At 43.4% G+C, this 72,089-nt stretch overlaps 2 long non-coding RNA genes across 4 annotated transcripts; one reads left to right on the top strand and one right to left on the bottom strand.

The window, feature by feature from the left end:
* Positions 1–26,663: 26,663 nt before the first annotated feature.
* LOC114584512 (uncharacterized) lies at positions 26,664–42,666 on the bottom strand. The gene is made up of 2 exons (XR_013390683.1): positions 42,321–42,666; positions 26,664–27,901 (listed from the first exon to the last, which is right to left on the bottom strand). It is a non-coding gene; the product is annotated as an uncharacterized LOC114584512 (long non-coding RNA).
* Positions 42,553–66,230, top strand: LOC114584513 (uncharacterized). Of its 3 annotated transcripts, none has more exons than XR_013390685.1 (3): positions 42,553–42,893; positions 44,664–44,767; positions 65,724–66,230. It is a non-coding gene; the product is annotated as an uncharacterized LOC114584513 (long non-coding RNA). The 3 variants fall into 3 exon arrangements; XR_013390684.1 differs by lacking the exon at positions 65,724–66,230 and adding an exon at positions 54,875–55,227; XR_003703671.2 differs by lacking the exon at positions 65,724–66,230 and adding an exon at positions 49,770–49,820.
* The last annotated feature ends 5,859 nt before the right edge of the window (positions 66,231–72,089 follow it).

Below are 72,089 nucleotides of genomic sequence, written 5' to 3'. Positions count from 1 at the left end.
AACAAAAGTCTGATTTTTATTTCCTGCTACGATCCAATTTCCTCCTTGGCTTCACCAGATGACAACCCTGATTTCTCTTTCCTAGGCATGCACTGAGCATGGAGGGCAGGTTATGGAGTCTGTACCTGGGGATCTTGATTCAGGTTAGGGACTTCTCGTCAGATTTGGGGATCAGGGGTTGCTGTCTACCACCCCTCAGCTGTTACTTCCGCCAGTGTCCTCATGAGAGCTGAATAATCCTGGTGTGTCTCGCTGCCAGACATTAAAATGGAATCATTGCTACTGTTTCTGTATTGCTGACAATGTTTTGAATGCAACATGGTGCTCAGAATACAGCAGTCTTGTGAGACTAGTATGTACTCCTTGTAATTTGCTATTTTTGTTCCTGAGCTTTTGAACACTTGTCTTCTATTCAGGATGGAATCTACAGGATTTAGGCCTCTAGCATGTTGCTTTGTTCCAAGAATGAGAGGTGTGGGGCCTGAATGTGGCCCTCTGGTGCCTTTTATTTGGCCCTTGGGGCTCTACCCAACCAGGTCCTTTTCAACTCTTTTTGCCCTGATGAAATGTGTCATTGAATTGTGATGATGCCTCTTGTTTGCCTCTCTGGAGGTTGGAGAGATGTATGTCCATGTTTGTTTCTGCATATCCCTGAGTGCATACAGATGTGGGAATTATTGTTAGTTTTCCTGGTAATAATGCTTCTCCCTCAATTTCCAGTGTCCCTTTCCCACTGCATTACCTGTTGCATCACAGAACTGTGGTTTTTTTTATGGATAACCACATCATACTAAAATTGGGTGTGGTTTGACCCCCACAACAGACATCATCAGACATGTCACCACCACTACCATCAATGCATATGTGTGCTTCTGTTCCCCAAGAATTTCTGGGTTAACAGAGCTGCACTCAGATTCTTTTTTTCCGGAAGCAATTAACACGGAAACAAGCACCAAGCTTCTCCTGGAGGCAGCTAGATTTCCAGAAGTGGAAAGATCACATTAAATGCAGAAATTCACAGGTAAGGAAATGTCAGGAATATGCAATAAAGTGCAGTGTGAGTGCAGCCTCTGTGTATGAAAGCCTCTCTGATTTTGGAGTGGCTAGACTGTAGCTTCCTGCACAAAGGTAAGAACCGCATCCATTGTTCCCCCTACATTGCTTCCTGCTCCTGGCATGGGCCCTACCCCCAGAAGACTGTCCATGTGGGAATATGGCTTTAAGGCTGAAAAGGGTTTCCCTCTACTCTGTTTCTTAACTTGCAGTAGAATGGACATAGCCCTTGAGATGAAGTATGGATCAAATAATACTTGAGCCATCCCGTGACCTGAGAAGTCAAATACATGTTCATCCCTTCATGAGTGCCACATCAAGTCATGAAGTGCATGCATGCATGAGCCATGACAGATCTCACACCTAGAATTTCCACACCTCGCCCCACCATCCACCCCACCATCACACACTGCTTTTTCAGTGGGGTCTATTGACAACTTCCGCTGTTGACCATCAAAGCATATGAAGAGCCCTTTTGGATTGAACCAATGGTCCATCTGGGAGTTACGTGGGAGTAACCTCTACTGGATTTAGACTTTGGCCACCTCATGAGAAGAGAAGACTCCCTGGAAAAGACCCTGATGTTGGGAAAGATTGAGGGCACAAGGAGAAGGGGACGACAGAGGACGAGATGGTTGGACAGTGTTCTTGAAGCTACCAGCATGAGTTTGACCAAACTGCGGGAGTCAGTGGAAGACAGGAATGCCTGGCGTGCTCTGGTCCATGGGGTCACAAAGAGTGGGACACGACTAAACAACTAAACAACAGCAACAAACCTCTGAGTAGAAGTGGTTCAGTTCGGTTGCTCCTTGCAATGACTATCCAGATGCTGGGTAACTCACATGCAGAGCTGAAAGGCAAGGATAGCCTTGTCTTGTGCTTGTTCCCCAGCAGCTGATATTCAGTGACATACTGCACTGTAATATGGAGGTTCAAAGTTGAGTAAACAAGCAAAATGAAATCAAGAAATAAGCACATGACATCCATTGGGCAACCAGCCCAGAGTCACCCCCAGAATGAACAGCTTTTGATTATTCTGCAGTGGAGCCATTGAATGTAAACCTAGATGCCCATCATAGATGTTCTCTCTCTTTTTCATTGATAGTTTGGCCACAATCATAGTATGAAGGGTTAAGAAGCCACTGAACTGCTAGGTCAATGACATACTGAGACAGCTCGTCATCCCTCTCTGGCCTCTGCCTTATTAAACACTTGATCAGTTGGCTTAAAAATTAACCATATGGTGTGGTTTGTAGGCCATGGATTCAGGGCTCAGGCAGGGTACAATCTATTGTGCTTGTCAGAGGGAGAAAAGCTTGCTGCAATAAATGCACTGCTCACTTGCTGTTGTTTTTCAAATCAATGCAAGGGTAGACTAAAAGGAACAGATGTAACATGGGCAGTGGCAAGGAAGGAAGGGAGGGAGGGAGGGAGGGAAGGAGGGAGGGTGATGGTGGACACAAAGCTTATATTTCTCATATCAGCCAGGTATGAGTGTATGTATACAGATGCCTATCTAGTTCTCAATGTTGGCTACAACCAGCAGCAACTCTTCAAGGTGCCAGCCAGAGGACTTTCCTGTCTTGCCATCCTTTTAGCAGTGATATGATACTGAGCAATCATGTGAGCTTCCATATGCAAAGGCTAGTCTCTGCTACAGAGCTATGGTCCTGGAGTAGGATACCTCTAAGCAAGTTATAGGGATGTGGGATAAATTAGATTCATGTCCCACTTAAAGGCCAATCTATCAAATTTGCACTGTCACAAACAATATGAGGACCCAAACACAAGCATCCTTCAAAATTCGCAGTTACCTGAATTTTGTGACGCTGTTCTCCAGTTGAACGATGTTTTCAAAAACTGCATATACTGGGGAAAACGTGCATAAAAATGAATATGTGAAAATGGCGTGCAAAATGCATGTTGTTAAGTGAAATTGCTTGGAAAAAATGCATACATAAGTCAAAACTGCATACAGAAATGTATTTATTAGGATAAATTCATACTTAAATGCTGCAGAAATGTGGAGAATTGACTGTAAGATTCAGAAATTGAGAGAACCAAAATTGATAAATCCTTCCATCCCTCTATCCTGCTATGTTGAAAATATTTCCTGGATTCCCCCACCCCCACCAAAATCCATTTCTCCATCAACTGATTAAAAAAGAAATCATGATGAAATTTTCATGCTGGGATGCAGGGTTTCTTTCACAGTGTTAAGGAGGAGTTTTTGAATGTCCTTCTTTTTGTTATACAAATCATCTCTCTGGTGCTCTGTGTTGTGAAGCCTTCCTGTGTACTTGTATTTCCCAAAGATCTTACAATGTCCTCAGGTGGGCTTTCCAGTAAGTATGGGGAAGCTGTCTACAGTGTGTCTGAAAGCTGTTAATTGTTTTTCTTAAAGTAAAAAATAATAATATGTATTTGCTTTTAAAGAATACTTTTACTTTTAAATAACTTGTTACTGCTAATACTGCTACGACAAACCATCAGTCTCAGGTGCTGATCACTAGGGATGGAGCAGGGAGTGGATTTAGTTCACATTTAAAGGGAAACTTATCAAATTCACACTTTCTGAAACAATGCATGAACTGAAACACAGACATCTCTTTGAAATGTGTAGTTTTCTTCTAAATTGCTTCAGAAAGTGCTTCAGTTTCAAAAACATGCATTTTATGTGTACCTTAATGCATGCCTGACACACATTTAGAATGAATTTTCATAAAGACTTCTTTTAAAATGCAACCTAACACAGAAATGAGATAGAACCATCATATTCACAAACAAATATACATATGAAATGGACACAAACTGGGAATAAGTCTGACCTGCCCGCTCTTAAGTGCTGCACAGTGCAATATTTCATTGCAGGATTGTATTGTTGTTGTTGTTGACATTTGTATACCATAAGCCGTAGATCTTATGTAGGTTGACAACATAAAAATACAAGAAAATAACACAAAATACATAATAAAAAGAACGGAAAAAACCACAAACCAATAACCCCCCCACCTGCTCCCACAAACACATTTAAAAGTGTATGGGATGTTCATCAGCCTAAGGCCTGGTTGAAGAAGAATGTTTTCGCCTGGCATCTAAAGGTATAAAATGAACACATCAGGCAAGGCTCTCTAGGGAGAGTGTTCCACAAATGGGGAGCCCCTATAGAAAAAGCCTGGGCAAGAGAAGCACCCAGAAAGGCCTCAGAAGATGATCTCAGGGTCGGCTCATATGGGAAGAGCTGGTCCTTGTGGTATTGAGGTCCTGAGTCATTTAATGCTTTAAAGGTCAAAAACAGCACTCTGAATTGGGCCTGCCACTAATCGTCAGCCACTGCAGAAACCATCTTGTCCCTCACCACCGGATTCTGCTCCATTTGAAGTTTCTGAACCATCTTCAGAGGCAGCCCTATGTATAACATGTTGCAGTAATCAAATCTAGAGGTTACCAGAGCATAGAGTAGTTAGGCTATGATGGAAGGCTCTCCACACCACTGAGGCCACCTGAGTCTCAAGTGATGGTGAAGGATCCAGATTGTCCTTTTAATAAATTATTTACTACATTTATAGTCCACTTTTTCCTCCAAGGAGCTCATGGTGCCATACAAAGTTCTCCCCCTCCTCATTTAATCCCCACAGCAACCCTGTGAGGTAGGTTAGGCTGAGAGACAAGGACTGGCCCAAGGTCACCCAGTGAGCTTCATGGCAAAATGGGTGATCTGTACCTTGTTCTCCCAGGTGCTAGTCTGACACTCTAATCAATACACTACTCTCTAGTCTGGTATCAGTTTATTCCTGAAGAAATATGGGTGTTTTTCATGCTCCCACAATATTCTTGTGATAGTGCCCATCTTCGTTTTGTTATCTTATCCACTTAAGGAACACTACAGATCCTATGCTGGTGTTACCCAAAAACTCACTCTTTCAGAGTAGCTGGGTCTTTTCTTTTCTTTTTTAAGGTAAAGCAAAGATTGCTTCAAATGATTTTCCGATTGTCTTTGAGCCATTTCCTACTGAAAAAGTAAAATGACTTGGTCAAATAATAATAATAAAAGAACTCTGAACTTGCACTCAGAGTCCATCATCTCTAGCTGACACCAAAATTCAACCAAAGTAGGAAGAGAATCTATTTCTGTAAAGCTGGTTTAAATAGGCAATTGTCCCAAGCTGGGTTTTTTTTTTTTAAAAAAAAAAACTTTAGAAGAGTTGGAGGCACAGTCATATACAAGATGAACTACTTCCCTGGATAGAGAGCTGCACATATCTGCTCAGATTGATGGAGTCATAAGTCAACGAGAACCTAACCTGGGCACAGAGTGGAGGAAATCTGAAAGGATAAAGTCATTCCAGGTGGGACTGAGGCGAAGGAGGCGGGGGACCCTTGACATTCTCTATGCACATATGAGGTCATAACGTCTGTTCCATTTGAAGCCCATATATAAATATTTTAGATTTATATTTTTGGAAGTTTTTAAGCCTCCCTATTAAAAAAGCATTTAAGTTTTAGGTTGGGGTTTTTCTCTCTCTCTCCCCCTTTTCTCCCAAATGGTTCTTTGCACTCACAGCCTTCAATAAAGCAGTCTTGACCGATCCAAATGCATAAGTCATGCTGGGTGCTTTTGAAGGCCTGCTTTTGCCCACTCCACATCTGGAAATGATGGAATGCACATACATGAAATATATATATATATATATATATATATATATATATATATAGCGCCCAGCTGGGGAAGAGCTGAGGCACTGCATCCTGGGGAGAAAATTGCAAGCCACCCCCTAAACAACCAAGGGTTAATGTGAAGAAAGAAACTGTAACCTGAAGCTGTTTGAGTTCTAGAATTAAATCACATTTGCAAACTTCCTCCTTGGGATTTTTATCCAGGGTTTGCTATAGTTTTGTGGGATGCTTAGTCCAAAGCCTTGTGACAGAAGCATAACACTTTGAATTAGAGTGGTGCTGACCACCGACTTGCCATGAAGTCACGGGCTAGGATGCCCACTCTCTCCAATCTCAGATAGCTGTACTCATCAAGGAAAAAAACACTCTGCACATGCTCGGCCCTATTTTTCCTTCCATTTATAACAATAACAATTTTATCATTTGAACCCCACCCATCTGACTGGGTTGCTCCAACCACTCTCGGTGTCTTCCAACAAATGTAAAAGCATAATGAAACATCAAACTTCAAACCTTTCTTATACACGGCTGCCTTCAGATGTCTTCTAAAAGTCAGATAGTTGTTTATTTCCTTGACATATGATGGGAGGGCCTTCCAGAGGGCAGGTGCCACTACCGAGAAGGCCCTCTGTCTGGTTCCCTGTAACGTCACTTCTCGCAGGGAGGGAACCGCCAGAAGGCCCTTGGCGCTGGATGTAGGAATAACCGAGACGATGGGAGGTTGGATGCAGGTGAGCTGTGCAGGAGCACGCTGGCAAGCATGCTCCAAGCAAGCTGCCGGCTAGCTCTACTGAAGCTCCTTTTATTAGCAGAAGTCAGCAATTGGAAATAGTAGTGAAACCACCCTGAACTTCCATCTAAGCACATTTCCGGCATTAGTAAATACACGTGTCAGCAGCTGTTTCCCTGAAATGTTTTTCTCTGATACTTGATTACATCTGCATCCCCGGTCATGCTCCAGCCAAGCGTTATGTCTAGCAAACAATTTTTGAGAGGACAAACGGTCAGGGGGAAAACCCTGTTTTCTAGCCAAGAAGGCAAAAGGTCAAGGAAAGCAGGCACAACGCTCCTTGACATACTGTTGCATGTCTGGTGCGAGGTTTGCCTTCGCAAAGTGGAGCATTACCTCCACACTGGACCTCAATGTCCAGGCAGAACGATGGAGGTGGAGACACTCCTTCAGGCACTGCTTTAAGTGCAGGTGGGGCACTAGTGAGTGGGGGAAAATAAAGCAGAGAAGTGGGAAACAAGAAGGACCAGAGAGAAGCTCCTTTGCCTCAGAGGAGGCAATGGCTTAAATGCATACCAGGGGGAAAGGCCCAGGGAGGGTCCCAGTGTCAAGCCAAGAGGTGTGGAGAAAGCAGGGTTTTAGAATCAGGCTGGGACCAATACATGACTGAAAAAACAGAGAAAGAGTCCTGTGATGGAAAGGGTACTTAAACAATCAAAGTAAGGGTCCCACCAGGGGATCTCAGAAGTTAAGAGACAACCTGGGGCTCTGAGAATCCGAGGGATCTTGAGGGATCCCACCTTTCTGCTTCCAAAAATGGAAGCACTCAGAGCAGCTTACTCAATTAAAGAGTAATGAAGCAATACACTTTTTTAAAATAGCAGCAGATTAAAAATAAATGGCGGATCCAGTGAATAAACCACCAACATCTGAGCAGCAGGTGAATCAAAAGCATGTTGAAAAAGGAGAAGCCTCCATCCTCCTGAGAGGTCCCTGGGGAAATTCAGAGAAATTGTCTCCCCAATCGAATTACTATTTGTGCACAGCTCCAAATATAACTGACAGTTGTTCCTTAGTCTGATGCAGCTTCGTAATTTGGGGGCCCTTGAGTGTGGGAGTTGCAAAGGAAGGCACTTTGACCGGATCTAGATGGTGTGTGAGAGACGGGCCGGGAAGGTGGTGGCGAGATGACAAGCTCACAACCCTTGAAGAAATTCGCCACCTTTTCCATGAGGCTGGGAGATTGAAGCAATGGATTTTTTCAAGTGACTAATTTATATGGATATCAAGGGTTCAGTTGGAGGATTTCTTAAAGCGGAAAAAGAAAGACTTAGCAATGGGGAAATATGTTGCTCTCCAAATCCCAGTGGTGCGCCACACTCATTTTACTAGAGAATTTATTCTTTAGTACTTTCATGGATTGACATGAGGGAGGAATCCGCATGTCAGGAGAGATAACATCTCCCTGCTGCCAAAGGAACTCTATTCAGACATGCATGTTAGTAGGTTGATAACTTATTCTGTATTTCCGAGAACTCAAAGATAGACATTTCTCCTTTTATCTCCATCTCTCTGCTCCCTGCATACTAAAGATATGGCAAAACAGCAAGCTACATCTTAACTAGCCCTTGCAGAGAAAGGAGAGCTTTTCCATTCCTCCCACCCCCCACCCCTCAGTCCATGTCAAGAGGCGAAAATGTAAAAGAATAAGATGTCACCCAGTCTGATAGGGAGCATATTATCAATGCTTTTGTTTACAAACATAAATTGAGCTTTGTGTGGGTGGGTGGGACTTTGGGCATGCGCGCACACACACAAACACCTCTCCTCTGAAAGCTGCGGCCCAGGAAAGAGTTCAGAAAAATCTGTTTTTTCGCAAAGACCTCTTCAGGAATCTTTAAAAATCCAGGGGTTTTCCACCACACGTGTGTGTGTATGTGCAGCCCAGGAATGAACCAAAAATACTGAGAACATTTTCAGCAGTGCCCCCAAAATGCCTTCCCTAGGATTTTGGGGGGAAGAAATGGATGTGTACAGAGCTCTCCGTTTCCAATTCTCTCATTTGTCCTCTGTGATGTAATCACTGTTTTGAGAAGCTTTTAATGTTTGAATCATAGAATCATAGAGTTGGAATAGACCACAAGGGCCATCGAGTCCAACCCCCTGCCAAGCAGGAAAGTTGTTGTTGTTGTTGTTGTTGTTGTTGTTGTTGTTGTTGTTTTGTTGTTTTGTTGTTTCTTGTATTTTTACTGGAAGCTGCCCAGAGTGTCTGGGGCAACTCAGTCAGGTGGGCAGGCTATAAGTATTATTATTATTATTATTATTATTATTATTATTATTATTATTATTACCAATATAGAATCAGTATGTCATAGAACCTTCCTGGCTGGGCTGGGGTCCAAAAAGAACTCCCTCAGTCTCCATGCCTTTATTTGGCCTCAGTGACCCCATCATGATTGACTTGGCCAGGCACAGCTCACTGCAACTCCCATCAGCCCTTGCCAGCTTGGCCTATGGTTGGGGATGGTGGGAGTCGTAGTTCAATTACATCTGGAGGAGACCACATTGGCTCTTCCTGACCCACGCAGTATCATAACATCAAGCTATTTACCATGTGAATATTGATTAGGAGGAAGGTCCCATTAGACAAGGAGCAGAAAAGAGCAGCTGGAAGGATAGTGATACTGAAGAAGCAGCTTCAGCCCAGAGATCCCTGGTTCTAGAACAGTGGTACAGAGCTCCTTTACAGCCACCAATCCCAATAATAGCCAGGGAGGAGCTCACAATTCCTTACTCAGGTCTACAACATGGTAGAAACCCTCAGTTTTTAGGATTCTTTCATATCAACCTGTCACTTTATGACAGCATCACGCAGTGCCGGATTTACATATAAGATAAACAAGCTATAGTTTAGGGCCCCACTCTCTTGGGGGCCCCAAAAAAAATAAAGGGAAAAAAACCTGGATACTTCTTCTTAATTGTATTTCAGTTCAACAATTACTTTGATAAAATACATATTTTCTTATGTGCAAATGGCTTTAGATACCTATTAGGTCCATAAATTACATGTAGCATATATTCAACACAAAAAACAGTGACAATTAGTTGTTGACAAAGGGCAGTTGGACATATAAAGGGCCCCATTACCTTCAGTAGCTTAGGGCCTCATCAAACCTAAATCTGGCCCTGGCATCACCACTAGGGGTGGTGGGGGGCAAATTGGTTTGGGTAAACTAAACAGATCATGCAAGAGGTTCGTGCACTTAAGGATTTTTTTTTGGGGGGGATTATTTGGTTCACATTTTAATGCCAACCTACCTCATTTGTAGTTCCTAAAACAATGCACAAAAGCAGCTATGCTTTGAAATCCACACATCTCCAAATCTTGACATTTTGAACTTTGAAAATTCTCCAACAAAGAGATGTATACCAAAATGTATACATTGGGGAAAAGTGTGCATTAAAATGCATGTATTAATGAAAATGAGAACATACTGAATCACATTGTATTAGGAAATCTCTTGCAAAACAAGTGTGCATTAAGAAAACTTGCAAACAAAAATATGTATATTAAGAGGAACATGTTCCAATGGATTTTCAAGGCATTTTAAAAATAAATAAATCACAAAGGCCAGCGTGGAAATCCCTCCATATTTTTTAGGAGGGTGTGAGTTGTGCCACTTTGCACACTACATGACTTGGATTCACAGCAATACCATCTTACATTTCTATTTGCCTGTGTGGCATTTCCAAAGTTTGCTGGTGGGAGCTTTTGGAATGAGAATAAGCCTGTTCTTAAAAACGATTGCATGAACACCAAGCAAAGAAAGGAAGGAAGCGCCTTTTTATTTTATGGATCAAAGGTTTTCCCAATTGACAGGGACTCTTCTTTCCCAAGATTGCAAATTCCTTGCTTCTAATGTTTGTGTGTGTGTGTGCCTGCTTCTGGGTTTTCCCCCCCTTAAAAGACCTTTTAGCAGCATCATGTCTGCAATACAAGGAGCTGGGAGGGGGGATTTTCCAAGGTCCATAATAAGCCAAAGGGTGTGGAGAGGGGAGGAGGAGGAGGGAGGGAAGCACCAGCTTTCTTGCAACACAGATGTTTACCCTCTAACCTTCCCCTTTTAGCCTGAGTGCCAAAAGAGAAAGAAGGCGGGGGGGGGGGGACGACACACCCAGAAGCATTATAAATGAAGTGACCTAATTGTAGTGGTGAAAATACAAGGACATGCTCCTAAACCAGTGTGTGTATGTGTGTGTGTGTATCCCTTAAAAATATGCAGATATGATCTTCACAGCGAGGCAAATCTCAAACATATGCAGAGCAAGGTTTATTTAATTTTACGTGCATGAGAAATTTGAAAATACACAGAGAAGAATTGCCAGCCCGAATCAGCCCATTGGTTCATCAAGTTCACTTCTGGCCTCCAGCAATGGCAAAAGGAGGCCTGACACTCTCGTGGAAGACGACCCAAACTACCCACAATGCACTCAGTTGGTTTTCTACATGGGGAAGGAAGGAGGGTGGAAGTTTTGCTCTGCTCCCTTCGGGCAATTAGCTGGCACGGGAACATGTGGTTTGATCATTTTGCCTTTCCTTTATTTTATTTATGCATATTGGTGGAGGGAAAACTGTTAAGATTGATTTATAAGGACCTAATAATTTGTTGTTCTGCAGGGGGGCTGAGATGTATGCATGCATCAACAATACTGGGCTGTTAATTCATTGTGATGTTTATCACTGATTTATTTTCCCACCAGTGTTCATATGAACAACTCTTTTCTTGCTTCATCAAATGCTATGTTATAGTATCATTGCATGCTGGAGCTTGGGTTAAGAAACGAACTATCCAGCCCTTGTGTACAGTGGAGAGGTGGAAAAAAATTGGCACCCCCATTCAGCATGAAATATACTCGGAGTCGAGAGTGGATTTCATGCTCTTTATTCAGCTCATAGTGGTGAGGAGGAATGAATGTTCCCCCAAAGTATCCGCTTTATATACATTATTTACACAATGGGCCCCACGTGATTGGCTAATTCCAGAATTCTCCTGTAGGCCAATCAGGTTGTGGATTCACTTCCATCTGGAGCTGGATTGGGTGGCTCCTGCAGACCAATCATACTGCTGCATTGTTCTAGGACCAATCAGACTACTGCATTCTGAATCCTATTGTTCTAGGACCAATCAGACTGCTGCATGTTGGATCCTATTGTTCTAGGACCAATCAGACTGCTGCATTTTGGATCCTATTCAACTCAGTACATAACACAGCATATGTACCTTTGCTCCAACCAGGGCAGACCTCAATCTTTCAAATTTCAGCAACTCCCTCTGTCAAAATTCAGTACTCCCTGCCTCTCACCTTCCATTCTGCTCAATTCACTAAGTCACAGTTGTAATGTCCTGCAGCGCCCCTAGGCTTGGCACCCAGTGCAGCAGAACCATTTGTGCTGCCCAAAATCTGCTTCTGCTCAAACACTTTGTTTACCATTTCCAATTATTCATTGGGAAGTAGCTATAACATCACACTACTGTGTTGGACAAAAGGGAAGGAGAAGCACCATCACTCCATTTGTGGGGATAGGAAATCAAAAATATTTGACACACCCTCTCCTCCTAATTTTCTACCCCAGCTGGGCATTAGAAGAGCTTGCAATTAAAGAATTTGTCCTTGAGATGCTTCTTTCCTCATCCCTCCCAGATGTGTTTTCCTTTTGTGTCATGCCCTGGCACATTTCAGAATATAACTCTCATCATCCTTGACCATTGGCCACGCTGGTTTGGGCTGTTGGGAACCACAGTATTTTTCTTATAAAAAAACTATCTGGAGTGAACCAGAGTGGAAAAGACTGCTTCAGATATGCGTTTGCTTGTGTGTGTGTGTTTGTGTGCGAGCGCGCTACTCTAGAAGACTTTGCCAGCTGAAGAGCAACGTTTTAAAAATTACATAAATAAAATGAATGAATTTTTGTTCCTTGAACTCTATGACTCCAGCACTCCCACAGGTCCCCCACCCTCTTAAAATATGTTGTTTAATCTTTCCTGCTGTTCCTTGTACAAGGAATACATGTCTGTGTAATGCCACCTCTTTCGCTTATTTCATGTCCATCTTAAAATCCACCTTATCCAGCGAAGTCTGTGGCTTAATCCATCCTTCCCTGAGCTTGCTGCCCTTTGCCCAGGTGTTTTGCATCAGGATCCCCATCAGCTCCAGCTGATGTTAGCTGGGGTTGATGGGAGCTGTAGTCTACACCAGTTTGGAGAGCAGCAGCTGGGGAAAGCTGGCTTGGCCTTTTCTCCCAACCAAAATCACTTATTCCCCTTGACCCTCTAGTTCTTGTCTTCCACAGCAATGTAAGATTGTAAACAAGTGTTATGCCAATTAGTAGTGCTATAGAAATAATGGTTGATCATCAGCTTTTCTAAGGATGAAAATAGGGCAGGGGTCTGCAACCCGTGGCTCCGGAGCCGCATGTGGCTCTTTTACACCTTTGCCGCGGCTCCGGCGCGGATACTAGCGAGGGGAGGAGGCGCATTGTGTGCCCCGACACTCCCCACTGTGGCGGGCGCTGTACTGGCTGTGACGTCGCATGGGGGCGGTGCGTGCGTTAGTCACGCACCGTCCCGACGTCACCTTCCCGCCCGCCCTCCCGCTACATTGTAAGCGGCATGTACGCTGGTCACTGCATTGAAAGGGGGCATATACGCTGGTCACTGTTTTGAAGGGGAGTGAAGAACACACACACACACACACAAAAAGGTAACTTGTTAATTTAACGTTTATTTCTATGAGAAGGAGTAATTCTGAGGGGTCAAACAAAGAAATATTTAAAAAGTGACAAAAAGGTTATTTTTATAATGACGAGTTTTGCGGCTCCCAGTTTCTTTCTTTCTTCGGAAACGGGTCCAAGTGGCTCTTTTTGTCTTAAAGGTTGCAGACCCCTGAAATAGGGTGTGCTTTATGTCTCTACCCCAGTTCCAAATCCCCTGCTTTTGAGCCTCCAAACTTGGGGAGTGTAATGGTTCTAGGGGTTGCTCGTGCGTAAGCCTGTGCCAACACCTGACTGGGTTGCCTGAGTGAACCTTTCCTGTCCGGACAGCCACTCACCCGTGGCTGTCTCAATCGCTGGCAGAATCCGTCAGTGGGCATTTCTTAAACTTCTTCCAGCAAAGAAGCTCTTTGACGCCCAGTCTCCTCCTACTCTCCCTGCGCGGAAGCCTTCTGCGCAAGGAGGGCGTAGGCAGCGGAGGACCCTTCCTCTCCCCGCTGGTCCCCGGCAAGGAGTCATGGGACCGCCTCGCCGATTCCCCCATCTGCCCCCCTTCTCCACTGGAGCTATGCTGATTCCCTTCCCCAGAAGATGGGCTGCCTCTCCCAATCTCGGGACGCTCTCTGGGATCCCTCTGGAGCTTGCTCTCTCCCTCCGGCACTGATGGCAGTTCCCTGACAAGGAGCAAGGTGTGTGTGTGTGTGTGTGTGTGTTAACTTTTCCAAAAGCTTGTCACCTGCTTTCAGCTCCATGAGTCATGCTGAATATCAGTCTCAAATAAATCAATGTTCTCTACAGCAAAATTTTGCCTAGAAGGGATTCCATCCAGACTCACACAGCCCCAGGCTACAATGGAATTAATTTGTTATTACTTTCTACAGGAGTCACACTGAGCTCACTTTAGAGTCTCCACCAGCTCCATGGATTCAGTGGGTGAATCTGACCCCAGTATTACCTTTCTAACACAAATGGAGGAGCTGAATTTAAATTAAAATGATTTCCCCCACATGGCAGAGACTTGTTGTCTTTAAAAATATATATATCTATGGTATCTTTTTTCCATACTTCCCAGAACTGTCAATTTAGGCTCAACTGATGAGGAGGGTAATAATTTCTAGGATATATGCAGGAGAAACTTAGAGGTTAACTCTTCCAGCTCCAAACAAAGAATTTTGGTAATTGTTGTGACCATTACCTGCTAGAGTTCCCTAGTCCATCTTGAGAACTTCTCAGAAATCCTAGCAGAAATGGAATGTCTAAACCTTAATACTAAAAAGATGTTCACATAGCAAGAGAGGGCTGGTGGAGCCTTCCAATAAACTTCCCAGAATTAGGTAGACCTACCGGTACTTATAGTCAATTTGTCAATGGAATTTTTTATCACTAGGTCATTAATAGAATATCCCCAAATAGCCTGTTTTGGCTCTGACTGCAGATAACCTTTTACCCAGGGGCACAGTTGGCACAGTATACCTGAAGGAGCATCTCCACCCCATCGTTCAGTCCAGACACTGAAGTCCAGCTCCAAGGGCCTTCTGGTGGTTCCCTCACTACAAGAAGCAAAGCTACAGGGAACCAGGCAGAGGGCCTTCTTGGTAGTGGCGCCCGCCCTGTGGAACGCCCTCCCATCAGATGTCAAGGAAATAAACAACTACCTGACTTTTAGAAGACATCTGAAGGCAGCCCTGTTTAGGGAAGTTTTAAATTTTTGATGTTTTGTCACTTATTATTATTATTATTATTATTATTATTATTATTATTCTGTTGGGAGCCTCCTAGAGTGGCTGGGGAAACCCAGCCAGATAGGCAGGATATTATTATTATTATTATTAGGCTTTGAATATGGAGGGTCCCACTGAACTCAATAAGTCTTACTTCTGAGTAGATATGGCTAGGATTGTGCTGTCAGTAACTCACCTTGGGTACATCGTATAAGAAGAGTCTCACTGGGTAAGACCAAGGCCCATCTAATCCAATAGCCTGCTCACACACTGGCCAACCAGATGCCTGTTAGGGAGAAACCCACAAGCAACAGCACTCTTTCCATCAGCATTGACTGGTACACAGTGGCATTCTACTTCCAAGAGTTGAGAAAGAACACAGCCATCTTGACTAGTAGCCACATGAAGAAAGACGGGTTCAAACTAACATAAACAAACCCTAATACTTGCAAAACTTCCTTAATCCCTCATACACCCAGTGATTGGCAGAAGAGTGTCTCCTGCAAGTTCTAAATATTTCAGGAGAGCTCTCTGTAGCAGCTTGGAGCAGGGCCTTAAATGTGGCTGCCCCTCTTCTGTGGAACAGCATTGCGGTAGAGTTACAACAGGCTCCCACTATGTACACTTTCTGGAAACAACTGAAGACATTTTTGTTCTGACAGGCTTTCCCAGCTGGATAAATGGGTATTTGCTAAGAGTGCCCACTCATTAGGGTTTTGGTCTGCCTTTAAATTTCTATGCTGCTTTTGTATTTCATTGTTTATTGTTTGTCTCTAACTGCTGTTAAATACAATAACTGTTGTTAATTGTTTGCATTTAACTGTTTTTAATTATGTGTAAATTGCCTTGAGGCGGCGGTTTAGAAGGCATTTAATAAAGCAATGGTAAAAAATAACCGTTAACAATATTGAGAGGTATGGCTGCAACATAGGCTGTCATCCTCACCTCAGACCACCCTCTTGGCTCGACCTATTGCAGAAAGCATCCTTTTCAGCATGAAAATCGACATACTAGAAAAGAGATCAATTCCTGTTACGGTTACGTTCGTTTTGTTTTCCACCATGCCTTTTATTTTGCTGCTGCTCTTCTCTCTCTCTCTCTCTCTCACACACACACACACACACACACAAAACCAAAAACCGCAGGCGCGCACACACACACACACACACTGTCACTCCCCACTCTGTTTCGGCCCCTCTTCCCTCTGGCTTCCTTCTTGAACCATGTGCGCAAGGCCTGAGGTCCCCAGTGTCAAATGTCAGACCTTGTACTGAGCTGTCAGAGAAAGAGAATAGGCCAAGATGATTGATGACTGGAAAGCCCGAAATCCAAACCGCGGCTGCAAGTGCTGCTTTGACAAAAAAGGGTGGATGGGGGGGGGGGAGAGAGAGAGATACCCACCATGGCTCTAGTCAAGGTCAGCTCACATTCCATTACACCCACTGCTTTGGGGCGTCTAACAAGCCAGAGCATTCACAGAGACTTTGCTTCTCCCCCCCCCCCCCCGTCACTGGTCCACACCCTCCCCTTTCTTAAATTTTCCTGCCAAATTTTGCAAGCACTTAATCCCAATTTTTAAAGAGAGGAGACAAGACTGGTTCTCTCCCTCCACCAGCCTCTCTCCCCCCCCCTTCGCCCCCCCCCCCGGCTGCATTCACTCTGAGATGCCACAGGCTGTGTTTTTATGCCGCACAAGTCAGATGACAAGATTATTAATGGGAGCGGGGCAATGTCATATCTGATTTCATGCATATTCATGAACGGTGTCATGCAGCTGGGACCATGCGCCACGGGAAAAAGAAGGGGGGGGAGAGAAAGTTTTCCACCCTCTCTCAGCCGTGGAGAATCTGACGGTGGAGCCTTTAAAGTTACATTTATTTTATTTATTTATTTAAAAAATGAAAGGGTGAAATCAGCAACAGAGGGGGCAATTTCTTGGAAGTGTCAGTGCTGCACTGATTGCTACACTGATTTTTTATATTTGTGGTTTATTTAACTGATAGAGCTGCCCATTGATCAGTCTTCCTTGGGCAGCTCATATATGAGACAATGTTGAATATCACACACACACACACACACACACACACACACACACACACACACACACACACTTAAATCAAGAAAAAGCAATAAAAGACAACAACACCCCCCCCCCACACTTTTCCTTATTTCTTTTAATTACTGCATTTCTATCCCACCTTTTTCTCAAAGTACCTCAAGGCAGCAGACATGGTCCTCCCCTTCCTCGTTGAATCATTTAACCGTCACAACAACCCTGTGTAGTAGATTAGGCTGAAAGATAGTAAGTGGTCCAACCTCACCAGCTGAGCATCATGGCTAAGTTGACCTTTGACCCCTCGTCTCCCAGGTCCTAGTTCAATTGCTATACCACAATGGCAGCAGAGACAGGATAAACAATTGGCAGCCCAGATTTAAAATGCATTGATCAGCACAATCCTTCACATGTTTACTCAGAGGTAAGCCCGTTGAGTTCAATAGGACTTACTCTTAGGGAAGTGTGTATAATAGCCTAAAGAGCTTGGGGTCCAAAGGCTGCAATCCTAACTCCACTCACCTGGGAGTAAGTCCCATTGGATTCAATAGGACTTCTGAGTGTACATGGTTAGGATTGCACTATTTAAAGGTATTCATCTGACACCAAAAAGAACATAGAGGAGGTACCAGGCAAATTCCTGGAGAAGTTATTCCACAATGGGGATGACACTACAAAAAAGGCCCTGTCCTTTAATTGATTGCTTAATTAATTAATTAAGGCCCCATCCTTAATTAATTAACCCAAGAACAATATTCTTAGGAGGAAATAATGGTTATGGGCTCCCTTGCTTATTTTGCTTTAGGTTATTTTATTTCTGGAGTGAAAGAAGAAATGAGAAAGAGAAATTATTCAAGATGGCATTCCTTCCTTGGTGATGCTGTGTGGCAGCTCCAAAGCTGACTAAATGACAGGTTACTTTATTCATTCCTCAGCAATTCACAAAACACCCAACAAGGAAACAACCCCACAACTGGCAAAAGCATTTCCACTGATGTTTGGGTCCTATGCAAAGTTTAAGTGATCAGTCAAATTATCAAATGGCAAAAAGGCAGCTGGTTAATCAATTACAAATTATTTAATTGATTGAGAGCCTGGGGGTGGGCATGAGAGGTGAATGAAGGAGCATCTAGATGCTTCATCTTCACTTAAAGCAAATATACGTCAATAGTATAGAGGTGGAACACCTGCTTGGCATGCAGAAGGTCTCAGGTTCAATTCCCAGCATTTCCTTATAGGGCTAGGAAGGTCCCTTGTCTGAAACCCCAGGAGAGTCACTGCCAGTCAGTGTAGAGAAAGCCGAAGTAGATGGACAAATGGTCCTACTCAATACAAGACTGGTTTTTATGTTCCAACTGAATATCAACCCTTGTTTTAATTTTGGCGATTTGGCACATTACATTGTATCTGTGATCATCCCTCCAGTAGCGGGTAATTTAAAGCACTAAAAATGCCATTTTTCTCATTCAGGCAAGCAAGGAAGGGAAAGGGGGGATTTCCTAACCAACAGATTAGAGCAAGGGGAAGAACATGACAGCAATATCAGAACAGGGGAAATAACATGTTAATGGCATTCAATATTCTCCGGGCGTCGCGTCATCAGCATTTTTATTGCCACTTTCCCTCTGAATAGAGTATCAGAATTTATTGAGCCAATATGTCTCCATCAGCTTTTATAAAATATATTTTATTCAATAAGATATGGAATAATATTTGTCTATGAACTAAAAAAAAAAAGGTTGCTGCCATGTGCAAAAATATTAAGAGATGGGATGTATGTGTCTTCTAAAAACTAGGATGATGAGGTGGTTGCCACATGAACATGAAAGTTAACTTTTACTTGGACAGTCGTCCTTAGTTTGGGTTGTCCTTAGTTCCCCAGAACGCATGGCAGCTGAACACCACGATTTTCCAGCTCCAAGAAGCTGAACAGCAGAGGAACAAGAAAATGCCATTTGCTTCAAAAGCACCACTGCTATGTGTCAAAGGGAGGCCCATCTCATTTCACCACCTGAGGTGAAATGGGAACGTGCTGCCCCCACCACGCTCCACCCCCACCCCACTTCTGGCACACGCCAGAATGCTTCCCCATCTCACTGAACGTGGCGAGAGGTGGGAGCATTCCACAAAATGGCAGAAGCAGGGGTGGTTGGGGCACCATCTCTTGTGTTTCTGCCGCCTGAGGTAGGTGCTTCACCCTGCCTCCTCAGTGGGCCGGCTCTGTGTGTGTCATTCCCAAACATGCCATTGGTCACATCTCCCTAAACCAAGTGCAGGAACCTACAGCCCAGAGGACAAAGACAGACCTCCAGGCCTCTCTGTCAAGGCTTCAGGACTCATCCCAGCCCATACATCGTCCCATGCCACACTCCCATCAGCCAAACTCTCCTCAGGCTGCACACCTCAACAGCTTTGCTTCACACATTCCTTGAGGTTTTTCGCCTGGCTGGAATGTGTCTCATAATGGAGGGTAGAGAGGGGTGTGCAAGTGAGAAGAAAGTAGAACACTGTGAAAAGGCAAAATTAGTATTTATTGATTTGTCCTCTGGCCCTCCCCTCCTCTGGTATGTGCCCCCACTCCAAGGTTGTCCAGAAAGGCATGTGTCCCTTAGGGTAAAATGTTTCCTCACCTCTACTCTAAATGCACCTGCCAGTTAATTCCCTCTAACCAAATGCCCCGTCACTGAATGGCAAATGAAAATTTTACATTTGTGACATTGGTCTTCACATATGCCACATTCAAGGGAGTGTTTATATGTTCATCTCATGGTCTAAATCTTATAATATTATGGCTGCCTTTTGCATCCCATCAGTGTCCATTAACCCAACTAAAGGAGCCAACTCTTAGGAACTGAGGTCCCTTCACCCCTCCAATAAAATATCTGAGGAGTTCAGGCTTCCAAAAAGCCAAATAATGTGTACAAAATGCATATACAGTGGTACCTTGGTTTACGAACATAATCCGTTCCGGAGTCCATTCATAAAACAAAACGTTCTTAAACCAAGGCGTGCTTTCCCATAGCAGCAGGGGACTCAATTTACAAATGGAACACACTCAACAGGAAGCAGAACATGTTCTTATTCCAGGGCAATGTTCACAAACCAAAACACCTACTTCTGGGTTTGCAGCATTCTTAATCCAAGTTGTTCATAAACTAAGCTGTTCTTAAACCAAAGTACCACTGTACTGGGCTAATATGTGCATAAAAATGCATGTGTTAATGGAAAGATCATACAAAAATGCATTGTACTGGGGGAAATTGCTCCTCAATTTATTAGGATAATTTTGCTCTAAATTGCTGGTGGAGTTTTCATGAGGACTGTAAAAAAACAACAACAAATTTTGAAATGTGGGTCTTGGAGTTTAAAATTGGAAAAATTATAAATGTAGAGAAACAAAATTTGATAGATTTGTTCATCCCTACATACACACAGAAATATTTCCCACCCCAAATATATTTGGTCCATTCACTGAAATCAGACATGTTGGCCCTCCCTCCCTCCCTCACAGGACTATATTATTCAGAATTCCTTGCATGTGTGTGATTAAACCAGCTCAAGGGCCAAACTAAAAATGATGATGGGTGAATAGTGACCAAATCTTCCGTATATTTCTTTTAAAGGTTGGGCAATTACCATATTGGGGACGGGGATTCAGGAAAGTGGTGTAAGGCTACCAATTAAGCTCCAATATACTCCAGCAGTCCACTTATGGTGGAATCTTTACTTTCTCTCTCTTTCTCCATTTTCAACCTCATGGCTCTTTCCCAAAGTATTTCAGTGCCTCTGGCTCTTTCCACACCCTTTCTTGGCTGACTCCTAACTTACCTGGCCATGCCAGAATTCCCCCCCCCCTCTCTCTCCCTGATTCCACTGACTTCCCTGAAAGTATCGAACTTGTCATTACAACACTTCTACACCCTGCTGATCTTAGGCTGTGCTTCCTGCAAACAAATTTCAGAGGTGTTTTTGACACACACACACACACACACGAGTTCATGGACAGAAAGCTTGAATGGATGTGATGTGTACTTTATGTTATAAGCAGAGCATATCACATGCTTCTATCCAATGCATATGTGCTACATCTGCATGTATCGAATGTGGTATCTTCTAAAGATAAAATCATGTACCAATTGCTTGCTTCTCTCCCCTCATGCTCCAGGCTGGGACATGCCAGCCCTCCTGCTGTTTTCCATCCACTTGTCACCAGGGTCCCCCCGTCTATCAAAACATGTAGCAGAATGAAGCTCCTGGCACAATTATTGTGGGGAGGGTTTTTTCATTACTCCATTAGAACAGAACATCAAGTGCTTTTCACCCCAACCTTGCAATAACTCCTCTGCTGGTTTGTAAGCCTAGGGGCCAAGCAAGACAAGACATCAGAGATCACTGAACAGATTTCCCATCACATGCAAAGTATTCTTAGAACAATTTTGGGATTTCTGAAATGGGTTGGGATGGTGGCAGTTGGTGAGGAATTAATCAACTCTTCCTCCATTCTGCCATTTTAAAAAATGTACATCCCTCCAAAATATTATTTCATGGTTCTCCTCTTCTTCAGTCAGTCTCCACAATAATTGTGTAAGTTAAACTGCAAGTCCATGGCTGGCCCAAGGTCAACAAGTGAGCTTCATGACTGAATGGGGAATTGAACCCTGGTCTCCCATGTCCTAGCTCAATACTCTAACCATAACACCACACAAGCTCCTTTTGCCCCACTGGTACATGCATCCCCCCCCCAAGGGAGCAAATTACAGTGGGGAGAGAAGCAGTTTATAGTGGTGAAATGGCATGATGCAAAAGATTAACACCCTCCTCTCAACATTATGGATCTGTCAACTTGAGAAGCCCTCACAGATGCTTTTAAAACAAATGTTAAGAATCAGGATATCCAGACATGGATTCCAACATCTAATTTGGCACCCAGAAATGTTAGGAACAATGGTTGTATTCAAAAAAGTTATGCTGAAATTGATAGTTTAACTGAGTTATACCAAAACTGATTAACCCACGTGAATAAGGTCAATTAACTTCAATGTATCTGCTCTGAGTAGTGCTCACTTTGGACACAACCCAATATATATTGTTTAGTATTATTATTATTTCTTATCTTCAGTTTACTTGAAAGATTGCTGCATCATATATGTGCCTGCTCAACTGCTTCAGTCTACAGAACTGGCTCTTTTACAAGTCTCTCTAAATGCACATTTTGAAACGCATGTTGATTGGCTTTTTCAGAACTGTGTTGGAACATTTGGGGAAATTGTTGAATGACTGAACTGTGATCTGCTCATTCGTCAGGGACATGAAATCAGGTCAGATCATACTGGGATTTGTAAAGATTAAATCCACAGAGGATATTTAGATCGATCTTCTTGCTGCCTCCCTTTCGGTCAAAGGAAGGTGATGGTTCTTCAGGTTAAATGTAAATCTTCTCTCATCTTGCAAGCCTGTTGTGAGTTTCATTCCTGGCACCAAACAGAGATATGCGGGGAGACAAAACCCAGCCAGGTTGCCTTGGGACACAGCTCTGGTTTTGCTTTGTTTTAGAAGCTTCTGACAAATTAACCATACTTCCAGTGGACACAAGTATCTATTAGGCTGACTCTTCAAAGGAACTCAGGAAGCTGCCTTGAATTGACTCAGACTATTGGCCCACCAAGCTCACTATTGTCCACACTGACTGCTAGCAGCCCTCCACAGTTTCAGACAGGGGTCTCCCCTAGCCACACCTGGAGAAGCTGCAGATTTAACCTGGAATGTTCTGCATGGAAAGCAAATACTCCATCACCAAGCTAAGGCCTCTCCTCCAAAGATTGTCACCACAGGGAAAATAAAATGTCTCCCATCTAAACCAAAACAAGGAGAACGAGGATTGGCCAGGAAGGAGACAATTGACTTTGATAGTACAATTGTTTTCTTTAGTTGGAGAAGGAGCAACTGTTTCTTCCAGAAGCAGGAGAAGCATACGGATCAGGGCAAACAGGTCATACCCTGGAGAAACATCTAAATCTCCTCAAAATAGTGGGTGATGCAATATGCCTCCTCGTACTATAAAAGAAAATAGATTTGTGCAGGCAACTACATCCTTAGTTGTTTGACAACTTACCCTCAGTGTCACCACATTAATGTCCCTCTTCCCCTGAGGCAACAGTACCCAAGAGGATCCCACCTTCCTGATGAAGGTGCAGGCTAACTAACAGAGCAAGCGGCTGGGGTCTGAAGGCCTTGCTGGTGCCAACTGGCAGACACACCCTGAAAGCAGCTGAATACACTAATCCTTTCTCAAAAGATGCAAATTGCTAAGTTGATTCCTAATGCCAAGTTGACTGATTCCTCCAAACCAAAGAATTTAATATAGCACCAGTCCCCTGAGAAGGAAAAAATAGATTAAACCCCCCTCTTGAAAACTTTGGTAGTTGGGTTTTACATACTGTGTGCCTCGGGCTTGCTACTTGAATTTCACTTCAAAGATTCACTGCAAAGTATCTGCTAATTTCCTCCACCACCCCTTTTCCTATCTGCCTGGTTAGCCTTTAAAGGAGAAAATTTCATTAACAAAAACCATGGATATAAAATATGAAATCAGAGATCAGCTCCTGCAGTGCCAGAGCCAAACATTACTAAAAAGGATTAGTTTCTTTCACTGTCGAGAAATTTCTCATGGAAGACCTTGGCTGCCCTTTCGATATTAAAACTTCCCAACAAGTATTACACAGGAGTTTTAAATTAGAACACACTGTCATTGGGACAGTTATAAACTGTTAAATATGTCCTTTTTGCAGGCTGGTCTCCAGCAAAATGCAAGCCCACCGTGTTGCGTGATCTGAAGTAGTAGGGATATCAGTGGACGTTTGTGGGCAGAACCATTCACTGACCTTGCTGAGGGTGATAGGCTCTTAGATTTAGGTAGCGTCGTGCTGAAATCCGCCCTCCAAATTCTCTCCAGTTTTCTTCCTCTTCAGAAAATGTTTTCATTTTTCTTCCTCATATTCAGGGCATGTCAGATTTTCTTTAGAATTCTTTAGACTGTCTTTAGAATTCCAGTCAGTATGGGGTTTTGAGCTTACCTTGCTGTTACACAGTTGCCAAGGCTGTTTTGTGTATTCCCTGATGTCCCAGCAAGCATTTCTCCTGCACACTTAAGTTTCCCTGGCTGCCCATACTTCTGGAACTGAGAAAGCTCCTCAGAAAGCCAAGCAATATCACATCAACATATATCGAGAAAAATAAAGTATAAAGTAATAAATCGTGTATGAGTGCCTGTAGGATGTTACAATGGCTGTAAAACAATGTTCATCCACCTTGTGACCCCTGATGTAGCTGGACCAAAAGTCCCACCATCCTCAGCCAGCTTAGCCAATGGTCAAGGATGATGGGAGTTGTAGTTCAACATCTGGGGACCCTTGGTTGAAGAGTACTGCTATAAAACATGGATTTGATAAATTCATGGAGCATGGGTCCTGCAATGTGTATATGCCACGATTATTACTAACATAACTTCCATGCTCAGAAACTGGATATCTTCAACCTATGAGTCTGGTTTGTGGCGGTCCTTTATCAGGCACGTTGGAGCATTTAGCTGAAAATGGAAATAGGAGCAGAACTTGCCAGCGCTCGCTTATTCATACCATGTCTGGAATGGAACTCAACCCAACGAATAAAATCAGCATTTTCTATCGTTTTTGCTTTCAGCCCACAAACAGTACATAACTGATTACATTCCCCTCCCTGATTTGAGTTGTGGTTCCTTTGCACCGAAATGAATGGGGTGGAATGATGTAATGACAATGTCGGTGACGTAATTAACTACATAAATTATGGAGTGAATGAACTGCAGTGGAATGAAAACAGTACTGCCAACAAAGTTTGCAGGGTGGAACAGAAAACAATGCCTTCTTACAACGCTTAGGCCCTTATTTGCTCCTGTGACAGCTGCCTCTCTCCAACTTTACACCTCCTCTAGATGCTGACAACCAATAGACCAACTTAATGCCAAGGTGTCTCACCCACCATCTCTCCTTCCCATCGTCTCTGTTCTTTCCCTTTGTAATTGTCTACAAAGGCAGAAACTCCAGACTCACAAACAGAGCAAAACATACCCTACTCCGTTGCAAACCCCTCTATTTAATTTCCCCTCCTTCTTTGTTTGTTTTTGAGCGATTTTTCTGACAACAATAATCCCCTTTTAAATGCTGGTTCCGCCAGTCACATAATGGACCTTCCCTTCTGTTATTTGACCGGCAGAGCTGGTAATGAGTGTTTAATTATAGTTTATACAGCCCACTTTGGTCTGAGTGGGAAAAGCTGCTTTGTTACAGTCAATGAAGTATTTAAAGCTACGTCCAAGGTAGGGACGGGTTTATTAAACACTTGGGTAAGCAATAATAAACTAACATTGATCGAGCAACTTGATAGCTTTCTTTTATGTGCTCGAGGAAGCGGGGGGGGGGGGGGTCAGATCCAGGTAGAAGAATTTAAAGTAACTTGGCACAGGGAAAAGAATGTGTTCACATGGCTGCTTCAGGAGGCAACATTGTTTGATGTAACCCAATCTTCCACTTGTATAAAAAGAAAGTTGCTTTGCCACCATCACCACCAATGGGCAGGCTGGTGGGATCCTTTGTAAAAGGGGAGAGGACAGATTCATGGAGAATAAAGCTATTAACAGCCACTATGCTTCTGAGCGCCAGCTGCTCTTGTGCTCAAGTCCAGGTCCATCTGGGTGGCCACTGTGAGAACAGGATGCTGGAGTAGATGGGCCACTGGCCTGGCACAGCAGAACTCTTCTTCTGTTCTTATGAGGAGGAAGACAGTTCCTTCTCCAAGTCACTACACCAGCCGTCGGTACCCTGCTGTCCTCCAGTAGTTTTGGACTGGTGGGCAATGGGAGTTGTGTTCCAAAACATCTGGAGGGCTCCAGGATGTTGGTAGTCTACTGTAGTCCTTGAATATGAATTATGTCTCAAATGTTTGATATACTTTTACATTGTTAATTTAAACTGAACTGATGAACTGTTAAGAAATGGCAGGCTTTAAAAAACAAAAACTTGCTCTGTTTCAGTTGAGTTCTCGCAAACTGATGCAGACATATTGCTGTCAGCGGTTACATGTTACACTGCAATGCTATATCGCTGCATCTTGGGGAAATGGAATTTGCACCGCATGCTTGCTGCAGGAACCTTGGATAAATTTTCTATTGTCCGCTATCATTTATATCTAATATGAAGCATTCTACACAGCTCATCTTTAATCCCCATGCTTGTTAAGGAGCTTAAGGAGTAAAAATCAGTTGATTTCAGGGTATTTTGGAGTTCAAGGTCAATATGATTATGTCCTCTTTCTCCTTCTCTCCCCCCCCCCCTCTTTATTTAAAGGCACGGTCTCATCACAGTTTCCAAAGTTCAATTTCTTTTTCAGTCCCCTAATTAAAAGCTGTCCAGGAGTATATCAGGAGGCTTTTATATGTGAGATCAACCCCTTGCCCTGGGACCAATTATAGAAAAATAGCTTTACACATTTTACTGTTTGAATATCTGATGTTCATACATGCTGTCATGTTTTATGGTGAAGGCATGATAAGAAGCATACCATTATCAGCCCAGGACACAACAGCATTCTCACAGCATTAAAGCCCAGAATGGAAACATCAGATATTATTATTATATATTTATTTAAAACCCAACTTTTTTCCCTGACAGGTACTCAAGGCGGCTTACATATAAAATAGGAATAGCTGAAAATATGGGGGGGGGAGGCAATAATTTAAAAATTATTAATGATTAATAGAAAAATACAATAAAAAAATCACAGCACCAGCCCTTTCCAGTCAGTTCCCAAAAGCCTGTTGGAACAAAAAAGTATTTGTATTTTCGATGGAAGGACAAAAAGGAGGGAGCCAGTCTAATTTCCCTAGGAAGGGAGTTCCAAATTCTGGGAGCAGCTGCCAAGAAGGTTCTCTCCTGCATCACTACCAAGTGTCCTGAGAAGGTGGTGGGACCCAGAGAAAAAGATAACTGACAGCCCACAAACAGTTGGGGTGGACCAGGTTTTGGGGTCCCTTTACAGCAGCTGAGGATCCCTAATTGATCACTGGTAGGGGCTGCTATGATCCTTCAGCCCCTGAGCTGGGCATCTGGACAGGAAGTGCTGCCCTCTGAATTTCCTCAAGGAGATCCCCCCCCCCCCAGAATGGGTCAGGAGGAGCCCTACCCCACCTGTTTCCCTGTAAAGACCCAGCCCAGTGCCTCTTCCTCCCCTTGCATTGGTGACCCATGTCAACTTGCCCCCAGACCCATTATACCTGCAAGCATTCCATCAAGCCATTATGAATATCCACCTGTTGTTCCACAGTCACCTGTTGTGACTGTTGCTAGTCACTGATGAATGTACTCAGTCTGGCCTGCACACTTCCATCTTTGTGTGTAATCTTTGGGTGTTGAATCACCCAACTGTCATGTGTCTGCACATTCCACCAGATCACCTTGTTAACTTTTCCCCAAGGCCCATTTACCTGGGCAGGGTCTGTCAGTGGCCCTTCTTCCAAAGTTGCCTCTTAAGGAGCTCCAACCAGACAATTAACATTTGACGGTACTTTGAAGGCAAAGCATTCAGTTCGGCAACAGCTGTTGGACAGAGGTGAATTCATTTCCTCTTGCCAAACTCATTGTCCCCGAGTTGTATGACAAGCACACCTTGAGGTCCCGAAGATGCAAACTGAGATGTCCCCAAGGGCTTGAAGCTGTCCCACATCATGCCCCTCTGTCCCAACCAGGAAATGTGCATTTTGTCACCCAGATGGAGGTGGGTTCTCCTGTCAGATGGTGCAGCATGCTGATGAGGCCAGTTTGCCATTCTGTGCCTGCAAATCCACACAGCTCTGTAGTCAGGACCTGCAGGGGTTCAACAAAGAGAGATAAAGCTAGGGGTTTGGTGTGGGTGAAAATATGCTCTATATCCTGCCAAGTGCCCATGCATGATGGCCTTAGTACTTAAAGATTTGGGGGGAGGGAGAGAAATCGTGTCCTCCCTAAAAGAGGGCATGTGTTGCAGTGAGACCTGGAGACTGACCTCCTGATTGTGGGTGGGTATATTGGACAGCCACAAACCTGATTGGTAGGTCCCTCGTTGCTGGATTTAATCTGGCCAATGGGGTGCAATCTAAATGGACCGAGGGACCTATATATATATACCTATGCACGTGACCCAGAGCTTCCTCTTTCGGGTCGTGCATTGGAACACCCGCCCATCTCTTCCTACTTTTAGGGCATTTTGCGATTGACCTTGCTATGCCATCATGTGTCATCAATCATTGGGACAGGGGCACAGCAGGAATTTCCCCCACTTGGCTGATTGACTGTTGTCATTTGGGTTTCGCCTGCCACATAGCACATCATCACAACTTGTAAGGTTGCAGATAGGCACTGGTTCAGGTGATAGGGATGGGAGAATGGTCTCGCCATCCCTATGTGAGGGATATTCCGTTAAAGGAATCCAGGGACTCAACTTGGTTTGGTCAACCCCCGAGAGGGGGTTGTGCCCATGCCTGAGTCCAGGGGAGCATCTGGGGAGTGAACAGAGTCTGTTCCTGGGCTTTTCACCTACCTCAGGTCTTCACCCTTGGCTGACGTATGCTGGAGCCCTGGGTCAGCGCTCCCTGCAAGGGTGCAGGGAGCTAGTTGAACCGGAGCCTATGCAACCACTCACTTTTCTGTAATCAATAAAGTTGTGGCCTAAATTCTGCCAAAAACCAAAACTAAAATTTGAGTCAAATTTGTGTTTATTTGGGAGGAAGGTATCTGGGTCTGAACAAGCAAAGAAAAAGTGGTCCATTCTCCTTAGTCACAGCAATCTGGGCTAAGGAGCAAAATTTAAGAGTCTTAAATGGTCATTCCTAATTATTCTATTAGTATCATCCAAATCTTTATTTCTCTTGCTGTATCATTATTTATACTAATATTGTTACGATTACAAATGATGAAGCGCTAGCCAAACTCAAAAGAACATGGAAAATATAGAACATGATCACCCCAAAGGTTAAGCCCTTTTCGGTCTGATTTAACGAGAGCTAAGCATGTGCTTAATTCTCTCCCCTTTCAATCAAGGCTACTTAAAATTACTTTAATTTTAGATGAATAGTTGTGTCCCTGCTTAGCACATGTCCTTAGATAAAAAAAATCATGCATTTCTAACTCTCTGCTGTGCTTGAGGAGAGTTTAAAAATACATTTTACGTGATATTCAAAATGCCATTTCATTCTATATTTCTGTTACTATCCCAAAGGAATTGACTTAATCATGGCGGATGTTTATTTGGGGGGGGGGTGTGCAGGAAAGCATGTGCCAATGAAAGAAAGGTAGACAAAGAAAAATAGGAGACTTGAGATAATTTTAACTATGGGGATGGATTGGTATATTTATGTAGAGTATTTTTAGCAGTTCATCATAATCATCCCATTTCTGCATGTTGCATGTTGCAAATTACAGAAATGTAATAGAACTACCAGCCCCTCTAATAGCGATCTTTGGTCGCTGAGTTCCTACCAGTTTGGAAGCAAAATGGAGCTAACCATAGCAATGCAGGAACAGCTATTTTCATTGCATTGAAACAGACGGGGATGTAATGTATGCATTATGAATGAAATATCTGGCAAATGTCCCCTTTAAAAGAAAGAGGTATGGAGAGCTCACTCAGAGATGTGGCCTGGCAGGATCAGTTGGTGACTACTTTATGCAGACTCCCAGGCCTCTTCAGAAATAAAAATTTTTAACCATTCCCTCCAGACCCTCCAAGTGTCCCTATTTTTCAGGGACATCCCTGATTTAGAGAAGCCGTTCCGGTTTCTGATTTGATCCTGGAATGTCCCAGTTTACCTTAAGACTTTCCTATTTTCATTGGAGAAATGTTGGAGGGTGTGGAGTTATCCGACCCCCGAGCTGTCTGAAGGCAATCCTGTATAGGGAATTTTTTTTAATGTTTAGTGTCTTACTATGTTTTTATATGGGACCCGGGTGGCGCTGTGGGTAAAAGCCTCAGCGCCTAGGGCTTGCCGATCGAAAGGTCGGCGGTTCGAATCCCCGCGGCGGGGTGCGCTCCCGTTGTTCGGTCCCAGCGCCTGCCAACCTAGCAGTTCGAAAGCACCTCCGGGTGCAAGTAGATAAATAGGGACCACTTACTAGCGGGAAGGTAAACGGCGTTTCAGTGTGCGGCTCTGGCTCGCCAGATGCAGCTTTGTCACGCTGGCCACGTGACCTGGAAGTGTCTCCGGACAGCACTGGCCCCCGGCCTCTTGAGTGAGATGGCCGCACAACCCTAGAGTCTGTCATAGAATCATAGAATCATAGAATCATAGAGTTGGAAGAGACCACAAGGGCCATCGAGTCCAACCCCCTGCCAAGCAGGAAACACCATCAGAGCACTCCTGACATATGGTTGTCAAGCCTCTGCTTAAAGACCTCCAAAGAAGGAGACTCCACCACACTCCTTGGCAGCAAATTCCACTGTCGAACAGCTCTTACTGTCAGGAAGTTCTTCCTAATGTTTAGGTGGAATCTTCTTTCTTGTAGTTTGGATCCATTGCTCCGTGTCCGCTTCTCTGGAGCAGCAGAAAATAGCCTTTCTCCCTCCTCTATGTGACATCCTTTTATATATTTGAACATGGCTATCATATCACCCCTTAACCTCCTCTTCTCCAGGCTAAACATGCCCAGCTCCCTTAGCCGTTCCTCATAAGGCATCATTTCCATGCCTTTGACCATTTTGGTTGCCCTCCTCTGGACACGTTCCAGTTTGTCAGTGTCCTTCTTGAACTGTGGTGCCCAGAACTGGACACAGTACTCCAGGTGAGGTCTGACCAGAGCAGAATACAGTGGCACTATTACTTCCCTTGATCTAGATGCTATACTCCTATTGATGAGGCCCAGAATTGCATTGGCTTTTTTAGCTGCCGCGTCACACTGTTGGCTCATGTCAAGTTTGTGGTCAACCAAGACTCCTAGATCCTTTTCACATGTACTGCTCTCAAGCCAGGTGTCACCCATCTTGTATTTGTGCCTCTCATTTTTTTTGCCCAAGTGCAATACTTTACATTTCTCCCTGTTAAAATTCATCTTGTTTGTTTTGGCCCAGTTCTCTAATCTGTCAAGGTCGTTTTGAAGTGTGATCCTGTCCTCTGGGGTGTTAGCCACCCCTCCCAGTTTGGTGTCATCTGCAAATTTGATCAGGATGCCCTTGAGTCCATCATCCAAGTCGTTGATAAAGATGTTGAATAAGACCGGGCCCAAGACAGAACCCTGTGGCACCCCACTAGTCACTCTTCTCCAGGATGAAGAGGAACCATTGATGAGCACCCTTTGGGTTCGGTCAGTCAGCCAGTTACAAATCCACTGAGTGGTAGCATAGTCAAGACCGCATTTTACCAGCTTCTTTACAAGAATATCATGGGGCACCTTGTCAAATGCCTTGCTGAAATCAAGGTAGACTACATCCACTGCGTTCCCTTCATCTACCAGGCTTGTAATTCTGTCAAAAAACGAGATCAGGTTAGTCTGACATGACTTATTTTTCAGAAATCCATGCTGACTATTGGTGATCACAGCATTCCTTTCTAGGTGCTCACAGACTGTTTGCTTAATGATCTGCTCCAGAATCTTCCCTGGTATTGATGTCAGACTGACTGGGCGGTAATTATTGGGTCCTCTCTTTTCCCCTTTTTGAAAATAGGGACTGGCCCGTACGGGCAGGGGTACCTTTACCTTTACCTTATGTTTTTATATTTGCTGGAAGCTGGCCAGAGTGGCTGGGGCAACCCAGTAAGATGTGTGGAGTATAAATAGTAAAATTATCATTATAGAATGGGACGTCCCTCTTTTCATCGAATAAATGTTGGAGGTTATGTTAACTCAGCTTGTAGTAAGTTTCAACATAATCCATTGAATATAACATTCCCAATGCAGCCAAGGTTCCTGTCTCCGTGGCAGGAAAAGTTAGGACTCAAATGAGTGACTTGAATGTGTGTGTTAATAACCCAGCCCACTGCCAGCACTGGCCACACCCACCACTGGCCACACCCACTTTTATGTGTCCCACCCCAAGCATTGCTGCATGCAGGCCAAGTCAATTGCCCACCTCGAGACTAGGTTAACATGGAGCAACTCTTACAGGGTTAAGGTGAAGAATATCTGAGCATGAGCAGGTGCCAAGAAAGGGGAAATTAGAAATTCACTTGTAATCTTATTTTTATTTATGAACATATTACAGTGTTGGTGACTCAGACTCAAGGCTTGAAATACAGGTGGGGATTATGAACAGGCTAGATTTCTGTTACAAGTCAGGGAGCTGCAAGTTTTACCAATATTGCTAATTTGATCCACTTTTTTTTAATTCTCTGCCAGCTCACATATTCTCCCAGGAACCCAAGTCTGCATAGGTAGTTCTATCCCTGCTCTGTCTCCCAGTCTGTGAGGCAGAATAGGCCAGTCACTATCTCTCAGCCTAAAGTCACACAATGAGCTTCAGGAATGGATGAGGTTTTGAACCTGGGACTTCCCAGTCCTCTTTCAACACTTGCAATATTGGAAAGCATTCCAGGTGTGCTCTGGTGGTGCAAACTTAACACAGAGCAGGTCTTTAATCAACTTACAATCAAGTTTAAAGACTTTTCAGATTCCATTAAATGCCTGGGTAGAGAGGAAAATCCTAACCTGGTGCCAAAAGGATGTCAGTGTCCACACCAGGTGGACCTTACTGAGAACTAGGGGTGCAAGAAGGCAGCTGTTTCTGTCCATACCTGTATTAATCACATTCAGGGCCGTTTCCATTCCACAATGTCCACCAAATACTACATAATTTGTCTTGCTGCCCACTATTTAACTTGGATCAAGTAAGATGAAAACAAAGTAAAAACAATGTAATCTCATTCATTCGCAGATTTAAAAACAAGAATATGAATACCATATTTGCTTGGCTGATTGCTATTTCTGATCAAAGACAAACATGCAAACTGTAGCCATTTTAGCTTCCTTTTCCTTTTCCATCAGGATTTCGTCCCTATCAGGACAGCACCGTCAGAGGCAGGATGTTGAGGATTGCAGGTGGGGGATAATAATCTTTGAGAAAACTGTAATCTTTGAGAAGCCTTGGAGAACATGTGAGGTCCCGTCAGGCTAAAGGTGGGCAAATGTTGTCCCCAGCTTCATAAAGCAGGGAGAAGAGGACACTGGCAAATACTGTCTGGTCAGTTTAGGTCAATATCAGGAAAGGTCCTAGAACACATAATTAAACTAATGCATGATCGCTTAGAAAAGGATGCTGTGAATACTAAGAGCCAGCATGGGTTCCTCAAAAAAAAGTCATGCCAGAGTAATCTTATTTATTTCCTTTTTTATATATGATGTTACAAGCTTGGTGGCTCAGGGGGATGCTGTCGATATCTGGATTTCAGTAAGGCCTTTGATAAAGTGGACTTCCTGGGAAGGTGATGGTTTCTCCTTCACTGGAGAGCTTTAAACAGAGGTTGGATGATCATCTGTCAGAGATTCTTCACCTGTGATTTCTGCATGGCAGCGGGTTGGACTAGATGACCCTTGGGATCCCTTGCAACTCTATAATTCAGTGATTCTATCAGAGTGCTGTTGTGCTCAGCTTTTGCTTGTGGACTTCCCATAGGTATCCGGTCGGCCACTGTGAGAACAAGATGTTGAGTGAAATGGACCATTGTTCCGATCCAGCAGGGCTTATGTTCACAGGCCAACAACCCAAAAAGACTCTCTCTGTTGTTGCTACACTATGCTTTGATTAAGTTCAAACTCCTAAACTGTAATTCTTTGATTATTGTGTTTTGTAATGTTAGCTGCTCTAAGGGGTTTCAGAAAAGCAGGCTCATCATCATCATCATTGAAAGCAGAGGCATGATACTGTCATGGCAATGCACTTTTAAGCTGATCTCAGCAGGAGGGATTTCAGCACATGCTTAACCCTTCCAGTGACATTAAAGAGTCTTTGAAGTCCTTAAATCTGGCTGGGTCCTGCCCTAAGTCTCCCCTGTTGCATTTACAGGTCATTTCCATCATTCCAACAGTAGGAAAGTGAAGCCCCCCTTTTTTTGTTTTAAGGAGTTTATAAATTATGGAAAACAAGTTGACAGCTTGTCCTTATAAATATGAAGATTGCCTTCTGTACCCTCATGAATCTGAAAAGTCACTGCTTTTTTTTAAAAAAAGCGCAAAACTACTGATTCAGCAAACTGAATGAAACTAAGCATTCCCTGGGTAAGTTTTGCTGACCAGGGAATACTCCAGCAATTTAATTTTTTTCTTTTTCTTTTTTGGTGGTCCAACATTTGCTGTGCTCCCCCCCCCTTCCAAATATTGTTATGTTTACAGAAAGAGTCCTCATTTCCCGCAGAAAGGTCCTATTATTGACAATATGAATATAACAGTGAAATATACTCCAATACCTGAATATGCTTAGAGAATCCAGTTACAGTCCCTGTGGAATGTTCCTTATTTGTTGCTAGCAAGGAAAGCTCTGGGGTGCTCCACATTTTCTGCTTATGCTTCCGACCTTACCGTGATAGAGAAAATGCACAGAAAATTTCATCTGATGCCACCATTACTCCACAATTCAACACATGGAAGATATAGCTCCTAAGGGCTCATTCCATGGTAGGAACAGAGGAAGCTGTCTTAGACAAAGTCAACCCATCTATCTCAGCACTGACAACCCCAGATGGCATCAGTTCTCTGGGGGATCAGACAGGAATCTTGCCCAGTTCTACTTGGGGATTAAACTTTGGGCCTTCTGCATGCAGAGCAGGTGCTCAACCACAAAGCAAGGAAACTTCTTCCCATCAAGGAACATAAGAAGAACATGTTGGGTCAAACCAATGACCCATCTAGTCCAGCATCCTGTTCTCACAGTGGCTGACCAGATGTCAGTGAGAAGTAAGAGCATTCTCCCTGCTCTACAGTTGCCAACAACTGGCATTCAGAAGCACACTGTGGAGGCAGAACATAGCCTCTATTGTGGCTAGCAGCAATTTACAGACTTATTCTCTATGAATTTGTCTAATCCTTTCTTATAGCCTTTTAAATTTGGGGGCCATCACTGCCTCCTGCAGTAGTGCTCCACAGAATGACTATGTAGTGCATGAGGAAGTTCATTCCTATATGTCCTGAATCTTTTAACATTCTGCTTTATTGGACGTCCATGAGATCTAGTGTTGTGAGAGAGGGAGAAAAGCTTTTCTCGATCCACTTTCTCCATGCCATGCATAAATTTAGATGATCATGCCTCCTCTTACTCGCCTTTTCCTTAAACGGCAAAGTCCCCAAACTGTTCCTCACAGGGGAATCGCTCCATCCCTTTGATCAAGGGTTTGACCACCATTTCATCTCCCCATTCCTTCTCAGAAGTCCTCCATTATTTTCACTCATTATACACTGAATGTAGAACATATCCATCAGGTTTAGTGGCCACTGATAAGCCACATCCTCCATGAATTTACCGAATCCTTTAACTTCAAAAGATGTTTAATTTGGGGAATTTGAAGTGACCGTTCCCTGTTGCTGAGATTCCAGAGATGAGTGTTAGTTTGCCTCCAAAGGTTGAACGGAAATGGTAGAGTGGCAGGAGGCAACAATGGATAGTGGAAGTGGATAAGTGTTCTTCTGCCCCTCTCAATTTGGTTTTGAAACCCAATGCCTCATGGTAGGGCTGGCCTTGATTGTCTTTTCATTTTCCTCTCCCAATTCTTCTCCTCCAAAAGTCCCCTGTATTTGTTCTGATTGCAGAATCTTGAATATTCTGGTTGCAGAAATTATACTATTGGGTGGATCCCACCATGTGCAGTTCTCATATATAGAGGGAGTGAATGAAAGAACAAGGTGTTTGGGAAATGTTTTTTTCCAAAACATAGACACCCCATCCTACTCTTGGGTATTTAATCACCCACCACTTTCAATTAAGTGCTTCTCACTGAAAGAGGGTGGGAAAGACTGTGAAGGAAATTGATTTCCTCCTAGCTAATGCATCTTTCCCAGTCTCTGGCCCACCCTTATAAGCTCCCCATTCCTTTCAGAAGGACACAGATTAGAAAGTCACTTGGTCAAGGGGCAGCAGAGGGCACTCCAGGCCAGAGCAGGTTAAGTTGTGGTCACTTTATCTCTTGTTGTTGACGCAAAGGCCCGAGGCCACGGCCTGAGGTTTTCCGGCAAAAAAAAAAAGTGTTTACAAGCAGGTCAAGGACTTGTTAGCAGATAACCATTAGCAAAACAACTTTGCTATTGACAAAACCAGCAAAGAAAGGTATGTTTGCAGATGCAATCCTTCCTTTCTAGGACAATAAGGTTAAATCAAAATGGCATTTCTGAGGGTCTGCTTACAAGAGCTTCCTTTCCCCTGCCCCCCTTGAGCTTTTAAGAAGTTGCCCTGCCCTCTCTCTCTGTCTCAAAAAAAAAAGAGCAAGCTACTATGCACTTGTGCACTAAACTTTTTAGAAACTTAGAACTAAATCAATTCTGGGATTTACTGCTGGTCAGACAGTAGCCAGGGCTTGTTAATGTCTCTTAGCTTTAGACTCTGCTTTCTAATTAGAAAGATGCCCCCCTTCCCCAACCCATAGCTCATGAAAACGTTTGGCTCTGAGTGAACCTCACCTGGTGTTAGCTTTCATGATTGCCTTCTGAGCATGCCTCCTCCCACCCCCCAGCCCAAAATCCAGAGCAGGTTCATCAAAAGGTTCCCTGAAAAGTTCAGGAGTCGTTCAAGCAAGCCCGAGCCAATTTATGGTTTTGTACGCCAGCAGCTGGGATTCAAAACCAGGGCAAGCTCACCAGACCAAATGAGGCTTTGCCTTCAAATGACACATCTGTTCAAAAGCCAACTAGCCTGGAATTTGCAAAAATGTACTGGGTTTTACACAGGCTTTTTTCCTAGCAAAGGAATTGTTTTGATCTGCCCATCTATCCATCGATCTATTCATCTGTCTCATTCCTTCTAACAAGGACAGGCCAACCCAATTTCACACTCCTGAATGCAAATCCCAGTCAGACTGTGCACTCCTCTGAATTTTTCAATGTACTCTTCATGTGCAAAAAATGCACACAAAATGTATACTATCTGTGAACAACAAACACAACAGGCGTACTTTGCAGGCAAATGCATTGAAAAAGATTGAAAAGTATGCAATACATATGCATGCATGCATGTATGTATGTACAAAATACATGGGAAAGCACTGAGTGCAAGGAGATTGAACAATCTATGACAGAGTGCCAGCAAGACCGAAACGGGAGGGAATTAATAGCTTTGCCCATCTTTACTGCTAATATTCCATGCAGAGACTTTTCTCACCCCAAAAACTATTGCTAAGCTTCCCCCCCATTTTAAATGAAGGAAAGGCTCTGTTTTGCTTATAAATTAACTACTAGCAGCCTTGTAAACAATGCTGATCAGGAATTACGGGGAGGGGGGACCAGTGCAGTTTAGAAAGGTACAATCTGTCATCTTGATTCAAAATGGTGTCCACTGGTTGCCAAACACAGAAGAAAATCTATTCCTTGATCTCAGGAACCATTACACAAAAAATAGTTGTGATATTGTAAGAGGTGTCTAAATGCATGCAGTTTTGAATAATTCAGTCCACCATTTTGAATCCGATTGTATCCAAACCCTGCTCCTTCATCACAGGAACCAGCATACAAAATTTGATTAACATTGGTGCAGGTTTGATAGGTTCAGTCTGCCATCCTAATTCAAAATAGTGGCCAAAGGTATCCAATACCTCCTCCCCGATCTCAGGAAACATCACATCAAATTGGGTCAAGACATCTTCAAAGGTCTCCAGATGCATAGAAGAGACAAACAGCTTCCTAAAATACCTAGTAGAACTGTGGAATTGCAGATTTGGAAGTGATCCCAAAGGTCATTTATTCCACCCCTCGCAATCAGAAATCACAGCTAAATAATCCCTAACAGATGGCCATCCGAGTTCTGCTTAAAAGCCTCCAATGAAGGAAAGTCCACTACATTCCAAGGTAGTCTATCTCACTGTCAAACAGCTCTTGCCATCAGAAAATTCTTCCTAACATTTAGTCAGAATCTTCTTTTTTATAATTTGAATCCATTGTTTGGATCCTCCCCTTTGGAGAAACACAAAATGAGCTTGCTCCATCTTCCATCTGACAGCCTTTCAGAAATTTGAAGGTGGCTATCATATCACTTCTCAGTCTTCTCTTCTCCAGGATACACATACCCAACTCCTTCAACCATTCCACATAAGGCTTGGTTTCCAGACCTTCAATCATCTTGGCTGTCCTCCTCTGCATATGTTCCAGCTTGTCAATATCCTTCTTAATTGTGTCCAGTTCTGGACATTATACCTCTCTTGATGCAGTTTGGAATTGCGTTAGTTAGTTTCTTATTCAGTTTTTGCTGCTGCATAACACTGTCAACTCATGGTTGTTGTTGTTTTTTGAATATTTTATTAGTTGAATATAAGAACAACATATAATCAAATACAAGCAAGCAAATAAAGTATCCCCCTAGCCCCACCCAACAGCCCCAACTACGTCCAAGTAATTACATTAGTAATATAATCAAATAAAAATTTATTTCTACAGTTGCTGGTTTTAAAAATTATCATTCCACATGCTCCCATGTGTCTTAGGTGGTTTAAATGAATGTTCTTTCTTTAATGCATATGTGTCAACTCATGTTAAGCTTGTGGTCTACTAAGACCTCTAGATCCTTTTCACATATACTGCTGTCAAACCAGGTGTTCCCCATCCTACATTTGTTCATCTGATTAGTCCTGCCTAAGTACAGAACCTTACATTTGTCCTTTGTGGAATTCATTTTGTTAGTTGCTAGATGGAATGGAATGGAATGAAATAGCCCTTCTCCACTGATTTGGAATGCAAGAAGGTGACTTTGCTAATAATGCTGGGGAAAAATATTGTTATCCTACAATATATTACCAAGAGTTCAAAATATACTTTGCCAACTGCAGTGTTTGGAATTGCACATTGTGGGTTGTATGGTGCCTTACTGCTCATGTGCCTGTATTTACACACATTTTTCTGTTGCTGCTGGAATATCTAACACTATCGCAAATCCAATACCCATCCATCTTTCCCTCCTAATTCTTCCCTCTTCCCCCAGTGTATGGACCTATAAAAACAGAGTTGTTCTCAATAAACTCTTCCTATTAAAGATGACAGTTTTTTTGGTTTTTTTAAACACACTTGATTTTTTTTTGTAAAAAAAATAAATGACTGTGATTCCGCGAGAAGTGGAAGAAGTTCCTCCAAGTTCCTTTCCAAGCTGTTAAAGATTAGCTTGATGTAGATAAGCCTATTCCCCAAACTCATTATCTGTCTTCAAAATGCACCTTAAGGACTACTTAATAAAGTCAAGGTTATGTGAAGAGTATTTCAGTGAAAACCAGTGAATGACTGTTAATAAATCTGCATTACAGATTGGAGATTTTGTCTCTGTCTTTCATCCCAGCGATAGATGATCCCTCTGTTTTCTCCCTCCCTCCCTTCCTTTCTTTCCTTCTTTTTTTCTTCTTCTTCAATAAACACGTGTTGCTACTTTGCTAAGGTCACCAGTTTGAATCAGAGACAGCTGCAGGAAAATAGGAAGAGCGTTTTCCAGCATGTTTACAATTACCGTGTTCAATGCATTGCAAAAATATTTCCACCACTCCCTGGAAGAAGGCTACAGAGGGTGGTGAGGTTGACCATTTGCTGTGGCCTCAAGTCCAGCACCATCATTTCTTCTTTTGCTCAAAAAGTTCAAGAAGATTTAAAGGTAGGGGAAACAGAATCTTCCCTTTGGCTATACATATACTCTCTTTCCAATTGGGAGAGGTCAACAAGGCTGCATTCACACAGCAAATTTATTCCATTTCTCTGATCTTTCCCAAACTTTTAATTTACACATTATATTGGAGCTTTCAGAATCCACTTCCAAAATTCTAGTGGAACTTTGGCACTTATTTCCATGTTAATTGTTTCGGGGAGGGGGATCTGTTAGGAACCCCAGGAAATCACCCAAGTAAAGTCATGAAATTTGGGTAGTATACCAGGTACAGTATACAGTTTTCATGGGGGAATGGTAGAGGAACAGAAGCATGCATGTGCAGAAAGGGGGCGAAGCAGCAGCATTGTTTGCTGTGTCACTTTTTCAATCTGAGGGCCACATGCCAATGGTGGGTGGGGCCAGAGGAGAAAGTGGGCGGGGCAATTTTACTGTTGCATTGTAGGCTAGTTTCTACACACACACACACACACACACACACACACAGGCGCCTCTCTATCTGCCAATCAGACAAGCAAGAGCCACTATCAAGCAAGAGTTCAAGGACACACACCAAGGACAGGCAAAAATAGGGTGAGTAGTTCTGAGAGCCATATAGAGAGTCTTTCAGGGCCACATTCAGCTCCTGGATTTGAGATCCCCCCTGTACGCTTTATAGGATAAAACCAGAACCTTGAATTAAGTATATTTCCTTTCCCTGAGATCCTGGTGAGCTGTGCAGTTAAGAAACCGAGGTTAAGGGGAAGAAGAACAGAACAGATAGAATAAAGGATGGTGTGATATGAAAGTCCAGGCATCATTGCACGAAATGGCATTCCCATACACTTGTCAGGGCTCAGAAGTTTTATTACCAAGGAATTTCACTTCTGCCTCTTATTCTTAACACACTGCCCAGCGCTGGGCCTGAGAGGATTTGCTGATCTAATATAGATAGCGATTTTGTAGGTTTGTTGAGATTTATATAGACAGCACCTTGGGATCAGGAATTACATTTTAAAATGTAATAAAATGCTCCTTGGCATTTTTTTTTCTAAAAAAAAACTTACAAATACCCGTACTTAAAAAAGTAAACATCAAATAATCTCTGATATCTTTCAAGAAAATGTTGACATAGCTCAAGGAGCTTCATCCAGATCCCCGAGTCGTTTGCTAGAGTCAACTTAATAAACTCATTTTCTTCATCCTGCCATGAAGTTTCCTATCCCTGGGAAGATGGAAAGGTAAACCAAAGATTGTTTTCTTTTATATATGTATTTATTTATGTGTAGATCGATAGACCGGTAGAATTTTTTGTTACATGTACTGTATGTATGTATGTTTGTACAGTATGTATATATATATATATATTTCTTCCACACAATTCACCAAATCCTCAGCCATGGTAGGGGCTACTCCACTACAGCAAATGGGCACTTTGCCTGCAAATGTGGTGTGCAAATTTCAGGGAAGGCTCAGTGGTAGAACATCTGCTTTACATCCAGGTAGACCGCTGACTGAAACTCTGAAGAATAGCTATTAGTGAGTGTCAACAATACTGAACATATATGGATCAATGATCTGGCTCTTAGGTAGCTTTCCGTGTTCCTATGGATTATTATTACCCTCCATATCATTACTAATATAGTGTACCTCTTCAGAATGGGTCGTCATCTTGTCCTCCACCATCTTCTGCAACTCTAGAACTGGTGCCCTCCAACTGTCTTAGACTGCATCTCCCATTAGCCCCAAAATTCCTTCAGAACTCTTCAGATAACTTGCATGAGAGCCAAAGTACATGAGGTGAAGGAGGAGGCTCCTGATTTTGCTTTCCAGTAAAATACACCTTTAGGGGTGGGGGGAGACTGCAAGGTCTGAGCTTGCCTCAAGCTGGGGTGAAGAATTGTGAACTGGAAAAGTTCACATCCTGAACTCGCCCGATGTCTCCATCACTAGTCAACATCTACTTTGCCTTGAACGTTTTCCTTTAGGCAAAATTCAAGGCCAGCTCTAGTACGAGAGAATTCCAAGTTTTGACCTATGAGTGGAAAAAGTGATTGTTGTCTTCCAGCCATAAGCCCTGGAAACCTAGAAGTAATAACAGGACTGTTGCTTTCATAAGATGAATGGATAAATAGGTGGATTGTTAGACTATGATGATGATGATGATGATGATGATGATGATGATTTCTTACCTCCCATTCCTTGAAAGGTCCCAGGGTGGATAACAGCAATGTAAAAATACAACGTTAAAGTAAAAACTACTTAAATAAGATGCCAGACACAGCTCTGTGGGGAAGGAATGTCCTCTCCCAGGCCATTATACCCCAAACTTTTGAGGGTGGTGGAACTACCAGGAGGGTTTCCTAAACATAGCTATGGCTGTATAATCTATATACCACCCCTCATTTTTAAAAAATCACAGGATTTTAAATTTTAATTAATTTATCTTTTTTGCTGGTCTTATCACAATTCTATTTGTTCCGCTCTGACCTTCATCAGATGTCTCACCTGAGCAGGACTCTCCAAATCCAATTCAGTGTAACTCTAAACACAATCTTCTCATTTTGTCTTCTCCAACAAACTTGCCAGAGCAACATTGGTTTTCTTGCTCCTGCCTGTCATGAAAGCATTGAATCCAGACCAGCAAGCCAGGGGGAGTGAGGAAGCATTATAGAGAGCCCTCTTTGCATAGCAACTTTGCACGCTACCCAGGTCCAGGTGACAGCAGATAGGTTCCACTCATCAATAGTATATGAACAGCTAATTAATCATTAACCGAGGCTTTAATAAATGGTTACTCACTTGTTTGCCAATGTGGAACAAAGAACCAGTTGCGTGTGGGATGATCAGATGACATTCTACAAAGGCAACTTCAGATGAAGACGATGCTGATGATGTGCAGGCTACTTTTCAGTAGGGAAGTTCATCATTCTATGTGTCCCCTGAATAATGAGGGTGATTTGGGGAAGACTCCCATATTCTCAAGTCAGATCATGCCATCAACAAAGTGTCTAGACCAGAGAATCTTAAAAGCAGTTATTTTGCCTCTCATTTTCCAAAAAGCTAAAAACACAACAAGGGGTGAGTGTCAATTTTTTTGTTTCTGTTAACTTCTCATTTTTCCAGCCTTAAGTTCAGTTCTTCATATTTCAATGTCAGAATTTTTTTAAGTAGCTCTGTATATTCATCTGCATTTTAGTGTGAATTTTACCTAACATGCACATTTTTGCAAAGTCATCCCCCCCTTCTCTGTGTTATTTGCACTAACATATGCATTTTTATGGGCACTTTACCATCGTATAGGCATACATATAGACACTTTACCATAGTATAGGAATACTATTACCTGGCTGGAAAATTATTACCTGGCATTGCAAAATTCAGAGAAATGCAAACATCAACAGATGACTTTTTTGTTCTTGCTGTTCTCCTAGTGTTTCAGAAAGTGTGGGTTGGGCAGGTTCTCTTTTAAATATGAACTGAATCAAATATCTCCCCCATCCCTACACACAACCTTCCCACCCTTTCCCTTTTCCCACCTTGAGAAATGAAAACCATATTGACTCAGGAAACACCTAGAGCTTGAGAGGGGAGGGGTGCAGATGAGAGGGAAGTGATGGAGAAACAGGGGAGGGGATATTTTGCTTTGACTAACAAGTCTAACTTTTAATCACAATAAATTATTTCCCCGGTGCACTCCCATCATAGTCATTTGTGGAAGGAATGAACGGAGTAGTTCCTCCATGTGAGTTGCAATTCTCCTCCAAGTTTTGGCTGAGATAGCAAGTGGTGGTAAACAATGCAAAACGGGAAGAAAATTATTGTTGTTGTTTTATGGGCACTTTGCCCATAAGGTCTCGAGCTGGATTGCAACAATTTAAAAACAACAGATAGCCATTGCACTACAGAAGGCACAATTTATTGTGTGGCCAGCAACCTGCTTAGGCATTCTCTTGCACAACAACTGCCTGCTGGTGGAAAACTTTTTGCCAGCAGAAGAGGAATGCTGCAGAGTAATTTAGGATACCCATGAGGACTAGACACTTGCTGGATATCCAGCATGCCCTCTGTTCTGCACCAATTCCCAGACACTGCCCATAAACTCACATCACAGCCTCTGGCTATAAACTGTCCCGATATACTTTGCTTCATAGTTTTGCAAAATAATAAAAAAAGGTTCATGGAAATGAAACTAGAGCTCTCCTGCTCTCATGCCCAGTTTGCCAGGATGGCCTGGGAATCCCCTTGGAAAGGCGGGGGGTTTGAAAGATTTTATGCTTGCTCACTCCAATTCCACTGACTTAAAGGATTAAAGGGCTGAAGAAAAGGAGAAGCAGGAAACTGAAGTTGACATGAATGCCGCACAACTGTTGAAGTGTATACTCTCCTCCCTCTAGCTTTCCCCTTTTCTTTCCCAGTTAATGAATAACTCTGGATGTTGTAACTTATCTTGCTTGTACTTGGGGGGAAATGCACTTGGGCAGTATCCCTTAATTGGTGTCTTAAGCATGTCAGACATATCTGTCTTATCACAAAGCTTGTAAAAAAAAAAAAAATGAAGAGCAGGGCTCCCCCAGATGTAGGGGTGGACTGCTTTGACTTGAGATTAAATACTTTGTAGAGATCAGGCCATGTTCTCTCTCTCTCTGACACACACACACACACACACACACACACACACTTTCCATTTATTCTGGGAAAGTTTGCCCGTACCAAGCAATGCAGAGAAACACATCACTTTTCTTCCAAACAGAAAAAAGAATGGGTGCTAATTCTTCTACTGAGCTTGAGTTCTAAGTGCAGCCTAGAAAACCCTCTTGGCATTGGCCAGCTGACAGCTGTTTTTCTTAGGGCCTGCCAGAAGGGGTCGCTGCGGTGCACAGATTTCAAAGCTAGATACGTGAAGGGGAAGAGGAAGATGCTTTGGAAACAGAACTAAAGGAGAGAGATATTTGGTAAGCTTCCCACCTCCCCTTCTTTAGAAATGTGATGTTTGGCTAAAGTCTAAGCGGAAGTCCTTCCATTGTTGCCACAGCCTTTTTGTGAGTCTAATCCCTCACGCAGGACATTCGATCCTCAAGCCCATGCTATTACCCCACAGTGTATTATGGATGGCAAGCTAGCTTGGGGATTAGAAACACATAAAATGCTCAGAAAAAACATTTGTTGAGATTTCCCATGCACACTGATGCAGATGGACAGTTAGATTCCACTGATGGAATTCAAAGCCGTCCATTGCCACAGTGTACAGCAATGACTACAGGGAACAGAGGTGCTTGCAAAAGCAACATTTTCACAATAATAATGGCCTCTTCCATTAATTAACTCTTTCAAGGGTGTGCATCAAATAAGTTATACTCAGAGCAGACCCACTTAAATCAATACACTTCAATTCATTGTGCCCATTAATTTCAATGGGTTTACTCTGGGTAGGTCTAGCAGATATAAGTGGATCCCCTTCAGGTGGGTAAGGCTGCTTCTACACATTGCTCCTGGGGGCCTGCAAACAGGCAACAGATATACTTCATTCAAGAGGTTATTGAAGTCAGTGAGCAAAGAACTGGCGTTTGAGAGTTGAAATCAAACCCCAGTTCTTTGCTCACACATTTCTCTCCTGCCTCCATCCCTAAAGGTACTGTACGGTTTCTTCAGAGCCCTCTCTTGCCTCATCTCTGCCTTTCCCCTCAAATTTCTTACATATCCCTTTTGCATGTCAATTCATTGTCTATACAGTACCCTTCCTTCTGCACCCAGTTTTCTGGACTCTTTGTCCCTCAGATCCCCTACTTTCTGAGAACTTTTCCTGCCCTTGGCCTGCTCCACAAATCTACTCCTGTTCCTGTGGCCTGTGTGATTTTGTTAAATCCCAGCCAAACCAACAAGTTTTCCTTCCTATGATAATCCTGGACTGTAAACATTCCAGAAAACTTACTGTCTTTCCTGTGGAGCTGGAAAGCTTGTGAACTCTTATGCCACCCCACCAGATCAGCCAATCTGAGGATTCATTGCCACAATAGTGCAGATTTCCTGTTGAGGGCATTTCTGTTTAGGCACGGGGCTTGTCCATTCCTGTAGGTCTTTGTCATGCTTCTTTAGGATCTTGCTTCCTTGTTTGCTCCAGCAATAATCAAAAGAGGAATCACCATTTCCTCTACTCAAGTGAGTAATATACATGTGATGCACGTTTCTCATTGATGAAAATGCTTCCATTCACTTGCCTTAGAACAACTTATAATACACATTTTACAGATGAGGAACTCAATTTGGGAGGTGTTGTCCTGATGCTGAGCTAAGATGTGAAGCCAAATATTCGGGGCAGATCCACACCATCCATTTAAGGCCCATCCAAAGCACATTTAAAGCATATTACTTTCTCTAAAGAATCCTAGGAACCGTAGATTGTTAAAGGTACTGTGAATTGCTATTCTATGAGGGGGGGGACTACAGTTCCCAGAATTCTTTGGAGAAGTCATGTGCTTTAAATATGTGTCAGATGGGCTTTCAGTGTATGGGGTGGATCTGCCCACGGTCACCAGCCACACTTATGATCCTTATATACCATTTTCTCTTGTTTTTATTTCTATGTATAACTACATATACACAAAGTCTGCTTGTTTTAGAGGTCTGCCTCCCCTAAATAAAGAAAAAAAATCAAAAAAAATCTGAAAAACCTTTTGAGATCTCTCATTTACTCACCCCATTCCAAAGGATGGGCCACATTGCAGAGTTTTCTCAGAATGTATCACACTATTTTTGTAATGGCCCCCATCTCCCCCCTGCCACATATGTGCATGGTGTCCTCCAAAAAAAGTTAAGTCTTAGAGATTGCAGATGATGCACAATTGTTGTCAGGCATTAGTAGCAAAAGAAGAAAACCTGGCAGGGGGTAGGAACTGTGCTCTAGCCACAGTTGAGGAAACTATTGGAGAAACTTCTTGAGAATTTATCCTGTCCCTGGAGAAATTTGATGAAATGCTCCCCTTGCTCACCATTTCTCTGCCTTCAAATAGGATGGAGAGTTTTGATCGGGCCATTTGCACACAGCTCCTGTTTATTTGCACACATTATGAATCACTTTTTCGAATGAGCCTTAATCTTCTCCATTAGTTCCATCAAGGAAAAGCATCATCCTTCTCAAAAGAGGCATTACACAAAAACGAGAAGCCTGTCAGCCCGACAATAAGCACATTTATTCAAAAGTCGGTCCCTCTCCTTTCAATGGACTTTTCTGGTAAAATGTGCTTAGGTTGGCAGTCTATCCTTGCAATTCACTTTGCGCAGCATGGAATTTGACTCCAACCATTTGTGCAGAAAAGGCAATGAGGCAGGACTAATCTTACCAACTAAGATAGTTACCGTCCCGTAAAAACTAAGATCTCAAAGAGGGAGATAAGTTGGCTCTCCAATTAATCTGGCCACCAAGGGTGTTTCATTGAGAAGTAATTTTTTAAAAAACTTCCTTACATTTGGTAGATCATTTAGTACATTCAGAAGAAGCTTCAGATTCCCAGTCAGAAGCCATCTCAAAGCCTTCATAGAGGTGGATTTGTGTCATAATTATACCATAGCTTTGAAAGAACTATACCATATTGAAGAGAAGATGACTAAGATTCAAGATTGGACAGACATGAATGAATGATTTCATGGAAACTACTGAACAGAGTCAACATTTAGAAATCAACATGCCAGAAAACATTTAATCCCACGGTGTTTAATAAATATGTGATAATCAGGCAGGGAAATTGACTTCATTGAACCCCACCCATCATGATATTTTAGAACCTCTAAACCATGATGGGAAATGGGGCAGAGTAGGTTTTGTCTCACCACATCAGGAACATAGGAAGCTGCCTTATACTGAGTTAGACCATTGGCCAATCTAGCTCAGTACAGTGGTACCTCGGGTTACATACACTTCAGGTTACATACGCTTCAGGTTATAGACTCCGCTAACCCAGAAATAGTACCTCGGGTTAAGAACTTTGCTTCAGGATGAGAACAGAAATTGTGCTCCTGCGGCGCGGCGGCGGCAGGAGGCCCCATTACCTAAAGTGGTGCTTCAGGTTAAGAACAGATTCAGGTTTAGAATGGACCTCCAGAACGAATTAAGTACTTAACCTGAGGTACCACTGTATTGCCTAGGTCAGGGGTCAGCAAACTTTTTCAGCAGGGAGCTGGCCTACTGTCCCTCAGACCTTGTGTGGGGCCAGACTATATTTGGGGGGGGGGGGAGGAATGAACAAATTCCTATGCCCCACAAAAAATCCAGAGATGCATTTTAAATAAAAGGACACATTCTACTCATGTAAAAACACACTGATTCCCAGACTGTCCATGGGCCGGATTTAGAAGGTGATTGGGCCGGATCCGCCCCCGGGCCTTAGTTTGCCTACCCATGGACTAGGTTGACTGGCAGTGGCTCTCCTGAATTTCAGGCAGGGTTCTCTTGCAACCCCACCTGGAGATGCGGGGGACCAAACCAGGGGAAAAGTTATAGCTGGTGTTATATTTCCTATTACAAAGCATGGTAGAACACAGAGCATCGTTTTATTCAGAGTAGTCAAGGAGCTGAATCACAAACTGAAGCAGAGAATGCACAGAGCGACTCACAAACAGACCAGAATATTCATACACAGAGAGATTCATGGTGAATCTTGGGGTATGTGCACACTCCTCATATAAACAGCTCTTGGACATTTGTCATTTGGGGCAGGCGGGAGAGCTTGGATGCCCTCCTAATATTTTTTCCGCAGAAGTAGGGTGTCTCATTTGGGAAAATACTCTTCTGTTCTCCCTGAGTATTGACTGATATCCTATGTATATGTTATTTTTATAACATAAATAATATTATGCTCAGCATTCCGCACTTGCTGACCATCGTACAATTTTTTTACAATCAGGAGAAAGGCTGTTTGTGCATTTTTATCGATATCCAAAATTGTGCCAAGCATCATGGTATTGCTGGAATGAAGACCCTTTCTCCCTTTCCTCCCCCCCCCCTCTCTCTCTCTCTCTCTGTGTGTGTGTGTGTGTGTGTGTGTGTGTGAAGGCTTCCTTTAATAGCTCTGAATTGTGGGCAAAGCATAAATATGGCTTTTCTGTGGCTAGGACTATCACCCATCTTATTTATGACTGACCTGGTTGGGTACCGGTGACCTTGGGGAGTTTAATTGAGGCTGGGATTATATGGCACAGCTTGAAGCCACCTGAATTTAAAGGGTGCGACACATATGCTCCTATTTCGATTCTCCTGTGTGAATGGCACCACTGTTCTTATCTCTTGGAATAATGTCTAAATATGTAAGCCATATGACAGTAAAATGGCCTCCCAGTGCCACTGGAATCCTGCTGCCTTCCCCAGCAATTTCCCCCCTTCTTATATCATTTTTTTTACTGCCAACTCTTAACTTTTTTATGAATGTGATTTTGGCAAAGAATTGAGCTTGTAAAATATAGGTGGGGGGGAGGAGGGGGGAGATACATGGACACAATGTACTTAGCTCTCTGTATTGAGATTGTATTTAACATCCCTTTAATTAAATTGTTAACATGCCTGATGAATGTCCCTTCCTTTCACCCTGCCCGTTTCACTGAAAAGTAATAAATTCTTAAAGTCACTTAATGCAACTGAATATTTTTTTGTGTTGGGGGGTGAGATTGAGAAAGCAGGGAAGGCTCATGAGAAAAATGGGTAGAATAAAGCAGAATAGCTGAGATATCAGCTAGCCAGTGTGATATTTTCTCACTGGTGGCTGTCCCAAGATAGATATAAACAGCTCTACTTAAGCTTGCCTGAATTTGCAGGATAAAAAGAGAACACCATTGCTGTTGTTTTATGACACAGACAATTGCCACTAGACACTGAACAGATGATCTTCAACTTATATCATTTACATTCTCAGTTGATCTTCTTCTAACCAGAGTCCTCAATGGGCTTATATATTTTTTCCCTTGCAGCCAAAAGCAGCACCAGAAATCAGTGGAGTCAAGGAACTGCAAGGCCCATAATAATAATGTCAGGGGTTCAGGAGCAGAGGCGAGGGCAAGGGAGGAAACAGAGAGCGAAGGGGAGGAGTCCGAAGAGAGGATGAGTGATGACGACGACCCAAGATCTCCGAGTCTTTCCAGTGAATCGGAAGATTCACAGAAAGGAGCGCCAGTGGCCAGAGCAAAGGGGGGGCCTAGGGGGACACCCCAGGAGGAAGGGACCAGCGGGGGTTCAGAGGGAAGCAGTTGGAAATCGGGGCCAGCGTCCCCACCAGAGCGCAGTGGAGAGGAAGGACGTCAGGGATCGAGCCCTGGCAGCTCGCAGCAGGGAGGAGGGCATGAGTCAGGAGTGACCACACCCCCATCGGGGAGCGAAGAAACGGTCAAGCGGAAAGTGGAAGGTTGGGCGCGCGCGCCAAGTTCAAATGCACAGGAAGGCGGCGCAGTAAGCAGCCCGGAAAGGGAGCCGGGTCCTAAAGCCCGACGCAAGGAGACAGGAGGGTCCGGGGGGTCAGCGTCAGAGGAGTCCCGGAGGGAGGAGACCACGGGGGGCAGAGGGACCCAGAGAAGGACGGTCAGGCGGAAAAGGTGGAGTAAGGCGAGGATATTAAGTTGGTGTACGAGGGGCGGAGACTCAGACGGAGCTTCGCCGGTCTAGCCATAAGACGTAGAGTTGCACGCAGCAGCTTGGAAATGGAAACTGTAACTCAATAAAGACTTTTATAAAGCGAACGCTGGCTAGCGTGATCCTCTGTGAGCTAGGATCGGGGAGCAGCTCTGACAAATAATAATAATAATAATAATAATAATAATAATAATAATAATAATAATAATAAATTTTATTTATATCCCGCCCTCCCCAGCCGAAGCCGGGCTCAGGGCGGCTAACAACAGTCAAATTCTAAAAACATTCTAAAAACATTTCATTATAAAATTAATTAAAATCAAATTGTTGGCAACCGATTAGGCAAAATTCTGTGCAGGTTGCCAGAGGAGGGAGTCAGGCTGCGCCCTGACCAAAGGCCTGGTGGAACAACTCTGTCTTGCAGGCCCTGCGGAAAGATGTCAGGTCCCGCAGGGCCCTAGTCTCTTGTGACAGAGCATTCCACCAGATTGGAGCCGCAGCCGAGAAGGCCCTGGCTCTAGTTGAGGCCAGCCGTTAAGAGCCTTAACTACCGTTAAGAGCCTTAACTACCGAAGCTGATCACCACCATAAGGGATAGGGGAGATATTTTGTGCAGTTCACATATTAATGCAGACTTATTTAATTCACACTCCCCTCACAAAAAGTGAATTAAAATGTTATCCTTTGAAATTTGCACTTCTCTAGAATTTGCAATGCAGTTCCGCAACCATTATTCTTTTTTTTTTTTCTGAAGTATGTATATTAGGAGAAAGTCTGGGTAAAAATGCATGTATTAGTGAAACTAGCAGGTTTCATTTTTAACAAAATGCAAACTGATGTCAAAATATGGCCAACTGAATTTAAGATAGGAAAAAGGGAGAAACTTAGAAAAAACGAAACTGCCAGATTCATCCATCCCATTTACCATTTGGGTTCTTTCATGGTCTAGGTCATTTTCTTAAGAAGCTATTTTGGGGGCTTCACCTAAACTGTTGGAGAACCTTAACTGCCCTTTGGAAAATAAGTGACAAAGTGCCTTCCCCACCCCAGTGTGACCACCAACAAGAAGGGAGGGGAACTTCAGATACAACAGGGGATCCAACCCACTGTATTTCCATATTGTTTAAGGATGCAATAGGCTTGGGTCCTACTCATTCCAGATCCAGCTTTACTGGAATACAGGAAGCTACCTGTATACTTAGTCAGACCACAGGTCCATGTAGCTCAGTGTTGTCAACAGTACATTGACTGGCAGCAGCTCTCCGGGGGTTTCTTCTTGCCCTACCTGGAGATGCTGAGAATTGAACCTGGGACCTTCTGCTTGCAAAGCATGGATTCTGCCACTGAGCCTCTCCTGAGTTATGGCCATTGGGAAGGGCAAGGGTTGAGGGAAGACTTCAGAAACTGACACCTCGATATGCTCAAGGATCCTTGAAGAGGAGTCATCTCTTCTCCATATGGATTCAGTTGCCATTGTACTTTGTCTCTCCTGACCTATTTTCTGGGGGTGGGGGAAGCCCTCCTAAAAACTCACTAGAGCAGCTGGACATGTCTGGAACAGCAAGAGCCTGCTGGAGATGCAGTGAGTGCTGCAAGAGAAGTTCTAATTGTTGCCGAAGTGTTGTGATCAAAACAGCTTGTGGTGTGAGAGCCGCAGAAGAGGCTGTGGCTGCCAGCATCATTAGGACTAATCTGTTTGTTGTTGTTGTTTAGTCATTTAGTCGTGTCCGACTCTTCATGACCCCATGGACCAGAGCACGCCAGGCACTTCTGTCTTCCACTGCCTCCCGCAGTTTGGTCAAACTCATGCTGGTAGCTTCGAGAACACTGTCCAACCATCTCGTCCTCTGTCATCCCCTTCTACTTGTGCCATCAATCTTTCCCAACATCAGGGTCTTTTCCAGGGAGTCTTCTCTTCTCATGAGGTGGCCAAAGTCTTGGAGCCTCAGCTTCAGGATCTGTCCTTCCAGTGAGCACTCAGGGCTGATTTCCTTAAGAATGGATAGGTTTGATCTTCTTGCAGTCCATGGGACTCTCAAGAGTCTCCTCCAGCACCATAATTCAAAAGCATCCATTCTTTGGCGATCAGCCTTCTTTATGGGGACTAATCTGTAGGCCTGGTGAAAGGAGGTGACAACAGGGAACCGGCATGTCCTAAACCGAAGGGATGTTGGCAGTAGTGTAGTGCTGGGTTCAGAAGTGCCTGGTTCCTTTGTGATAGCCACAGCCACACACCCTTACAGCTACACCCCTTTCAAAGATTATACAACCTTCTAAGATTATAAAAGGAAACTTAGAATTATATATTAATAATAGTAAGGGATGCATTGCAATGACCATTGCAGATGTCCATGCACTGCCTTTCAAGTAGTGCATGGACATCTGCAATAGTCATTGCAATGCATCCCTTACTATTATTAAGGGATGCATTTTCTGGGCACATACATGGGCAAATGATTTGGAGTGCTCCAATATCTTCTTTGGAATGACTTAAATCGTGTTTTCCTTGAAGTTCCATTGTAGGTAACAGAACTTGCACACCATTCTCTTGAAATGGGAGCAGCTTGTGCTTTCCATGTTCCTTAATGCTTTGTGCTGGAGCATACAGAACAACTCCTCCTTGGTGTTCTCCCTGCATGCCTTCTCCAGCGTGACTCCAGGAGCCAATCCTCAGTGGAAGACTCACCTCCATTCACGCTGGTTGGCTCCAACCAGCACAAAAGGTGAGAAGACATCTTCTCAGTGGCTAAAAAGCCCCCCTTTCATACAGACTGGGATGCTCTGGGATGCTGCAGAAATAGTAAAGGGTCTTTGACCCCACTCCCCATGACTCCAGACCACTAGATCTCTGTGTACTGCACCATCAGAATGTCAGTGGACAAACAGAGAAGTCTGGTAGGCCAGATTAGATACACAGGCTAGAGGTTCCCATTGCCTGTCCTCGATGATATACATCATGATAAGATTTCTGTGTAGGCAAAGTGGGATCGTACATGTTGTTTTACTATCCAGGTTTAATAAAGCGCTCCTTAAGAAGACTGTGAAGCATTTACCATAGGTTGACCCGTACCTCTTTCAAGAGCTAATGGGAGAACAATCTCTTAAGAACAGACATGTTACACCTCTGAAGAAGTAAAGGAAACAACAAAAAGTATCTGAAAAAGCAGGTCTCTTATTTATTACATTTTAATAGAAACTCACTGCTGGCCTTATCTGATGCTATTCGGGTTAGGTTCCATGGTTTGTGTGTGTTTGACCAAATTCCCTTATCTTCTCATTGCTTGTGTTCTGCTCCGCTAGCATCCAAGGCATGCTGATATACTTATCTCCTGTTTTATAATAAAGCTTTGGCTTCCATGAGCTGGAAGAGAAGGAGAGGAAAAAAGGGGGAGAGCAATTTAGAAGATGCCGAACTTATCAGGGGTCCGACTTGTCAAGTCCATCGGTATTTTTAGTCAAGCTGAGGGGGGGGGGACCCAACACTTGTGCTGGAGTAGATTTATGCAGTGAAGTGAATTTAGCTTATTTAAAGGTTCAGTATCAGGAGATTGGATCTCAAGGGGTTTTTTTATCTTCTTTTTTCCCTGATTCAGTGAAGTATATACAGAAAGTCCTCAGAGGCAGATTTACCAAAATACTAACTAGCTAATCCACCCAGCAATAAATGGCAAAGCAGAAATGGACTGAGCATCCAAGCAAAATGCCCCAATCAATAGAAAGTTAGATTGGCTACTTTTATATTAAGCCACCTCATTACCTATGGTTAACAAGCCCACTTCAAACCATGGTTTGTGAAGTTGGCTGCTTACTTGGCGTTGTGTTGAGACCTATTCTCCGAGGTCCTGAAAGTTTTCTTCCCCTGTGAAAGAGACGTCCTTTTTACTCTTATATCAGGCCTGTTTGTTTAGCACAGTGCCAAAACATGTTCTCCAATTTCTAGATATTTATCTAGGAAAGAAGGTTCCATTTTTCTGTCATATTCACAAGCTGCTTTATGATTCCTTTAATTTGCAGGGTGCTCAAGGACAGTGTATGTCTGCTTTTCTTTCCAGTAAACACATTTAACTAGCACTATGAAGCCTCCCCAGCGGCCCACACTTCTTCTGAGACCTCTGCAGAGTTTTAGATAGGAGTCTTTCTCAGCCTTACCCGCAGATGCCAAACACTGAACCTGGGAGAGCTTTTTACTTGCAAAGTACTGGGCTGTGCCCCTCCACCAAAGGATATTTGTAAAGACATAAAAAGCTGCTTTAGACCATCAGACCATTGGTTTATCTAACTCAGCATAGATCTTTCTTTCTTAAATATATAGATTTTTCATGAATTATAGTTCCTTTAGATAACTCTAGAAGTTTTAAGACCTGTGAATCTTTGGGGCCACACTGAGTTTTGTTCTATGGTTGCTAGTTCTCTGCTTTATGCGATGTTATGGTTTTATTTTTGTATACAGCTGCAGACCCTCCAAGTGTCCCTATTTTCCAGGGACAGTCCTGGATTTACAGAAGTCATCCCAGTTTCTGGTTTGATCCCAGGATGTTCCGCTTTTCCTTAAGACTTTCCTATTTTCATTGGATAAATGTTGGAGGGTATGGAGTTATCTGACCCCAGAGCCATCTGAAGGCAGCCTGTATGGGAAAGTTTTTTTAAAAAAAATGTTTAATGTTTCATTGTGTTAATATTTATGTTGGAAGCTGCCAAGAGTGGCTGGAGCAACCCAGTCAGTGGGTGGGGCATAAATAGTAAAATTATTATTATGGAATAAAGGTAAAGATACCCTTGACCGTTAGGTCCAGTCGTGGACAACTCTGGGGTTGCACGCTCATCTCGCTCTATAGGCCAAGGGAGCCGGCATTTGTCCACAGACAGCTTCTGGGTCATGTGGCCATCATGACTAAGCCACTTCTGGTGAACCAGAGCAGCGCATGGAAACGCCGTTTACATTCCTGCCGGAGCAGTACCTATTTATCTACTTGCACTTTGACGTGCTTTCGAACTGCTAGGTGGGCAGGAGCTGGGACTGAATGACGGGAGCTCACCCCGTTGCGGGGATTTGAACCGCTGACCTTCTGATCAGCAAGCCCTAGGCTCTGTGAATTAGACCATAGCGCCACCCATGTCCCTATTTTCATCGGAGAAATGTTGTAGGGTGTGCAACTGTTCTTCTCTTCTTTTTTGTAAGCTACTCAGAGAACTTTAGTCAATGGGTGCATGGTGTAGGTAAAATAAATGAATAAATAAAAAATGACTATATTAATAATAATTAATTAATTAATTAATTAGTACCCTGTAGATTTGTAACCTGTCTTTTCCCCTGACAGGACTCAAGGTGGCTTACAGATTAAAACAAAAACTGTAGAAAACTGTAGAAAAATCAACCATTAAACTACAATTAAACACTGATAGAATTACAACCATATACATATATAAAATCTGTTTAAAACATACCAAGAATTACAATGAAAACAGCACAGCGCCAGCCATTTCATTAAAAGAAGTCAGTGCCCAAAAGCATGTTGGAACAAGAAAGTCTTCACCTATGAGCAGAAGGAGAGCTAGGAGGGAGCCAGTCCGGCTTCCTTAGTGAGTTCTGAAGTCTGAGAGCCACCAAGGAGAAGGCCCTCTCCTATGTCTCTACCAAGTGTGTCTGTGAGAGTAGTGGGACCAAGAGAAGAGCCTCCTTCCAAAGGGAAAGTTCATATGACGGAGTATGGTTTTTCACATAGCTTGCACCGAAGTCTAAACCTATGGCACCTTTTACCATCTTGGCACCCGCTACATTTCCCATCAGCCACCATCTGCTGTTGGTTGAGGAATTTGTGGTCCAAAGCATCTAGAGGGTGCTAAGGTGGTGATGTCTCTTCTACGGCAACATGCAACTGCCCTGTGCTGTATCAACCTTTTAAAGTCATCTTGAGTTTGCACCTCTGTTTTGAAACAGATCCATTCATGTCTGTGATCCTACATCAATGGGTCACGTATTTAGAAGTGGAATGGCGGCACTGAAGCCCAAGGAATTCAGAATCGAAAGGGGAAATTGCATTATCCACAATAGCTCATCAAAAGCAGGCTTTGTCAAAATTGGCCTAGATTTCTCATTAAATCACTCTCATGGGTTTCTCAGCATTTCCTGTTTCTGGGAATCTGCAGATGCAAAAGTATGGGAAAATAGCAAATTCTCAGAAGTAAAAGAGAGAGAGAAAATGTCATTAAGCTATAACGTTTCCCCGGTATAGCAAAATGTAGCCAGTTTCTTACATCACATTAAACAGAAGCTTAGAGCCGCTGGCTTACAAACAAGAAATCTTGATGACGGGTTGTATCCAGCTAAATGCTGCTGAATACCAGTTGCTGGAAGCCACAGGAGGAGAGAGGGCTCTTGTGCTCAGGTCTAGCTTGTGGGCTTCCCATGGGCATCTGGTTGGCCACTGTGAGAACAGGATGCTAGACTAGATGGACCATGGGCCTAACCCAGCAGGTTACCCCATGTTCTTATATTCTTTGTGCACATGGAACAACTTGCATAAGTGCAGCAGAACTCCCCACTTCTCTCCCTGTATATCCCACAATCTGCACTGGGCCCCGTCCCCCCACAAATCTCTCCGGACCAGATTTGGGGGGCAGGCTGGGGTCAAAGGTGAGAGGGACAGGAAGTTCTGCTCTACTCACATCAGTTGTTCTGCATGAGTGTAATGATTTTCTTGGCTAGAACCCAAGGTTTTCAAGAAATAAAATACATAGATGTGCTGCCAGATCTAAGGGAAGCTGTAGCCCTTCACTCTTGTTTGGAGGCAGATGATACAGTTCTGTTTTATAGCTAAGCAGGTCTGTTCCAGTAAGTTGTTTGCATGAGAGACTATCTAGGAACCCTATGGAGGCTACTTTGGCTACGTATAGAGAATTAACTTCAAAACAAAGTATATGTAAGAAACCGCGGTGAGCCCAAACTAATCACATTACTTTCCCACCAATATTTTCAGTGGCACTTAAAAAAACCCACACATTAGTTTTGGGCAGTTTTTCGACACCCCTTGCATAAACGTTTGCTTATCTGCTTACAGTGCCCCTTTTTTTTAAACTAAGCTTCATCTGCCTGTGCAGATTTGTGACCTCATCCTCTGTGCTATATGCATTTGCGACCTCACCGTGTTAGCTAAATGATCCCTGATTGGCTAGACTGCCCAGGTAACTAAGCCAGGAAGGTTAAGGTGGCAGCAGTCAGAAGGAAAGTAACACCCAAAGGTGTTACTTGTCCATGATATGAATATTGATATGATATGAATGAATATTTATTCCAACAGTATTTTAGGAAATAGTTCTACTTCAGTGAAATTGACATATTTGAGCTGAAAATGGAAAAAAATAGATAACATACAGTCCTAGAAATAGTTGAATGCAGTCTATTGGGTGAGTAGCATGGGAAACTGATCAGTTAGACCATTTGCCCATCTACACGGGAGCATTGGAAGCTGCCTTTTACCAGGTGAGACCACTGCTACATCTCTCTCAATAATGTTGAGACATATCCATGGTTGCTCCCTGAGGTTCCATTCTTAAGGAAATCAGCCCTGAGTGCTCACTGGAAGGACAGATCCTGAAGCTGAGGCTCCAATACTCTGGCCACCTCATGAGAAGAGAAGACTCCCTGGAAAAGACCCTGATGTTGGGAAAGATGGAGGGCACAAGGAGAAGGGGACGACAGAGGACGAGATGGTTGGACAGTGTTCTCGAAGCTACTAACATGAGTTTGACCAAACTGTGGGAGGCAGTGGAAGACAGGAGTGCATGGTTTGCTCTGGTCCATGGGGTCACGAAGAGTTGGGCACGGCTAAATGACTAAACAACAACAACAACAACTCTCCCAGTCCTACATGGAGATACTGGGGCTTGAACATGGCACCTTCTGCATCTAAAGTAGATGTTTTACCACTGAGTCGTAGCCCTTCCCTAATATAGTGTCTTTTTTGTTTTGCATAAGCTTTCTAGCATCCCAGACATCGTCCTTTCAGATAACCTGCTACATTAACTGGAGATTGAAGGGTTGTACCTGGAACCACCTACATGCAAACCATGTTGTTTACCAATGACTACCATAACACAAATATGAGATGAGGATGGCGGTGGTGATTAAAATATTAAAATCCAAAGGCCTATGTGAATAAGAATCAGAGAATCATAATGCTGTAGAGTTGGAAAGGATCCCAAAGCTCATCTAGTTCAACCCCTTGCAGTGCAGGAATCACAGCTAGAGAATCCCTGGCAGATGGCCATCCACACACTGTCTTAAAACCTCCAATGAAAGAGATTCCACCACTTTCCAAGGTCGTTTATTCCACTGTCAAACAGCTCTTGTTTTTGCATGGTGCCTAAAAGCAGATAGTGATGGCACCAGGCATGACTCCCTGAGATGAGCATTCCACAAATGGGGAGCGAACAAGGAGAAAACCCGTTTCCACATTGCCTCCCCCCATCCTTCCCTCAGAGAAGGCACACAGAGAAGGGCCTGAGATGAAGAATGCAGGGTCCAAATCCATAGCCTATCCTCTCTGGGGCATCTATGTTGTTTTGCATTCTAGTTCCTCATCAGCATATTTGAAATGTTGATGGCCTACTTTACATGGAGACAAGGGGGATGGGGATGGCTAGTAGCACTAAACCTCCTCAGTTATCAGAATTTTCCAAAAGTGTTTCCAATAAGCATTTAACTTCCTTTGATAACCCCATTTGAAAAATAAGTGAAAGAGAAATGTTTACCAAGAGAAGATGGAAAGGACCGTCTTGATAACAGTAAGGATAGAGCTCCAGCATAATTTTAGCAATGTGGGGGTCAAATGGCTGTACTGTTAGTTACCAGACCTTGAGAATGAGGAATAAGGGTAAATAAGAGGATTGCTTTGATTTCATTGGAGTGGAGAAATGAGAAGGCCCAATGTATATTAGTCAAAGAAAGAAAAATAATATCCTAGAAAATGAATAAGAGATAAGTAGCCTTGGAATAATGCTATATAAATACATTTGCTGTAGGTCACATCAAAGATTCATGACACACACATGTTCAGGTCAAATTACCTTTAAATATTAAATGTCTTCCCAGCGGTGGAGAATTTCCAATTTATGCTGTTTTCACAAGGAAAATGGATGCAACCCGTCCATTATTATTTGCTGTCAACCACACGGCCTCCAGTTCAGTCCTACTCTAGACAGTCTGGCGGGGGGTGGGAGGAGATGGCGACTTTTCTCATTAGAAGGTTCCAGTTTTTGAAGGCTAGTCAATGAGCATTGGTACACCATGAAGCTACTGAAATTGGCTGTGGTTAGAGTCAACTTGGTCAATGTACTGATAATGATTTCTCCATCTGTTCAGTTCCCCATCAGTTCCAGGGTATATATTTATACTGGTATTTAAAGGTTTAAGTAACAAGTTTCACCTGTATAGAGTTCTTATGTCATGTGAACCACCCTGGTGTTGGCTGGTGCCCATTGGAACTGGTAGGGTGAAAGGTAAGGACCCCAACAATAGGCAGAAGTGGTGCCAATAGTTGGCGGAGCCAGAGCCAATGACAGGCAGATCCAACTAATTCTAGTTGTGTTCCCCTCCTCCACCCTCCTGAGTTCTACAAGAGGTAGCATTGAGACTAAGGAGGAGGAAGATGACACCAAGACCACCCACTAGTTTGGGGCTGTAAGTAAGAAAGCAGACAGAAGAAGAAGAAGAGTTTGGATTTGATATCCCGCTTTATCACTACCCGAAGGAGCCTCAGAGCAGCTAACATTCTCCTTTCCCTTCCTCCCCCACAACAAACACTTCCGTGAGGTGAGTGGGGCTGAGAGACTTCAGAGAAGTGTGACTAGCCCAAGGTCACCCAGCAGCTGCATGTGGAGGAGTGGGGATGTGAACCCGTTCACCAGATTACGAGTCCACTGCTCTTAACCACTACACCACACTGGCTCTACACCACACAGGCACTAAACCACACAGGCAGGGAGCTGGGGGCTGACTGAGAGCAGGGAAAAGGGGTCCCCTGACAACTCTCAGCACCATTAACAAATTCCTTGGAGGACACCATAGCTGTTAAAAGTGGTACAACGAGTGCTTTCAATGTGTGGTGTGTATATGGCTCCAGAGTGTTGGTATCATATTAAATTCAGATGAAGAAAATATCTGGCAAATTATTTGACCAAAAATGCTTCTCCCTCTCTCTTGTCCTCCTTTATTTTCTTCTAGCCCCAAACATCTAAAGTAGCCTTGCACAACCTGGTGACTTCCAGATGTTTTGAACTCTCATCTTTCCTGACCATTGGCCCTGTTGGCTGAGGCTCATAAGAGTGGTAATACAAAATATCTGGAGGGTACCAGCTTGGTTCTCCAGGGTTTTAGACAGAAGACATTTCTGGTCCAACCTGAAGATGCCATCAGGGATTGAACCTTGGACGTTCTCCATGCAAAGCTGATCCTCTACCACTAAACTATGACTCTTCCCCTAATTTGTCAGTAGGAAGTCTAGATCAGTCTTCATCAACCTGGCTTCGCTAGCTGAGGCCAATGCAAGTTTTAGTCCAAACCATCTGGAGGGCACCAGGTTGAGAACTGCTGACCAATAGCACAAGGTTTAGTATTTCCAGCTCACTGTGGTCTTTCCCCATGGTTTCTTCTTTCATTCCATACTGGAAAGTTGTATGTTTATACATACAAACACATACACCCACACACGAAACAGCATAGAATTCCTCACGGTGAGCATTTTGTTCCTATACATTTCACTGTCTGTGTTTTGGCATGGGATGGCTATCATTTTCACACTAACAATATACCTTGGTAAATGATAAAGTCACGTCTGGCGTAAAACTAGACGTTTTATCAGCATGTTTGAACTATCGCCTTACTGTGCTGTACTTGCCAACTGTACATCCTTTTCCTAAATAAAGACATGGTGCTCATTAAAAAAAAACACTCTCCGGAGGTGGTGGTTGCTTCTGGAAAAGGTGAGGATTCTTACCTGGTCGATCAGTTCCTCTGCCTGGTTCTTCTGTCAAACAGGGAAAGAGAGAGAAGGAAGGAGGGAGGGAGGGTGCTTGGGAAAGCCTTGCAATAGCCTCTTAGCTCCAGGTTGATATTGTCGGTGGGCATCTCCAGTAGGGATGAGTGAAATTATCCATTTCAGTTTTTTCTCTGTTTCTCATATTTCCAACCTTAAGTTCTCCACATTTCTACATCAGTTTGCAATTTTTTTTAATTAAAAAAATTGACCTCGAAATTCACCAGCATTTTAGTGTGAATTTCTGCTAATATACACATGGTGGCATGCAATTGCAAATTACACAATTCTTTTGCAAAACAGTTTCCCAAAATGTAATGCACATGTTAATCTTAGTATATGCATTTTTATATAGTCGGCTGCATTGCAAAATTGGAATAAGTGTGACAGATTTCGAAGGATGGGGCTATGCTTCAATCTGTACATTGTTTCAGAAAGTACAAATTAGGTAAGTTCACCTTTAAATAAGAACCAAATCAAAATAATCACCCATTCTCTTGGGCCTCACCAAGGTTAAAGTAACACATAGATGGTGGTGTGTTTTAATTCCCCCCCCCCCCCTCCGTTAATTATTGTCAAGTGTCTTTTATTGTTTTTGTCCGCTTTTACTGAAAATTTAAATATTTCTTGTAAACTCCGTAGAGGTTTTCTTACATTCAAGTGGTATAGAATTTTTGTTAAATAAAAATAAATATATAAACCACTACAAGGTAATAGATTTCTTTCAGCAAATTTATAGTCCATTTTGAAATCTGAGGACACCCGAGACAACTAGCAATATAAAAGCTTAAAAACAGCATTTCTATCAGCACAAAAAAAGCAATGCAGGAATGGTCAAGGACAGTCTTCCCCAGCCTGATGCACTCCAGCTGTTTTGGACCACAATTCCCATCAGCCCCAGCTGGCTGGTGTGATGGAAGTTCTAGTCCAAAACAGCTGGAACACTTCAGACTGCAGAAGGCTGACCTTGACCATTCTTATTTTCCTTTTATTCATTTATTTATTTTGGGGGGAGGGCAGATAGATTGAGGAGAAGACTATTGATGGAGGACAGAGCTATAGACGGCTAGTAGCCATCATGGTGGCTCTACTCTGCCTCTACAGTCAGAGAGGCAGCTGGTATTCAGAAGAGGAGAGTGTTCTTGTGCTCAAATCCTGCTTGTGGGTTTCTGCCAGCTGACTGCAGCTCCACTCCCAGGTCAGGCCTGACCCGGGGTCAGAGAAGGAGGAGCACCAGCAGCATTGGCCAACCCCAGTACTGGAGTCTGACCCCAGCCTTGCAAAGCCATGCAGGGCTGCCAAGGCAGCCTGAATGTGCACTTGAATCAGCTGTGAGGGCTGGGCTGGTATGGTGGCAGTGGGTTCCCTCTGCCCCCCCCCCCAGGGGGTGCATCCTGCATGCCTGCCCCAGGGGACGGTAGCATCCACTCCACTGCTGCTTCTCCCATCTTTTCTCAGAAAATATTAGGAAAAACTGCTTGCAAATTTGTATATTAGGGGAAATGCTCACTAAAGTATTGACAATTTTTGTGAGGACTTTCCCCCCCCAAGATCTGGAGAGGCAATGGATTTAACTTAGGGGGGGGGGCTGAAATTAACTGATTTTTCCACTCTTATCAAGCACTATGGATGTTCTGATCCAGCAGGGATCTTAGTATGTTCTTATAAACATTCTGTTTCATGCATTGGATCTGTGTTAGTTTGTTTATATGTGCACTTTGTAACTTGGCAGTGCAGACGTGTCTCCTGAGAAGTTCCACTAGTTTTCTTGAAACACTTTGGGCTCGCTTTGAAATTCATCCAGTGTTTTGGGCGGGGATGACCCCTCAGATCTACAATTAAATAAATCCAGCACTCCTCAATGAACTAGTTTTCAAAATATTATCCATCTGTATCCTCATAAGACACTTGCACCAAAACAATCCTCTTCCATCTTCCCTATACATTATGAGGACTCCCAGTGCTTAATGATCTCCTGGTCTTCTTAGCAGTGATCCTAAAACAACCACTCTCTACCAAAATCAGTATCATACCACCTCTCAACACTTCCCAGGAAAATATAGAAATTTGTGCAAGTGTTATTAATGAGAGTGAGGGTGGGGTGGGGGGTGTTAACTGTAGATCAATGTAAGATTTTGATTAAAGCCCCTTCTTTTCTACTCTTTACATGGAAGGTTTATTATTATTCCCCACACTCAGGAAATGACAGGAGGCATTTTCTAAAGGCAATATATCTGTTTTGCGCGCTACACTTCAGTAGAGCCTTGTTTTATCTGATTTCTTAATGTGCCAAGAGAATGACAGGTAACATTTTGTATCTGCATAAGAGCTTATGAAACAATGCTTATCAGCTATCTTCATCATTGCCGGCATGTACACGAATCATCCTTATCATTTAGGACATAGCTCCACTGAAGAGGGCAATTGCATGGCAGTTCAGCATTTCAAATGGAAAAGGAATCTGAACATTGGTCTCCTAGTGGCCTGTTCTGCTCTCAGCTTCTAAAACGATAGCAACAAAAATACCATTTCCCACTGAGATGACATTGAAGCCTGATTTGCAAGTTACCAGAACAGAGTGAGATTTGCTTGCCCCTAGTAGCTCACGTGCCTATCAGACAAGATCTATTAGCCACATGGACTTCCTAGATTACATAGGCTGCATTCCATCCTGGACTGTAAGAGAAGGTTGGAAATTATATGAAAAAATCCACACAATATATGATTCAATAGGGATGGATGGATTGGCTTATTTCTGTCACTATTGTATGTGTTCATTCATAAGCTCAGTTTATCCAATTTCTGCACTATCCCCCCCCCCAAAAAAAATGTGCATGGAAATTTGTATTTAAATTTCATGCAATATCCACCCATTCTGTGTTTGTCAAAGTGCTGTTTCTGCTCTGCTACACTTCGACTTCTGCCAAAGCCTGCATTATTTACCTGGCTATTCACTATGACCAGAATTTTCCTTTTGAGGGAAAGGTTGTGCTGGGAATGTGCTTTGAAATTATTGTGTGTATGCAGTCTAAGACTGCTTTGATGCAGCAGGTTATTCCATGTTCCCAACATTTCCCTGTCTGTTAATTTCCACATTATATTTGAGCTTTCACACGATGGGGGGGAAATCACTTCCAGAAAACTAATGGATTATAGCGAGTCTTTAACACTCACTTCTGTGCTATTTGAGTCTAAGAAAAGAATATTTTTGCAGCCCCCTTAACTCAGGAAATCGCAGGAGAAACCTGAAGAAATTTGGGGTGGTATACCAGCGGATAGTTCTTTCCTGCTGTTTTCATGGGGAAACAGAAGCACACCTATGCAGAAAGAGTGGAGTAGCAACATTGACCAATGACATCCGTTGTTATGTCACACCTTGCCCATTGCTGTGGATGAGACTTAGCACAGCATGCCAGTATATTGATCAAAAAAAAACACCATTCCATAATGCAACAGGTGCTGCAGTACGAAATGAATATTATAATTAGGAAAACTAACACAATATTCTCCATGTCTGAAGGCATCCTATGTCAGCATGCCATGAAAACTGAGAATGTTCAGTCTTCATAGGGCTGTTTTGGGGCTTAACCCAAATTTGGGGGGATGTTCCCACAAAGGCTTCCTCCACTGTAAAACTGAGAGATCCTCTGTAGCCTGCTGATTCCTTCCTCTTATGTGTGATTATGCTGTCTTGTCTACTAACGCAGGGTCTGAACAATGGAAAGAGAGAGAGAGAGGCATATAAGCAAAATTTCTGTCCTGACAACCATTTTGTCCACCATATTGGCTCCAAGCCTTATCAATAGGGGAAATTAGGAGGTGGGGTGGCGGTGGGGGAGAGAATACCTCTTTTTAACATTATCTGGCCTTGAAAGTAATCCAGAAGGAGAAGAGAACAACAGCACAGGGCAGGGGGAGGGAGGGAATAAGAAACAAACCTTTTTACACAAATAGAACAATATTATTCTGGTCTGACAGCCCTGCCCTACCTACTAACCTTGATAAGCACTTAAACCTCTATGAGGAAAGAGAGATAGAGTGAGAAAGAGAATCAATTTGCATTTTCCTTTCTGGAGGCGAGCATAATGCTGTATTTTACAGTTGCCATTAAGGGTTATTGCTATCTTTACACAACACATTAGACAGTTTGTGGCTATTGTTCTTTGCCTGGCCCATCAGAATGTTTCAGGGTGATGGTGTTTTTACACTGATGTTGCTTTTTGTCCCTCCTCAATGCTATTATCTCCAGCGTGTTTGTTCCAACAGGTCTCCTGAAGACCCGAAAACTGTCCTCGGTGAAAACAACAACAACATGTCACTCATCACCTCCTCGTATTGTCAGATGGAACAATGCTGAAGGTCTCATCTAACACACTTGTATAGGAGGGGAAAGCTTACCTGGGTGGGCAGTGGGGTAGGGCTGGGGGGGGCACAAAATAAAGCTTCTTCATAAAGTGACAACTATATGCGATCAATGGCCCTGAATGGAACGGAGGCATTCAAAAGCCTGCAAACATCAACATCTGAATCTGTATTTTGTTCCTGATCTATTATCTTTTTTCCTTCCGTTTATTCCCCCGTCCCCATTCCTGGCCTCAATCTGGCACAATCAAGGCTGTTTAATCTGAACTAAGCACATCCGAATTCTACATGAAAGGGAATCCAAATGCCGCGAGGATGGGGGAGAAAACTCTCACTTTAGTATAGTCAAAGCAGTCTGTTTTGTCATTTGTTTATTACATTTCAAGGCCACCATTAAACCAAACCAGTGTCAAATACAGGTCTTGGCAAGTATGTGTGTGTGTTGTTGTGTGTGGAGGGGCAGGGAGCTATCATAAGAAATATGAGAGTCCTGAGTTGCTCAGCTACTAGCTCCTTGCCTTTCTCCACCACAATGTGACCCTTTGCTGCCCACAGCCAGTCCCCTTTTAAGGAAAGAAAACTTCACCCACTGATACCCTTTTGCCGCAGCAGTTCAGTTTGGTGCAATCCTATGCCTCATATCGCAAATCCTTTGGGGAAGGCTCAGTGATAGGGCATCATCTTGGCATTCAGACGGTCTCATGTTCAATCCTCAGCATCTCAAGGTAGGGACGAAAAAGAACCCTATTTGAAACTCTGGAGATCTGCTGCCAGTCAGTGTAGACCAGGGGGTCAGCAAGCTTTTTCAGCAGGGGGCCGGTCCACTGTCCTTCAGACCTTGTGGGAGGCCGGACTATATTTGGGGGCGGGGAATGAACAAATTCCTATACCCCACAAATAAATAAAAAGACACATTCTACTCATGTAAAAACACGCTGATTCCCAGACTGTCCGCGGGCTGGATTTAGAAGGCGATTGGGCCGGATCCAGCCCCCGGGCCTTAGTTTGCTTACCCATGATGTAGACAGTACTGAGCTATGTGGATCTTTTTTTCCTGACTTAGTATAAGGCAGCTTCACCAGCTCCTAAACCAGGGGTTGTCAACCTGGTCCCTACCACCCACTAGTGGGTGTTTCAGGATTCCCAGTGGGGGTTCCACGGCACATGTTAGTGCAGCACTGGTGGGCGGTAAGGAAATTTTACCATCAAGAAAGATGCATTAGTGGGCGGTAGGTATAAAAAGGTTGACTACCCCTGTCCTAAACAAAAGACATGGCATACCCTCCATCCAAAACCCCAAATTGGGACATACATATTCCCATCCATGCTCCTGTACAGAGCTAGATCACAGAGCCCCAAAGACACACTTTTGGGGGGAACATGTTCTCATGGTGTCCAAAAAGTCATGTTTTGGGGCACCACACAATATTGCGACCCCCTAAAAAGCACTCTTTTTTTCAGGGCAAGAGCTTGGTGTGAAACTGTGCGAGATCATGGTGACCAAACTGGCTGCCATGCTCTCTTGGGGCAGGGGGGGCAGAGAGGATATTGCATTTTTTCCGGGACACTTACAGGGTATGACATCTGTCCAGGTTCAATCCTTGGCAACTGCAGGCAAGGCTGGAAAGGACAGTCAGTGTAGACTGCCAGTCAGTGTGGACAATAATGAGGTAGATGGACCAATGGTCTAATGCTGCATAAGGCAACTTCCTGAGATCCTTTCACCTTTTTCTGAATAAATAAAAAAAAGGAGGGGGAGAAAAAAATGTTATTAAAAGTTTACTAAGGAATGCTAGTGCTTATAAAACCACCATCTGTCTGCAGCAAGGTATGGTTTGAAACCTCCTCAGGCTTTTTTGGCAAGGCTACCTCCATCCATCCAAGCAACACTTCTTTGTCTCACCATTGGATCGATTATTCCCTGGGTTGGGGGAAGAGAGGGGTGTAAAAGACCATTCATCGTTTCATGTTGCAGATTGCATAGAACTGGCCATCGGAGATTAGCTGAGATCACCAAACATGTTACTTACCCGCTCCATACAGGACAGATGATTTCATTTTTATTTTTTTTCATTCCATGTTGTCATCTCAAACACAACCTATTATTTACAGCCATAAATGCTTATCATTACACACAAGGTCATATTTAAAATTATAACGCTACGGTAAAACATATGTTCCGGGGTTATGAGGCGAGCCCTGTTGCTGCAGATCCTTTTTATAGGAAAAACCCTAAAAATAACAAGCGCTGTGTAAAGTCCAGGGGCCTTTTTTTTTCCACAAATGGGTTTCAGCCCAACAAACTGCCTGCTGTATTGAATGAACACCCCTGTTATAGTCGACAATCATTTGGCAGCATAGGTTATTTTAATGGACACATCACTTTAAACCAAGCCTTCGCCATCTGTTCTGCCCTCTAATTACAGATGCAAAAAGAACATAATTCACAATTGCATCATAAAAAAGTAAGATATAAGTGATTTAAATGCATGTGTATGTTCTTTATTCAACGCAGCATGCAGCTGTTACGTTGTTTTCATGTTTCAGACACAAATCAGGAAGAAAATGACTCTCCTTTGATGGAGTGCATTTTCTTGCATGAGCCATTTAGAGTATGGCAAGAGAAACAAAGAGTTCAGCAAAGATGGAATTCAGACTCGTGTGGAGGCCTAAATCAAACAGTATGTTCTGCCGAGGTGCAGAAAGCAAAAATAAACATTTGGATCGAGATGTGTACCTGCAGTGCATCATAAGTTCTTTTCTTTTGTCCCCACAGGCAAATTATCAACACAGCTATGGGTTCTATTCTTTCAAATGAGGGGGCAATAAGATAAATATTTATTGCTTGTAACCACAGGCCGTTACAAACCATAGACTATCACAAAAAAGAGGGGCTGTCAGTTCACATGCCCACCTCAAAAAACAAAAACAAAACCCTGTAGGTAATAGAAAGGTTGAGAGAGTGAGGTAGAAGTGAGTAGATCTTTACTTTTGAATGGTAAGCTGGTTTCTGCACACATACCTCTCCCTAACTTCCACCCAGGGAAGCAAGAGGCATTCTCGGAGTTCAAGAACCCATTTTGGCTAGAGGAAAACACTTAAGGAGGATGCAAAGCACTGCTGTGAGGATGCAGCCTAGGAAGAACCTGAGGGCTGGAGAGAGAGAGAGAGACCTGAGCCACATGTATACCATCCATTTAAGAGGCTGCTGAGAGGAGACTCCTATTCCTCTCCCAGCGCTCCAATTCCCAAAGTTCCCTGTGAAGAGGGAATGATTATTAACCAAAAACAGTTGATTGTAGCTCTGGGTAGGGCCGGATTTAGGTTTGATGGGGCCCTAAGCTACTGAAGGTAATGGGGTCCTTTATATGCCCAGCTGTCCTTTGTCAACAACAAATTGTCGCTGTTTTTTGTGTTGAATATATGCTATATATTCAACACAAGGGACAGGGACGCGGGTGGTGCTGTGGGTAAAAGCCTCAGTTCCTAGGGCTTGCCGATCGAAAGGTCGGCGGTTCGAATCCCCGCGGTGGGGTGCGCTCCCGTTGCTCGGTCCCAGCGCCTGCCAGCCTAGCAGTTCGAAAGCACCCCCGGGTGCAAGTAGATAAATAGGGACCGCTTACTGGCAGAAAGGTAAACGGTGTTTATGTGTACTGCGCTGGCTCGCCAGAGCAGCGATGTCACGCTGGCCACGTGACCCGGAAGTGTCTCCGGACAGCGCTGGCCCCTGGCCTCTTGAGTGAGATGGGTACATCATAGGAGCCTACACAACACAAAACACTGTTGCTGTATGTAGGTTTTAGTTTATTCGGTTTTTTTATCTTATATTTTGAAAATGTACATCCAGGTGTGTTTTTTCCCTTTAATTTTTTTGGGGGAGGGGCTCCAAAGAGAGTGTGGCCCTAAGCTATAGCTTGTTTAGCTTATACGTAAATCTGGCTCTGGGAGGGGAACAGGGGCCTCCCCAAAACTCTCAGCACCCTGAAAAATCAAGATCTCCCATAATTATTTGGGAGAACCCACAGCTGTTGTACCTGGGGTCACAGTGCTTTAGATGTATGGGGTGAACATGGCTTTCGCACCCCCACCCCTGGGCCTGAGGTTCCCCACACCTGCCTTGCCACTACAACCGGGGACAAATGATCTTCTCTATCCCATTTATGGGCAGAGAAAGCAAGGGATGGGATTTCGTCAAACTCCTCTAAGGTGATGAGAAAACCTGCCGTAGTTTCTCAGATGTGGAGTTCACCACTAGCAGTCATAGGAGCACAGCTTATTTGTTCATTTCCCCAAGGTTCATTTTGCTGCTTTCTTGCTGTTGCTGCTGCTGGTCCTCCTTTTTCCAAGTGGTGGTGGCAACAGTAGTCATTGTCTAGGCAGCGTGGTCACCATTCGACATCCTCTGCACCCCAGTGCCATTCTGGGGCATTGCCGTGGGGAAAATGGTAAATGCCCCCCAGAAGTGGTGGAGAATATCCAGAGAAAATTCTGCAAACTGACGGTCTCCCCCCCCCTTTTTTTTTATTTATACCCCGCCCTCCCCAGCCAAGGCCGGGCTCAGAGCCCAGAAAATAATAAATAAATAAATCGGCCATTTTCTCCAGAAGTCATTTCCCCTTGTCTCCTCCTCCTTGCAAATTTATTTATTTATTCAAAACATGTATAGACTGACTTTCATATAAAATCTTTCCTACACATACCCCTCTATAACATATATCCAGGCAAGCAAAAGAGTTCAAGTAGACATTCGTGCCTGGCAAAAACATGCAAATAGGGTGTAAAGCAGAGTCTGTAGGAGAGAGTCCCAAGGGTCAAACAAAGGGGAGCATGACATAAGAGCTTTTTGACAGTGCAGTGGACTGCCTTGGACAGTGGTGGAGTCTTCTACATTGGAGGTTTTTAAGTAGAAGTTGGGTGGCCATCTGTAAGGGATTATTTAGTTGTGACTCCCGCATTGCAGGGGGTTGGTTTACATGACTCTTGGAATTACTTCCAGTTCTACAGTTCTGTTATTTCGTCCCTAGTACCCAACCACTGCTCAAAGAGAAAGTGATTTTTTATCTCAGACCCACCGCAATCACAGGTATGTTTGGTGAGGGCATGAGATAGGGCCTTCTTAGTGGCTGCTCCCCAATTGTAGAACTCCCTTCCACTGGAGGCTAGGCAGCTCCCCTTTCCTTTTGCAGGCAGGCAAATACTTTTTTTTATTCCTTGGCCACTAACCGGCTTGTTGTGGCAGGGTCTTCTCCCCCCGCCCCAACTGAAAAAACAATTGGGAGAGTTTCTCCCACAAAAAAGAATATTGTGTATTTTAGTTGTACCTGTTTTAATTTATGCTGTGAGCCACCTTGGGTGAAAAGTGGAATATAAATTAATCAACTCAACGTATAAATGAATAATGTCCACAACATTAGGTCACATGCCCAGTGAAGGTGCTTGAAAATGAATCATCCTATTGATCCATCTACAGAAGTGGGAGACACAATGTTGCCTTCCGGATATTGCTGGATTCCAACTCCCATCAGCCCTGGCCAGTGTGACAAATGGTCAGGGATTATAAATGCTGTAGCTGAACAACACAGTGATCCCAATCCAGCTTGTTAGTCTCTATTCTCAGTGGCAGAGGCTCTCCAAGGTGTCAGGCAAAGAGGTCTTTCTCTGTACTGCTAGTCAATGTCCTCGAAATGGGGTTAAAACTGATGCCCTGGCCAAATTTTTAGTTCTGCATTTGGACTTCCAAGAGCCATGGGATAAACACATCTACAGTGGTACCTCGGGTTAAGAACTTAATTCGTTCTGGATGGTCCATTCTTAACCTGAAACTGTTCTTAACCTGAAGCACCACTTTAGCTAATGGGGCCTCTCGCTGCCGCCACACAATTTCTGTTCTCATCCTGAAGCAAAGTTCTTAACCCGAGGTACTATTTCTGGGTTAGCGGAGTCTGTAACCTGAAGTGTATGTAACCTGAAGCGTATGTAACCTGAGGTACCACTGTACTTGCAAGTTGTTGATATTTGTGGAGGAGAGAAAAGAGTGTACTCTGGATTGTTCGAAGCATAGTGTCAATGTTCTTTTCAGTGGAAGTCCATGGAGTCAGTTATTGTTGCCCAACCAATCACTTTCAGTATACTTGTGATGCACAGTATACCCAGTGATGCAGCTAGCTTTGTGGTGCATTGGGGAAGAGGCAATTTTACCCACTTCACAGCCTTCCCCCACCCCATGTCTATTTTGCTTTAGCTGTCAAGGTGAGGCGAGAAGAGCAAATG

The sequence above is a fragment of the Podarcis muralis genome, chromosome 14 (assembly GCF_964188315.1).
Source record: "Podarcis muralis chromosome 14, rPodMur119.hap1.1, whole genome shotgun sequence".
NCBI classification, from domain to species: Eukaryota; Metazoa; Chordata; class Lepidosauria; order Squamata; family Lacertidae; genus Podarcis; species Podarcis muralis.
This window is presented reverse-complemented; position numbering and strand designations above follow the sequence as displayed.